This window comes from Struthio camelus, chromosome 28 (assembly GCF_040807025.1).
Source record: "Struthio camelus isolate bStrCam1 chromosome 28, bStrCam1.hap1, whole genome shotgun sequence".
Lineage (NCBI taxonomy): Eukaryota > Metazoa > Chordata > Aves > Struthioniformes > Struthionidae > Struthio > Struthio camelus.
This window is the reverse complement of record NC_090969.1, coordinates 1759888-1816996: the sequence shown is the minus strand read 5'-3', so window position 1 is coordinate 1816996 and position 57109 is coordinate 1759888. Positions and strand designations below refer to the sequence as shown.

General features: G+C 48.2%; 3 protein-coding genes and 1 long non-coding RNA gene across 4 annotated transcripts; all 4 read right to left on the bottom strand.

Moving 5' to 3' along the window:
• Positions 1-5171: 5171 nt before the first annotated feature.
• Positions 5172-15734, bottom strand: LOC138062524 (keratin, type II cytoskeletal 7-like). The gene is given in 9 exon segments (XM_068921122.1): positions 5172-5208; positions 5340-5560; positions 6260-6385; positions 6519-6683; positions 6950-7045; positions 7449-7509; positions 7708-7919; positions 8582-9046; positions 15561-15734. Coding segments are annotated over 9 exon segments (1557 nt in total).
• A 14396-nt stretch (positions 15735-30130) lies between these two features.
• On the bottom strand, positions 30131-35692 carry LOC104152547 (keratin, type II cytoskeletal 1-like). The gene is made up of 7 exons (XM_009687940.2): positions 34961-35692; positions 33353-33570; positions 32233-32293; positions 31445-31540; positions 30905-31069; positions 30681-30806; positions 30131-30355 (listed from the first exon to the last, which is right to left on the bottom strand). The coding sequence occupies exons 1-7, from the start codon at positions 35690-35692 to the stop codon at positions 30131-30133; spliced, it is 1623 nt and encodes a 540-aa protein (XP_009686235.2).
• Positions 35693-42908: 7216 nt separating this feature from the next.
• On the bottom strand, positions 42909-50209 carry LOC138062589 (uncharacterized). Its single transcript, XR_011136533.1, has 3 exons — positions 50158-50209; positions 43838-43922; positions 42909-42931 (listed from the first exon to the last, which is right to left on the bottom strand). It is a non-coding gene; the product is annotated as an uncharacterized lncRNA (long non-coding RNA).
• A 1398-nt stretch (positions 50210-51607) lies between these two features.
• On the bottom strand, positions 51608-56260 carry LOC104152337 (keratin, type II cytoskeletal 6A-like). The gene is made up of 9 exons (XM_009687647.2): positions 55655-56260; positions 54582-54796; positions 54327-54387; positions 54014-54109; positions 53666-53830; positions 53406-53531; positions 53032-53252; positions 52719-52753; positions 51608-52611 (listed from the first exon to the last, which is right to left on the bottom strand). Exons 1-9 carry the CDS (start codon positions 56162-56164, stop codon positions 52379-52381), a joined length of 1662 nt encoding a protein of 553 aa, XP_009685942.1. The 5' UTR covers positions 56165-56260; the 3' UTR covers positions 51608-52378.
• Between the last annotated feature and the right edge of the window lie 849 nt (positions 56261-57109).

The window sequence follows — 57109 nt, the reverse complement described above, 5'->3', positions numbered from 1 at the left end:
CCAGCCCAAAGACGTGAGACACTGAACCTGCCAATTTTCTCGGGCCTTTCTGGGAGCATTCTCCAAACTGACAGCTGGAGATTGAAAACAATAGGGCTCTTTCAGCTCTTTGAGAGCAAAGTGCTCATGAGAAAAAGAGACATTATAGTGCACGCTCAACTAAATGCCCTCAGCCCTAACTGACTGGAGGGGGACTATACTCAGAGAAGTCTGCATATTATACATATTACGTGACAGTATCTGGAGACAACAGTAACCATGTTCACTCATCTTTGTTAACCCCCCTCTAAGAGCAGTTTCCAAGAGCGAGGATCAGGCAGTGCAAATCACAAAAATAATGCTAAACTTAGCAGGCCATCGGACGTGACTACCACACTGAGATGCACCAGGATATTAATTGAACATGTAAGTGCAACTTATGTGAGTTGGAGGGGCTGGTGGTAGAAGTTAATTGTGTCAACTGATGCTCTTGCCCTATACAGGTGGAATAATTCAATATATTTGCAGCATGAGTTTCAGATTACACCTTTGTTTATGATATTTTAGGCTCACAGTTCATACTGGGTTGCCAGTACAATAGGCAATATCACTTAAAAGATACCTTGGCAAATATTAGAGAGTTCAAGCTAAAGCTTGCATGGTCATAAGTTCCCGGAGCCTTTAAGTTCTGGATAAAGATTATCAAAAGTGAAATGCATGTTTGACTCCAAAGAACAGTACAAAAGGCAACTGTTTGAGCTCTTTCACTTAGCAAGAAGTGATACATGCTCTACGTCGGAAAATTGTGCCTTGAATCAAAAGTCAGACTGAAAGCTAGTGAGCTATTGCTCCCTGTCTGCACCCCATTATGCTTGTACGCTGTGTGGGAGACTCTTGGAACGTATCATAGACTACAATTAATAGTCTGTGAACCAACTACACATCAGCAGTCCCAGTTCTAAAACATCTCACCAGAGCCACAGGCTTCTTGAAAGGTAAGAGATTTTTGCAGTAAGCTTTCCAGTATTGAGTAACATTTCTGTTAGCCAAACCCTTGTTGTTGCTAGTGTGAAGGCAGCTATACAGAAGATTCATGTAATGTCTTTCAGGTCTTTCCAAGGGACACTGAGTGTTTTGTTGTTCTAAGTAGATGTTAGTACATGAGATCTCAGGAACCAACAGGATTATTTTGAGTGTGGACATGTTAAATGGGAGAGTACTTTGAAGCAAAAATTACATCTTTTTGACTCAAAAAAAGGTTCATCATCTTTCATCTTTTGGGGGGAAAAACTGAGGAATAAATGAAGGAAAATATTTTGATGAGGGGTGAGCGAATCATTTCTGTTGACTTGCAATTTGTCCCTTTGTCAGCCTTCTTCTCCTTGAATATGTTGCTGAAAATGGAATTTGTTATGAAAACATGTGAAGTTCACTAATTTGTTTGTTGCCTCTGGAGATGAATCTGAACTAACTCTTAAAATGTATTTTATTTGATAGTCTCAAAGAGCCGTGCTCTGACTCTGTAATTAGACACAGACATAGAAAACTCATTGCGTTCAGATAGGACAATAGCAATAACCTATCCCTGCTAACAGCATTTGACAGATATAAGATTGGGTGCACACAGTTTCATGGACTATATTGACGCTTGTCTGTGTCGTTCATGAGGTGTTAAAGAACTGATCTTATTAGCGCATCCTCATCCTCTTGTATTCTAAAGCCAAGGTTGTACAAGGGGATTCAATATAGTAATGTATTTTTTTTTTCTCTCTTTAGCTTACATCTGTTATTTGTTAGAAGCAGAGATAGGGATTTTCAAAGGATGTTCCTCATAAAATTCATCAAACATTGGACCTGGATTCACCTCCCTCCCAACTTCAGCCATCAAACTAGCCAGGTATTCTAATTTCATCTTTGAGGCTCCCTCTGTGGCTAATGAAAAGAGATAGGAATCTCCAGACGGTGATTCATCACATCCTAAAATAGGCAGCTAAGACAGGTGGGAGGAATCAACCTCTGGAGGTACTCACTTCTCTCTTTATTGACTACCAGAGGAAGTCTAGACAACCAGACAACTAGACCAGGCGCCCAAATTCTGGATGGTTAAAGTGAGGTGAAACTAGTCCCACCCTTTGGGTGCCAAATTTCTTTAGCACCTTTGAAGTCTTAATGAGAGTACGCACATCACATGTTCTCTAGATTTCCTCAGTTCCTGAGGTATGCATAGCATATCTCCGTGCAGCAATTAGTACCTGTAAATCTGAGGCTTGCAACAAAGCAAAGGATTGTTTTGATCTTTTTCATGGTGATGTCTTCCTCCCACAGACTTGCACAGTGGAAATAAATGTGGGAAATATGGGAATCTAGGGCCTTGAAAGGGATAACATCACACTGTCTGTTAAAGAAATCAGAGAAGGGAAGAAAAAAAAAAAAGGTTACTCTTGAAATGTTGCAGCTGGTACTAGGTTACGGCAGCTTCCCTATAAATCTGCACTAGCTCTCAACCCTTCTTGTTGGAGTTATATTCTTGGGCAGCAAAGATTTGCTGAGCGCGAGAGAGAGAAGGGATTGCCCACAGAAGTTGGGTCAGATGCTTCTAGGAATCATATTCAACTGGCAGGGACATGCTCTTCCTTTTGTTATGTTAAATCACTAGTGCCCAAGCCCATGTTTGATTTGATTTGTCTACCTTTGTGACATACTGATGAATTTCTGGTGAAACACACGGCTAATTCATGAAGTGCTGATGTTCAGAGAGGCTAGTTACAGGTTTAAAGAAAAACACTTGCTAAATTATCTTCTCGGATCAGGATCTTGAAACGAGGGTGAGGGGGGCTGGAGATGAGAAAGCAACAGAAATTCTGTCAATTCATTGACTTAGCGTTCTCTTGCATAAAAAGGGACAGGATTGTCCATTTTTGATGGAAACATCTTAAACTTTATGAGCTACTTAAACCCCTCCCAATGAATATTTATGGTTGTCCAATTGTTCTTTTCTACATGCTTGTCAAATCTTTCTTGTGATTTTCATCATCAAGGTTTGTAACTGTTTTCTTTGGTGCTCCTCATATTTCATTGGGAAATGGCTTCTTATCACACGAGAATTTTGGGAGGGAGAGAGAAAGCTCTTCCAGTTCTGAATGAAGATAATTGCTCTGGAGACCAAAGACCTTCCCTTTAGATTCCCCTTTTTGTAAAACCCATATCTGCCCGACTTGCCTCTATGGTTCATTTCTTTGTTCTGCAAGTTGGCTTTCATCAGTTTAATCGCAAAACACTTAGTCCTTTGTGGTTGATTTATGTTACTAATTTGTTGGCTTCTTTTTTAATCCACTCAAACATACAATAAAATATCTCCTTTTGATCTGTTTTGAAATCCTAAACTGGTAGTCATATAAGTTTTCCAGAATGATGCTGGAAAAAAGCAACCAAGCACATTCCTGAGTTTTTCCCTATAATGACCCTATTTGTAGTAGATTTTGAACTGGTGTAAAATGTGTTTTACTGTCACGCCTCAGTGATAAACATACCATAAAAATGCAAAGAAACTGAGATGGCTTCTCTGTGAATCTTAAAATATCCACTGAATAGCATTGGGTAAGAGCCAAATTTGGTGCCAATCAGCATAAATTAGCTGACTTTAAAAGGCTTCAGTAATTTACAACAACTAAAGACTGGATCTACATTACACTGTCTGGGCCGCCCTGCCTGGCACTTCTGCGTAATTGTTCTTTAAGAATTCTAATCAGCAGATATGTCTGAGCACAGCAGAGAAAATCCCCTTGTCCAATTTGAGAACAGGGCAGTCCTGTATTCTTTGGAAAGAGTAAAAACCAAGTAGGAACACTTTCATACTCCATGCACTTTATGGGAAGTAGAGCAAAAAAAGTTTAGAGCTTTTGAGCCATCAAGATACGAGTAATGGAACTCTAATTTATGCCCATGTCAAAGCATAGACTTCAGGACACTAAATAAGTGTCAGGACACTAAGCAAGGAAGTTAATGGAATACAAGGAACATAATTACTCGTTGCTGGCTACGGAAGGTGAAATGTGGCTTTTTGGGGGGGGGTTCCTTTATAGCATGCCTGCCAACATGTGGATGACCAAACTGGTCCGAGACAGCTAACAAAGAACATCATTACTAGAGCCTTGCCCCTGCTCTTTGTGACCCCACTGTCTCATTGGTACAGCTCTACTGATTTGCCTCATGTTACTTCCGATTGATAAAATGGAGAGTCCTAAAGAGCTCATTTCCAGGAACACTTCCCAGAGCAGTCTAGGGAAAGGATATTGAACTAAATATCACAACTTGTTTCACAGCTAGCAAAAATTTCATCAGAAAAAAAGGACGATAAAGCCAGTGGGAAGCAGGAATTGACTGATAATATGATAGATGCCCCAAGACAATCACAGCCTTTAAAGGAACAGCATAAATCAAGAGGAATATGTTTTAAGTGTCCTTTTTTGGGAAGTGATGCTGGTGGTACTTCTCTCATGTGGCTTCCTGATGCTACAGTGTTCTTCTACCTAGTATGCCTCTTCCTCCAGTGGAAAGTGGTGTTGAAGATGTTTTTATCACTAAAAATAGACCGGGGTTATATTCTAACTGTCTTGACTATTAGAGCTGAACTTCAGATCCAGCTTTTCTTGGGGCACAGAGGCCCAGTTGAAATCCTCATCCCTGGCCTTCACACCCCTCGTGGGTGAGCTGAGTTTCCCGAGCTCTCCACAGCTCTGCGGCTCTCTCCATTCATCTCTTCAGTCCTACCACAGTGTTTACCAGTACCCTGTGGGGCTGAGCTGTGGTACGAATGGCCCCCGCTTCTGGAGCTAAACCCTCCGCTCGTGGAGATGTAGCCACAGCTGGGAGCTCCATGGATATACCACCTGCCAACAGGGCTGGCTATGCTTCTAGAGGTGAATCCTCTGTGGCAGGCACTGACCTCTCCAGGAAGGGATGCTCTACCAGCACCACAGAAAGACCAGTATCTTCTGGACTGTCTGTCAGCAAGGCCAGATCCACATCCCAGGCCAGAGAAGGTGTTACAAGGGGTGGTGATCACTGTAATGGGAAAACACAAACTGAATCATTCAGGGAACAATTCACATGGCGGGGAATATGGTCTTCCTCCTCCCCTTGCAAACAAGAGCTAGCTTTTTTAATATAAGAAAATAAAGAAAAACTTGGGATTACTTACACACATTCATAGGACTCCCAATGCCTTTCCTAAAGGGGAAGAAAAATCATATGGTTATGCATCACTTAACTAGCATTTCTAGTATTTTCCATCCTTCCTGTCTCTGCTGAAAAGTCCCAAAGACTGGACACTGCCCACACATGGTTGTAATGGTGCCCACCTGTTCTCTTCACTCTCCAGCAAAGTCTTATATGTTGCAATCTCCATATCCAGGGCCAGCTTGACATTCAGGAGCTCCTGGTAATCCCGCAGCATGCAGGCCAGCTTATCTTTGGCCTTCTGGAGGGCGTTCTGCAGCTCAGTATGTTTCTCCTGGGCATCTTTCAGGGCACAGTCCCTGCGCTGCTCAGTATCATAAACTGACGTTTGCAGAGAGGACACCTGTCCCAGGAGACACAGAAGTCCTTATGTTCTCTCCCTTTCTCTCTTTCCAGATTCACCTTTAGAAGAGCAATTTTTTTCTCCCTTGGAGAGTCACAAATTTGGAAGTATTGATGTCATTTTTAGGAAAGCCAAATGTTTCTAAAATCAAACATCACTTCTGAAATATTACGGGAAGGCTGTGCACATCTGTGTACTGTGAGACTATGCTAAGCTTGTTTCAAGGATACCAATACTTTGTTCTAATTGGAGCTATTAATTAAGATTTTCCATTATTTCCCATTATAAAATGTATAATGAATCAGATCATCTGAAAATTATACCACTTACTATGGGTGCTGAATTACTGGTGAGTCATAACTCTACCTTACCTACTGAATGCTTTGAGCCTGTGTCAGCCTAGACACAGCCTTCTCTTGCTAGAATTCTTGTTGGAGCAATTGTCTGAGTTGCTATAGCTAATTCAATGTAGTTTGGTGCAATTAGTTCTTTGCAATAATCAAAATGATCCAGCCAAAAATAGTCCATCAGAAAATCCTCCTTCCTTGCTCAGCACTGTTAAGGTCTTAGCTAGAGCAGTGGAAGCAGTCTGAGGCAATGATCTACATTAAAGACAAAAGGACTGCCTGAGAAATCTAGAAAATGTGACTTGGGATCTCACATTCAGGAGATCCAGTGAGTAAATATGACCCATCGTACCTGCTTCTTCATATTTTCAAGGTCACGCTGCCATCTCCAGATCACAAAACTTAGCTCTTCAATCTCTTGCTGGTGGGACTTTAGTTCATTGTAATGTCTCCCCTTTGCCTCCTCAAGCTCTTGATACTGATGGTAAGAAAAGAGAGAGCTGTCAATTAATACTGGTAATGTATGTTACATAGGAGCCTTTGTGCTGTCTTTGTGCTATTTTTTTTGACAGTGATAGAGTTACGATAGGCTGCTGGGTGCTACAACTTACCCTATTTCTGTACAATGCAACCAGCTCTGCCTTGCTTTTCTGAGCTATATCCTCATACCAGCACTCAATGCTCCTGAGGATGCCCTCCGTATCCAGGCTTCGACTGTTGTCCATTTTCACAATGACAGAAGTGTCACGGAGACTTCTCTCCAGCTCAGCAATTTCCTAGAAGCCATGTGAAGTAGCAGTAAGCTGTCAATCTTCCCTCCCTGGATTTCTCATCTCACACCCCAGTGGAAGTAGCAGTACTCCTGAGAGTTTTTTCAGAGCCACAACCCATGAGCTGTGACTAGACTTGCAGCTTGAGGCCCATTGCCTGGGCCAAGAGAGAGCCTGATGGATTGGTTTAATCAGGTGTAAATCAATATAGCCAAGGAGTGGCTGGTAGGAATGGTAACTGTTATGCAAGAACAGAATAGGAGTATCCATACCTGAGCAGACACACAGTTAAGGAACTCCATCTCCTGCTTTAGCGTTTCCAGTTTTGCTTCCAGCTCTGCCTTGGTCACATAGACACAGTTCACATCCTAAAAGAAGTCAAAATGATGGCTATGTGGAGACCTAAGGCAGTGTCATTGTGTTTTTTGAGTAAGATGTTTCATTTAGAAAATGTGATTTGGAAGGTCAGATATCCCCTGGACAAAAATAGCTGAGGGGTCCCACCAGCAGATACAATATTGCTGGACTCTTACTTAAAAATATAATGATTTGGGTGTTAGGAATAATAAGCTGTCATTTTAGAATAAAATATAATGCTAAGTGACAGAGGCTCGATACTCTCCGGCAATATTATGTTACACATTTCTTCTGAATACTTATTTGTCTAATGACTTTTAATATTCTCTAGACCTGATTCTTATGGAAGGAACAGATGAGAGAAAACTCCTTGGATCTCTAAATCCAATCCTTCCATTCATCCAAATTCCTTACCTTCTTCAGTAGCATGAACTCATTCTTGGCAGTTGTATGTCTGGTCACTTCCTGCTCATATCTATCAGGGAAGAAAAGAGACTGGTTGGTAGGTCACTCTGCAACTGGAGGCCTTATTTGTTCAGGTTTTTAGGGATCATGGTGCTTTTAGAACGTAGCTTTTTGTTAGAGAGAAAGCTATCGATAAAGGCAAAAATAAAAGTTCAGTTACCAAGGCTGCCTGTGCTCACCTCCCTCTGGATGGTGTCTGCCCACTTACTTGCATTTAAACTCTTCAACCAGCTTCTCCATGTCATTCTGCTCAGGCTCCATCTGCCCCCTCTCATGCAGCAGAGAGTCCAGCTGCTTTCACAGGCTACAAATGAAGCTGTCAAAGACAAGCTTGAGGTTCTTCTGGGATGGCATGACCTGCTTTTGGAGGAGGTCCCATTTAGTGACCAGCACTCTGTTCTGCTGCTCCAGGCGCTGTACCTGCAATCAGAAAGCAAAACCACCCTCTTCAGATATGTGCTTAAGTGCATCGTACAGGGACCAGATGAATGGGGAAAGAATTAGGCATCTTCCCTTTTGACTCAATGCTCTAGGGGCTCATTATGAAGGGGATAAGGACAAAAGGGAGGTACTGTGATCTTCATAATCCACGAATCCTAGAACAAACAGGACCTGCTGCTTTCCTCTTCCTCAGGGTGGTCTTAGGCAGCACAGCCTTTGCAGCAGCTACAGAGACCGTGGACTTTTTAAATACATCTGCATATCAGCTGGATGCTCAGATAGTGGAAATCACCATTTGTCAATAGAAGACAATGCAGCTTTACAAGGCCTAGCTGCACTGAGTGAGTGCTACACTGCAGAAGCATAGTAGAAGCTCCCTTCCACTATTAAAAGTAAATACAGATGCAGCTTATCCAAGCACACAAATAACCAGAATAAAATAACCTTATCAGTTAGACCTGCACTGTCAGCTAGGAGAGCTGCCACACAGCTCACAACACTGGAGCCATGCATGCTAAAACCAGCATCAGTCTCATGTAAAGTGATGGCGGAAGGAGAGGAATCAAAGACCTGAGCACAAAAGGAAGGTTTCCTTCCTACTCAAACCTGATCATTTCTTTGTGTCTCCTCTCAGATCTCACCTTGTCAATGAAACAGGCAAACTGGTTATTGAGGCTGTTCATCTGCTCTCTCTCCTGCATTTGGATGTGCTGGATTTCAGGATCAATCTTCACATAAAGAGGCTGCAGCAGGTTCTCACTGATGTGCACCCTGTGAAGACCTTCACTTTTGCAGCTCCTGCCATGGAGACATACCATGCTCCCCTGACTCCCACCTTCATTGCTGAAATGGACATCCCTGCATCCCCATCCTCCATATACTCCCTGTGGGAGTCTTCTGCCAGAGGAAATCTGTTTACATCCATCCACATTTTGGAGGCTTCGGCCACTATAGTTCCAGACTCCATATCCTCTCCTAAATGGTGCAGCTGAGGGGAAAACACTGGTTCTGCAGCGGCTCATGTTGCTCACATCAGAAGATGATGAGAAGCACTTTTGTCCACAAAGAGACCTTCCAGCTGACAGCTGCTGGCTCATATTGCTATACTAGGAGGAGGAGAGGAACAGGAAAACCAGACTGCTGGAAGAGAACAGAGCATGCAACTCAAAAGGGGGACCCTCTGCTTTGACACCCCTGAGCGTCTCCTTTATATACATCTCAGAAGCTGGGCTTGGTTGATGCAGAAGAATAATTTGGGGTTTTCATGGGGTTGCCTTGCCTGGAAGCAATTCATGGATTTCAATATGCAAAACAATGTGTAACACGGAACATTTGTGAAATCCTATGGAATTTTATTCTTTTTAAATCGCATTGCTTGCAAACTCAGCTTGGAGGACAGCACGGGCCGGGTTTCATGAGGGTTTTTTTTATTATTATTTTAATTTGTTCTCTTCCCTCCCATTAATTACAGTTTAGGAAATGGCCTTAAGAGTGTCTCCCATTCTGTCAAGGACAGACTGTAGAGGAATGTTCTGGTGAACAGCAAATTAGAAGTGAATTTTGCATTATCTGTTCTCTTCATAGCCACTCTCTTGGGAGTTTCCAAAATTCTGCTTTTCACAGAAGAGCAAAGACAGTACAGATCCACAAGAGCCGCATCAAGAAGCAGCCTGATGCTTGGAAGCTGGGAACCATAGCGTGGACTGGAAATGCAGTTTTCTCTGTTGTGATACAAGAGTGCAAAATACTTTATTTAAAAATAGCCCTCTATACATCATCCTCAGTTAAATACCATGACTGACTGGGCAGGATTCAGTTCTCCTAACTTCAGATGTTAGGTCTGAGCTGATGGACAGGCACATCTCACTTTTATTAGATGTCTCCTTCAGAACGGGAGGATTTGCTCTCCTGAGAGCGTTTCTCTTCTTCATTGACTACGAAGAAAATCTAAAAATGACCAGCTCAGAGTTAGAGGCCCAACTTTTAGAAGCATAAGTTAGTGTAGCTATACCTTCTCATTAAATTTTTGGCCCTGATTGTGTAGGACACACCACGTGAAGAAGACAATAACTATCCTAGAAAAAAAAAACTATCCTAGAAAAAAAAGGAACCTCGGCCACAACGATGTTAACTGGATGCTTGTTAGTCTTTAGCTGGAAACAGCAGTTGGCTTGGCCTTGGTGGGCAGACAATGAATGCACCAGCCACCAGTATAACGCAAAAGTACATGCATTATTACTCCAGCTGCTATATGGCTATTCTGTTTCTATCCTTTATATTTGAGCTTGTAATTAAAACTCTTGGGATGCCTTAAGGCAAATAAAAAAGATTTATTAGGCTTGCTTGGCAGATGGGAAAGAAGAGGCTAAGTTTAATATACTTGCTAAGAACCTCACAATACTTTAGAGGTGGAGCCAAGATTGCAGCTCTGTCCTTGTGGCTCCTTTCCAGACTCCCTTTCAAAACAGAAACGTGAAGGGTTTCGTTTCAGATTTGAAAGAAATGGTTTTCCCCAGCTCTTATGCCATCCTTCTCATTAACTTTTCAGCTGGCTCAAAACTTGGTCAGTGTTCTTGGCAATTAAAACACATAAAGGTTTCAAATTCCCGAGAAAAGGGTAATATCTCACTTGCTCATTTCTTTCATGAGTTTCACAGGGACTTTTTTGCTCCCTGGGATCATTTGGGGGCTGTTTCACTATCTTTCGCAAGAGGCTTGATGAAAAGCAAATCTGCTTACCATAAACCCTGCTAGTGGCTGATGCCAAATGTTTTCTTGTACCTCATTATTTGCAAATATTCTGCCCTGGAACATCTTGCCCATAGCCTAGCAAGAGAGATAATTGATGGTATGAAGCAGCTGGAAAGACAACTAGCTTAATTGCAGGTTCTTGACAGCACTATCAATTACACCTACACACAGAAGAGTAGGAATGATTGAAGCCCTGGGTGTCTAACTTGCCTGCTTAAATACCAGCAGAGCCCATGGCAATCCCAGCTGGAAGAGCAGGATTGGAGGCTAGGAGGAGGGCACTTCACCTGGAGCTGTTCTGAGGCCGTTCTCATTTTGTTTTTCCAGTTTGTCTCTCCTTCATCTCCTACTGAATCCCCCTGCCACTTGAATGGCCCTGGAGATGGGGATTCATGATGTCAATAGTATTCCTGCAGCTTTCGAGCAAGGAGGATCTCACAGGACACTGCCCAGCCCCACTGTCAGCAGTACAAGGAGAGCTTGTGCAGAGTCTCTTTAGGATTATAATACACCAGATCTTCTCCATCTGCTTCCATTCAGTTAAAGAGACTCGGTGTTTTTGTGTTTGAGCAATTACGTTTGTTGTGTCACCCTTTCAGGAGAGGGGAGGTTGTATGTGTATGTGGGCACATGGAGAGTAGAAAGGCGAATAGCTCCCAAGGTAATCACAGCTCATTAGCTTTTTTTCCCCTTAATCACCAGGAATTTTGGAAAGAGGCCCAGGAGTAAAGATAGGAGGCCCATACAATGTGGCTATGACTAATTTCGAATCTTTTTGCCAAAGCAAATGAGGGGGGGAACTTTTTCTTCTGGGTATCTTTGCGCCATAAAGTGTGCTGAAGCCCCACACTCCGCCAGCTCTACACCTCTGCGGTATACCTTTTTTTTTCTCCCACTAGGTGGTGGTATCTAATGCATCTTGAGCATCCCTGTCCTGATGGGTTCTTGGTGGTATCTGTTCACACCTTGTCCAACACTCGGGAACATCTCAGGATATGGCTAGCAAGAGGTGGCTCACACGTGTAGAGGGCAATATTTATTTAGAAGCCAAGACAGTGTGGGAACAATGAGGCCATCAGTCCACCTGCAAGAAGTTGAGGTTTCCTATGAATTTGTGCCCTAAAGCTGACCATGAGCCTGAGATGTTTCATAAAATGCATGTGCACCCTGTAATGCATCTTTTGGCAGAAGGACAACATTGACATATGGACTTCCCAACAGCTTTAATGACAACTGACTTGCTGACATCTTCTTTGTTACCTTCGTTTCCTTCCCTCCTAACTGAAATCTTGCTCTTCATGTCGGTACCCTTGGAGGTTCAAGCCATGCCTTGGCACTGGGTGTCAGTAGACACCTTGTTGCAGTGTTACGTGATGAGCATGTTTATAGTATTGTGCTGACTGATACTACCTGCCTCAAGACACTCATGACAGTAATCTGAAGGTCTCATCTTACGATCTTCTCCTCATGACTTCAGCTCAGCACCCAAACCTCAAAAATCAAAAAGTCTCTGGGAACAGCTTTAGTCTATCTTGTGGTGCCTCTCATTAAAAAAAAAAAATGCATGGGCAATATATAAGTGACACATGCAACTTATTGTTGAGACAATGAGAAATCAACAGTGGATATGTCCTTATATACATAGACATTGCATCTCTTTGAGCCACTTTCCAGCCTCTTTCCAGCTCTAATCCATATTGTCCAAAGAAATGAAACTTGGTCTTGCTCCTGACAAAATGAATTGAATACACAAGCTCCTTACAGATATTAACAGCAGCTGGACCACATACTCGCTGAAGGAAAGAAACAGAAGCTATTAAGCATTTTAAAAAATATTGTATTTTTAGATGTCTGGAATCCTGGGCCAGATTTTTCACTCCTACTTAAACGGGGGTAATTTTATGTGGAAGGAGGCACCAGAGCACTCATCCCCAGAAACTGGAGATATCATCATAGCTTAGCTGACGAGCAAAAGAGGTTTTGATATACCCTTCCAAACCATTCAGTTACAAAATTAGCCCCTGCACTTAAGGCTACCAGGGTGTAAACAGTACTTAAGAATGATTTAGTGGAAACGGTGATCAAGCTCCTCTTATTAGGAGTTCAGGGTTAGCAATCATTTTTCTAAGTTGGTCTCCCAGGCTACTCTTATAGTCAACTGAAATAGATGGTTTGTCTGATCTCTTGAAGGTGATTCATCCCATACTAAAGTACCTGCACAAATCAGGTCTATTGAATTGCCTCCAGAAGTGCCGATCTCTCTCCACTGACTCTACCTTCCTCCCTTCCTTCTTTCCACCATGCAAAACAGATCAGTAAAGAACCCACAGACCTGACCACACTGGTCAGATTAATTCTTTGTTTCTTTTAATTGCACTGATTATAGCTGCAAAGCTCTAGGCATCCTGTCTACATAATTAATTTAATAGCAAAACTAAAGCCCTGCAATATTTAGTAATATGCATTTCAAAAAAAATCAGAATTACCTTCCACGATTCCAGTTTTCTTGGCAGTAGCTGGGGGGAGGGAGGAAGCAGGAGGGAGGGAGTGGGGAAGAGCTTCGTCTTGACTGAGAAGCCTTATCTACTATCTTAGATGAAAATATCATTTTGATGATGTAGCTTATCACTTGGATTCTGAAGAGTTGAATTGTTTCAATGCATTATGTAGTAGCAAGCATTAATAAAGTGAATAAACTGTCTATCTCAGCTCTTGTAGGGTAGATCTGCATGGCATTTTGCAAGCACAGGTAGGCTCACACCACCCACACGCTGAACCTGTGAGATGTGAGACAGTGCAGATGAAAACCCCAGCTTATCTCAGCAGGGTTAGCTATCATCTCTAGATTTCATTAACACAACCCTACAACAGCTAATTGGGTCAGAGCATGTGTAGGACTTTCTACATTTCATGAGAGCGACAATAACTCAGTTTTGCCTGAAATAGAGTGTGTAGAACTCCCCACGTGAAGGGTAGCCCTAGTTTCTTCCAGACCAAAGGTTTCATGTAGCCCTTTGTGGCTCCCTACGAACCTTCTCTAACTGTTTTTGTGGTTCTGTGGTCATGCGCAAATGGCTTCCCATAATGGATTTCCCACCAAGCTGAGCATCTCATTACCCAGTGAGGAGCTGCCCACTGGCTCCCATCCCACGCTGCCACCTGCAAGATTCTTCACAGTAGTGTTTCTCTGAAAAGTAATTTAGAAGCTCCTAACTTGCCTCTGACTGGGGGAGAGACATGAAATATTCCTGACATGGACTTTGACACTCCAGTTAGATAACTGGAGTGCTGCTAAATTAAGATGACAGTTGCACTGAACTTCTTGAACAAACTTTCCCAGGAATCTCAGTTGCTCTATTCTTCATCAGAACCTTTTATTGAATTTAGAGTAGGTCCCACGAGCATTTAGAAAACTTATAGCTTCTTCATCATAGAAGCAACCATTGAATAAGATATTGGCCAAACAAGGCTGACCTGGGGGTAAGATGGACCCATCCAAATGTGGTTCGGAAGCCTAGGAGGAGAACTGGACTAGAAATGAGATAAGGAGACAACGCTGTTCATAGACACTCTCTTCCTGTCTTAGTCATCAAAAGGCAATGCTAGCAAAATTCATGTCAGTGATTTGAACTGTGCCCCGATTGCTTAATTAGTGACATGGAGCTACTGGAGTGAGTCCAGCAAAGGGCTACTAAGATTAATAAGGGACTGGAGCATCTCTCATATGAGGAAAGGCTGAGGGAGCTGAGACTGTTCAGCCTGAAAAAGAGAAAACTGAGGGGGGAATCTTATCAGTGTGTATAAGTATCTGAAGGGAGAGCATCAAGAGGATAGGGCCAGACTCTTCTCAGTGGTGCCCAATGATAGGATGAGAGACAACAGGCACAAACTGAAACACAGGAAGTTCCATCTCAACATGAGGAAAAACTGCTTTTACGTGACAGTGACTGAACGCTGGAACAAATTGCCCAAAAAGGTTGTGGGCTCTCCATCCTTAGAGATATTCAAAAGCTATCTGGACACAATCCTGGTCAACACGCTCTAGGCAACCCTGTTTGAGGAGGGGGTTTGGACTAGATGATCTCCAGAGGTCCCTCAACCATTCTGTGACTTCAGGAGAAAATGAAGGAAGTGAGAGGTAGCCATCTGTCCTGGTTAGTTGGCTAGCTTAGGCCAACGGGACTTCCACTCTGAAACTTTTCTTTCCACATCAGATGAGCCTACGGTCCCCCAGCCACAGCTGTTCATTTGTAAACACCTTCTTCCATGTTTCCATAACTAGATTACATATTACAGAGTTGTTTCAAATACCTCATGCACATTTCAGAGTTGCACCCTTACATAGACCAATACACACACACCACAGGCAGGGTTTCAAGCTTTTAGTTGTCAAAGAAAAAGGACCCACAAAGCCTGAGCTGGAGTGCTCAAAGCATTTCAGAAAATACCTAAAGGAGCAATACCTACAGTCACAGTATTTTCAAGAAAAAGTATAGGCCAAAAAAAGATGTACCCATGGCATACTGGTAGGAGAATTCAGGAGATGGCAGTGTAGAGAACAGAGCTTGGGACTATATACAACCCATCTGGTCTAGCAATGACTCAGTGGAGGAAAGGAAAGCCACCATTGCATCCGCAAGGAGAACTTCATCCTTCCATCCCAATGGCAGCAGACTTTTGCACGCACATATTATTTGTGGAAAGCATGACTGCAAGAACCACATGACGCTGAAGCACTGTCCCCACCAGACCAGTAACCCAACTTCTAGAAAGTGTCTCCATTTGAAGCTCCACCCTCCAGCACCATCTCCAGAGAAAGAACCTTCAAACCCACACCTCTTTACTCTGCCTATGCGTTCGGCTCCCCACCGGAGCAAGACCCACAGCCAAAGCCATACCCTCCTCCTCCAGAGCCATATCTTCCCCTTCCAAAGACGGACCTTCCACCACTGGAGCTTTCTCGGCCTCTAACAGACCCATAATGTCCTCCCCCTCCACAGACAGATCCTCCACTGCCAGAGCTGGAGCCCCCACCAGACCCATAGCCTCTACTCTCAGACCCGTAGCCTCCTCCTCCTCCAAAGCCAGAAACACCACCACTTGAGCTTCCTCCTCCACCTCCAGAGGACGACCCCCTCCTTCCAGAGCTGCTGCTAATGCTGGAGCTCAGACCCCCACTGTAAGGACTGCACCTGCCACTTCCAGACCCATATCCCCCTCCTCCTCCTCCAAAATTTCCTCCTCCAACAGACCCATAGCCTCCCCCTCCAGAGGTGGATCCTCCACTGCCAGAGCTGGAGCCCCCAACACCAGAGCTTCCTCCTCCAACAGACCCAAAGCCTCCCCCCCCAGAGGTGGATCCTCCACTGCCAGAGCTGGAGCCCCCAACACCAGAGCTTCCTCCTCCAACAGACCCATAGCCTCCCCCTCCAGAGGTGGATCCTCCACTGCCAGAGCTGGAGCCCCCAACACCAGAGCTTCCTCCTCCAACAGACCCATAGCCTCCCCCTCCAGAGGTGGATCCTCCACTGCCAGAGCTGGAGCCCCCACCACCAGAGCTTCCTCCTCCAACAGACCCAAAGCCTCCCCCTCCAGAGGTGGATCCTCCACTGCCAGAGGTGGAGCCCCCACCACCAGAGCTTCCTCCTCCAACAGACCCATAGCCTCCCCCTCCAGAGGGGGATCCTCCACTGCCAGAGCTGGAGCCCCCACCACCAGAGCTTCCTCCTCCAACAGACCCATAGCCTCCACTCTCAGACCCGTAGCCTCCTCCTCCTCCAAAGCCAGAAACACCACCACTTGAGCTTCCTCCTCCACCTCCAGAGGACGACCCCCTCCTTCCAGAGCTGCTGCTACCGCTGGAGCTCAGACCCCCACTGTAAGGACTGCACCTGCCACTTCCAGACCCATATCCCCCTCCTCCTCCTCCAAAGCTTCCTCCTCCAACAGACCCATAGCCTCCCCCTCCAGAGGTGGATCCTCCACTGCCAGAGCTGGAGCCCCCAACACCAGAGCTTCCTCCTCCAACAGACCCAAAGCCTCCCCCTCCAGAGGTGGATCCTCCACTGCCAGAGCTGGAGCCCCCAACACCAGAGCTTCCTCCTCCAACAGACCCATAGCCTCCCCCTCCAGAGGTGGATCCTCCACTGCCAGAGCTGGAGCCCCCAACACCAGAGCTTCCTCCTCCAACAGACCCATAGCCTCCACTCTCAGACCCGTAGCCTCCTCCTCCTCCAAAGCCAGAAACACCACCACTTGAGCTTCCTCCTCCACCTCCAGAGGACGACCCCCTCCTTCCAGAGCTGCTGCTACCGCTGGAGCTCAGACCCCCACTGTGAGGACTGCACCTGCCACTTCCAGACCCATATCCCCCTCCTCCTCCTCCAAAGCTTCCTCCTCCAACAGACCCATAGCCTCCCCCTCCAGAGGTGGATCCTCCACTGCCAGAGCTGGAGCCCCCAACACCAGAGCTTCCTCCTCCAACAGACCCATAGCCTCCCCCTCCAGAGGTGGATCCTCCACTGCCAGAGCTGGAGCCCCCAACACCAGAGCTTCCTCCTCCAACAGACCCAAAGCCTCCACTCTCAGACCCGTAGCCTCCTCCTCCTCCAAAGCCAGAAACACCACCACTTGAGCTTCCTCCTCCACCTCCAGAGGACGACCCCCTCCTTCCAGAGCTGCTGCTACCGCTGGAGCTCAGACCCCCACTGTAAGGACTGCACCTGCCACTTCCAGACCCATATCCCCCTCCTCCTCCTCCAAAGCTTCCTCCTCCAACAGACCCATAGCCTCCCCCTCCAGAGGTGGATCCTCCACTGCCAGAGCTGGAGCCCCCAACACCAGAGCTTCCTCCTCCAACAGACCCAAAGCCTCCCCCTCCAGAGGTGGATCCTCCACTGCCAGAGCTGGAGCCCCCAACACCAGAGCTTCCTCCTCCAACAGACCCATAGCCTCCCCCTCCAGAGGTGGATCCTCCACTGCCAGAGCTGGAGCCCCCAACACCAGAGCTTCCTCCTCCAACAGACCCATAGCCTCCACTCTCAGACCCGTAGCCTCCTCCTCCTCCAAAGCCAGAAACACCACCACTTGAGCTTCCTCCTCCACCTCCAGAGGACGACCCCCTCCTTCCAGAGCTGCTGCTACCGCTGGAGCTCAGACCCCCACTGTGAGGACTGCACCTGCCACTTCCAGACCCATATCCCCCTCCTCCTCCTCCAAAGCTTCCTCCTCCAACAGACCCATAGCCTCCCCCTCCAGAGGTGGATCCTCCACTGCCAGAGCTGGAGCCCCCAACACCAGAGCTTCCTCCTCCAACAGACCCATAGCCTCCACTCTCAGACCCGTAGCCTCCTCCTCCTCCAAAGCCAGAAACACCACCACTTGAGCTTCCTCCTCCACCTCCAGAGGACGACCCCCTCCTTCCAGAGCTGCTGCTACCGCTGGAGCTCAGACCCCCACTGTGAGGACTGCACCTGCCACTTCCAGACCCATATCCCCCTCCTCCTCCTCCAAAGCTTCCTCCTCCAACAGACCCATAGCCTCCCCCTCCAGAGGTGGATCCTCCACTGCCAGAGCTGGAGCCCCCAACACCAGAGCTTCCTCCTCCAACAGACCCAAAGCCTCCCCCTCCAGAGGTGGATCCTCCACTGCCAGAGCTGGAGCCCCCACCACCAGAGCTTCCTCCTCCAACAGACCCATAGCCTCCCCCTCCAGAGGTGGATCCTCCACTGCCAGAGGTGGAGCCCCCAACACCAGAGCTTCCTCCTCCAACAGACCCATAGCCTCCACTCTCAGACCCGTAGCCTCCTCCTCCTCCAAAGCCAGAAACACCACCACTTGAGCTTCCTCCTCCACCTCCAGAGGACGACCCCCTCCTTCCAGAGCTGCTGCTACCACTGGAGCTCAGACCCCCACTGTGAGGACTGCACCTGCCACTTCCAGACCCATATCCCCCTCCTCCTCCTCCAAAGCTTCCTCCTCCAACAGACCCATAGCCTCCCCCTCCAGAGGTGGATCCTCCACTGCCAGAGCTGGAGCCCCCAACACCAGAGCTTCCTCCTCCAACAGACCCATAGCCTCCCCCTCCAGAGGTGGATCCTCCACTGCCAGAGCTGGAGCCCCCAACACCAGAGCTTCCTCCTCCAACAGACCCAAAGCCTCCACTCTCAGACCCGTAGCCTCCTCCTCCTCCAAAGCCAGAAACACCACCACTTGAGCTTCCTCCTCCACCTCCAGAGGACGACCCCCTCCTTCCAGAGCTGCTGCTACCGCTGGAGCTCAGACCCCCACTGTAAGGACTGCACCTGCCACTTCCAGACCCATATCCCCCTCCTCCTCCTCCAAAGCTTCCTCCTCCAACAGACCCATAGCCTCCCCCTCCAGAGGTGGATCCTCCACTGCCAGAGCTGGAGCCCCCAACACCAGAGCTTCCTCCTCCAACAGACCCAAAGCCTCCCCCTCCAGAGGTGGATCCTCCACTGCCAGAGCTGGAGCCCCCAACACCAGAGCTTCCTCCTCCAACAGACCCATAGCCTCCCCCTCCAGAGGTGGATCCTCCACTGCCAGAGCTGGAGCCCCCAACACCAGAGCTTCCTCCTCCAACAGACCCATAGCCTCCCCCTCCAGAGGTGGATCCTCCACTGCCAGAGCTGGAGCCCCCAACACCAGAGCTTCCTCCTCCAACAGACCCATAGCCTCCACTCTCAGACCCGTAGCCTCCTCCTCCTCCAAAGCCAGAAACACCACCACTTGAGCTTCCTCCTCCACCTCCAGAGGACGACCCCCTCCTTCCAGAGCTGCTGCTACCGCTGGAGCTCAGACCCCCACTGTGAGGACTGCACCTGCCACTTCCAGACCCATATCCCCCTCCTCCTCCTCCAAAGCTTCCTCCTCCAACAGACCCATAGCCTCCCCCTCCAGAGGTGGATCCTCCACTGCCAGAGCTGGAGCCCCCAACACCAGAGCTTCCTCCTCCAACAGACCCATAGCCTCCACTCTCAGACCCGTAGCCTCCTCCTCCTCCAAAGCCAGAAACACCACCACTTGAGCTTCCTCCTCCACCTCCAGAGGACGACCCCCTCCTTCCAGAGCTGCTGCTACCGCTGGAGCTCAGACCCCCACTGTGAGGACTGCACCTGCCACTTCCAGACCCATATCCCCCTCCTCCTCCAGAGCTTCCTCCTCCAACAGACCCAAAGCCTCCCCCTCCAGAGGTGGATCCTCCACTGCCAGAGCTGGAGCCCCCAACACCAGAGCTTCCTCCTCCAACAGACCCATAGCCTCCCCCTCCAGAGGTGGATCCTCCACTGCCAGAGGTGGAGCCCCCAACGCCAGAGCTTCCTCCTCCAACAGACCCATAGCCTCCACTCTCAGACCCGTAGCCTCCTCCTCCTCCAAAGCCAGAAACACCACCACTTGAGCTTCCTCCTCCACCTCCAGAGGGCGACCCCCTCCTTCCAGAGCTGCTACTACCGCTGGAGCTCAGACCCCCACTGTGAGGACTGCACCTGCCACTTCCAGACCCATATCCCCCTCCTCCTCCTCCAAAGCTTCCTCCTCCAACAGACCCATAGCCTCCCCCTCCAGAGGGGGATCCTCCACTGCCAGAGCTGGAGCCCCCAACACCAGAGCTTCCTCCTCCAACAGACCCATAGCCTCCACTCTCAGACCCGTAGCCTCCTCCTCCTCCAAAGCCAGAAACACCACCACTTGAGCTTCCTCCTCCACCTCCAGAGGACGACCCCCTCCTTCCAGAGCTGCTGCTACCGCTGGAGCTCAGACCCCCACTGTAAGGACTGCACCTGCCACTTCCAGACCCATATCCCCCTCCTCCTCCTCCAAAGCTTCCTCCTCCAACAGACCCATAGCCTCCCCCTCCAGAGGTGGATCCTCCACTGCCAGAGCTGGAGCCCCCAACACCAGAGCTTCCTCCTCCAACAGACCCAAAGCCTCCCCCTCCAGAGGTGGATCCTCCACTGCCAGAGCTGGAGCCCCCAACACCAGAGCTTCCTCCTCCAACAGACCCATAGCCTCCCCCTCCAGAGGTGGATCCTCCACTGCCAGAGCTGGAGCCCCCAACACCAGAGCTTCCTCCTCCAACAGACCCATAGCCTCCCCCTCCAGAGGTGGACCCTCCACTGCCAGAGGTGGAGCCCCCAACACCAGAGCTTCCTCCTCCAACAGACCCAAAGCCTCCCCCTCCAGAGGTGGATCCTCCACTGCCAGAGCTGGAGCCCCCAACACCAGAGCTTCCTCCTCCAACAGACCCATAGCCTCCACTCTCAGACCCGTAGCCTCCTCCTCCTCCAAAGCCAGAAACACCACCACTTGAGCTTCCTCCTCCACCTCCAGAGGACGACCCCCTCCTTCCAGAGCTGCTGCTACCGCTGGAGCTCAGACCCCCACTGTGAGGACTGCACCTGCCACTTCCAGACCCATATCCCCCTCCTCCTCCTCCAAAGCTTCCTCCTCCAACAGACCCATAGCCTCCCCCTCCAGAGGTGGATCCTCCACTGCCAGAGCTGGAGCCCCCAACACCAGAGCTTCCTCCTCCAACAGACCCATAGCCTCCACTCTCAGACCCGTAGCCTCCTCCTCCTCCAAAGCCAGAAACACCACCACTTGAGCTTCCTCCTCCACCTCCAGAGGACGACCCCCTCCTTCCAGAGCTGCTGCTACCGCTGGAGCTCAGACCCCCACTGTGAGGACTGCACCTGCCACTTCCAGACCCATATCCCCCTCCTCCTCCTCCAGAGCTTCCTCCTCCAACAGACCCATAGCCTCCCCCTCCAGAGGTGGATCCTCCACTGCCAGAGCTGGAGCCCCCAACACCAGAGCTTCCTCCTCCAACAGACCCATAGCCTCCCCCTCCAGAGGTGGATCCTCCACTGCCAGAGCTGGAGCCCCCAACACCAGAGCTTCCTCCTCCAACAGACCCATAGCCTCCACTCTCAGACCCGTAGCCTCCTCCTCCTCCAAAGCCAGAAACACCACCACTTGAGCTTCCTCCTCCACCTCCAGAGGACGACCCCCTCCTTCCAGAGCTGCTGCTACCGCTGGAGCTCAGACCCCCACTGTAAGGACTGCACCTGCCACTTCCAGACCCATATCCCCCTCCTCCTCCAGAGCTTCCTCCTCCTACAGACCCAAAGCCTCCCCCTCCAGAGGTGGATCCTCCACTGCCAGAGCTGGAGCCCCCAACACCAGAGCTTCCTCCTCCAACAGACCCATAGCCTCCCCCTCCAGAGGTGGATCCTCCACTGCCAGAGCTGGAGCCCCCTACACCAGAGCTTCCTCCTCCAACAGACCCATAGCCTCCACTCTCAGACCCGTAGCCTCCTCCTCCTCCAAAGCCAGAAACACCACCACTTGAGCTTCCTCCTCCACCTCCAGAGGGCGACCCCCTCCTTCCAGAGCTGCTACTACCGCTGGAGCTCAGACCCCCACTGTGAGGACTGCACCTGCCACTTCCAGACCCATATCCCCCTCCTCCTCCTCCAAAGCTTCCTCCTCCAACAGACCCATAGCCTCCCCCTCCAGAGGTGGATCCTCCACTGCCAGAGCTGGAGCCCCCAACACCAGAGCTTCCTCCTCCAACAGACCCATAGCCTCCCCCTCCAGAGGTGGATCCTCCACTGCCAGAGCTGGAGCCCCCAACACCAGAGCTTCCTCCTCCAACAGACCCATAGCCTCCACTCTCAGACCCGTAGCCTCCTCCTCCTCCAAAGCCAGAAACACCACTTGAGCTTCCTCCTCCACCTCCAGAGGACGACCCCCTCCTTCCAGAGCTGCTGCTACCGCTGGAGCTCAGACCCCCACTGTGAGGACTGCACCTGCCACTTCCAGACCCATATCCCCCTCCTCCTCCTCCAGAGCTTCCTCCTCCAACAGACCCATAGCCTCCCCCTCCAGAGGTGGATCCTCCACTGCCAGAGCTGGAGCCCCCACCACCAGAGCTTCCTCCTCCAACAGACCCAAAGCCTCCCCCTCCAGAGGTGGATCCTCCACTGCCAGAGCTGGAGCCCCCACCACCAGAGCTTCCTCCTCCAACAGACCCATAGCCTCCCCCTCCAGAGGTGGATCCTCCACTGCCAGAGCTGGAGCCCCCAACACCAGAGCTTCCTCCTCCAACAGACCCATAGCCTCCACTCTCAGACCCGTAGCCTCCTCCTCCTCCAAAGCCAGAAACACCACCACTTGAGCTTCCTCCTCCACCTCCAGAGGACGACCCCCTCCTTCCAGAGCTGCTGCTACCGCTGGAGCTCAGACCCCCACTGTGAGGACTGCACCTGCCACTTCCAGACCCATATCCCCCTCCTCCTCCTCCAAAGCTTCCTCCTCCAACAGACCCATAGCCTCCCCCTCCAGAGGTGGATCCTCCACTGCCAGAGCTGGAGCCCCCAACACCAGAGCTTCCTCCTCCAACAGACCCAAAGCCTCCCCCTCCAGAGGTGGATCCTCCACTGCCAGAGCTGGAGCCCCCAACACCAGAGCTTCCTCCTCCAACAGACCCATAGCCTCCCCCTCCAGAGGTGGATCCTCCACTGCCAGAGCTGGAGCCCCCAACACCAGAGCTTCCTCCTCCAACAGACCCATAGCCTCCCCCTCCAGAGGTGGATCCTCCACTGCCAGAGCTGGAGCCCCCAACACCAGAGCTTCCTCCTCCAACAGACCCATAGCCTCCACTCTCAGACCCGTAGCCTCCTCCTCCTCCAAAGCCAGAAACACCACCACTTGAGCTTCCTCCTCCACCTCCAGAGGACGACCCCCTCCTTCCAGAGCTGCTGCTACCGCTGGAGCTCAGACCCCCACTGTGAGGACTGCACCTGCCACTTCCAGACCCATATCCCCCTCCTCCTCCTCCAAAGCTTCCTCCTCCAACAGACCCATAGCCTCCCCCTCCAGAGGTGGATCCTCCACTGCCAGAGCTGGAGCCCCCAACACCAGAGCTTCCTCCTCCAACAGACCCATAGCCTCCACTCTCAGACCCGTAGCCTCCTCCTCCTCCAAAGCCAGAAACACCACCACTTGAGCTTCCTCCTCCACCTCCAGAGGACGACCCCCTCCTTCCAGAGCTGCTGCTACCGCTGGAGCTCAGACCCCCACTGTGAGGACTGCACCTGCCACTTCCAGACCCATATCCCCCTCCTCCTCCAGAGCTTCCTCCTCCAACAGACCCAAAGCCTCCCCCTCCAGAGGTGGATCCTCCACTGCCAGAGCTGGAGCCCCCAACACCAGAGCTTCCTCCTCCAACAGACCCATAGCCTCCCCCTCCAGAGGTGGATCCTCCACTGCCAGAGGTGGAGCCCCCAACGCCAGAGCTTCCTCCTCCAACAGACCCATAGCCTCCACTCTCAGACCCGTAGCCTCCTCCTCCTCCAAAGCCAGAAACACCACCACTTGAGCTTCCTCCTCCACCTCCAGAGGGCGACCCCCTCCTTCCAGAGCTGCTACTACCGCTGGAGCTCAGACCCCCACTGTGAGGACTGCACCTGCCACTTCCAGACCCATATCCCCCTCCTCCTCCTCCAAAGCTTCCTCCTCCAACAGACCCATAGCCTCCCCCTCCAGAGGGGGATCCTCCACTGCCAGAGCTGGAGCCCCCAACACCAGAGCTTCCTCCTCCAACAGACCCATAGCCTCCACTCTCAGACCCGTAGCCTCCTCCTCCTCCAAAGCCAGAAACACCACCACTTGAGCTTCCTCCTCCACCTCCAGAGGACGACCCCCTCCTTCCAGAGCTGCTGCTACCGCTGGAGCTCAGACCCCCACTGTAAGGACTGCACCTGCCACTTCCAGACCCATATCCCCCTCCTCCTCCTCCAAAGCTTCCTCCTCCAACAGACCCATAGCCTCCCCCTCCAGAGGTGGATCCTCCACTGCCAGAGCTGGAGCCCCCAACACCAGAGCTTCCTCCTCCAACAGACCCAAAGCCTCCCCCTCCAGAGGTGGATCCTCCACTGCCAGAGCTGGAGCCCCCAACACCAGAGCTTCCTCCTCCAACAGACCCATAGCCTCCCCCTCCAGAGGTGGATCCTCCACTGCCAGAGCTGGAGCCCCCAACACCAGAGCTTCCTCCTCCAACAGACCCATAGCCTCCCCCTCCAGAGGTGGACCCTCCACTGCCAGAGGTGGAGCCCCCAACACCAGAGCTTCCTCCTCCAACAGACCCAAAGCCTCCCCCTCCAGAGGTGGATCCTCCACTGCCAGAGCTGGAGCCCCCAACACCAGAGCTTCCTCCTCCAACAGACCCATAGCCTCCACTCTCAGACCCGTAGCCTCCTCCTCCTCCAAAGCCAGAAACACCACCACTTGAGCTTCCTCCTCCACCTCCAGAGGACGACCCCCTCCTTCCAGAGCTGCTGCTACCGCTGGAGCTCAGACCCCCACTGTGAGGACTGCACCTGCCACTTCCAGACCCATATCCCCCTCCTCCTCCTCCAAAGCTTCCTCCTCCAACAGACCCATAGCCTCCCCCTCCAGAGGTGGATCCTCCACTGCCAGAGCTGGAGCCCCCAACACCAGAGCTTCCTCCTCCAACAGACCCATAGCCTCCACTCTCAGACCCGTAGCCTCCTCCTCCTCCAAAGCCAGAAACACCACCACTTGAGCTTCCTCCTCCACCTCCAGAGGACGACCCCCTCCTTCCAGAGCTGCTGCTACCGCTGGAGCTCAGACCCCCACTGTGAGGACTGCACCTGCCACTTCCAGACCCATATCCCCCTCCTCCTCCTCCAGAGCTTCCTCCTCCAACAGACCCATAGCCTCCCCCTCCAGAGGTGGATCCTCCACTGCCAGAGCTGGAGCCCCCAACACCAGAGCTTCCTCCTCCAACAGACCCATAGCCTCCCCCTCCAGAGGTGGATCCTCCACTGCCAGAGCTGGAGCCCCCAACACCAGAGCTTCCTCCTCCAACAGACCCATAGCCTCCACTCTCAGACCCGTAGCCTCCTCCTCCTCCAAAGCCAGAAACACCACCACTTGAGCTTCCTCCTCCACCTCCAGAGGACGACCCCCTCCTTCCAGAGCTGCTGCTACCGCTGGAGCTCAGACCCCCACTGTAAGGACTGCACCTGCCACTTCCAGACCCATATCCCCCTCCTCCTCCAGAGCTTCCTCCTCCTACAGACCCAAAGCCTCCCCCTCCAGAGGTGGATCCTCCACTGCCAGAGCTGGAGCCCCCAACACCAGAGCTTCCTCCTCCAACAGACCCATAGCCTCCCCCTCCAGAGGTGGATCCTCCACTGCCAGAGCTGGAGCCCCCTACACCAGAGCTTCCTCCTCCAACAGACCCATAGCCTCCACTCTCAGACCCGTAGCCTCCTCCTCCTCCAAAGCCAGAAACACCACCACTTGAGCTTCCTCCTCCACCTCCAGAGGGCGACCCCCTCCTTCCAGAGCTGCTACTACCGCTGGAGCTCAGACCCCCACTGTGAGGACTGCACCTGCCACTTCCAGACCCATATCCCCCTCCTCCTCCTCCAAAGCTTCCTCCTCCAACAGACCCATAGCCTCCCCCTCCAGAGGTGGATCCTCCACTGCCAGAGCTGGAGCCCCCAACACCAGAGCTTCCTCCTCCAACAGACCCATAGCCTCCCCCTCCAGAGGTGGATCCTCCACTGCCAGAGCTGGAGCCCCCAACACCAGAGCTTCCTCCTCCAACAGACCCATAGCCTCCACTCTCAGACCCGTAGCCTCCTCCTCCTCCAAAGCCAGAAACACCACTTGAGCTTCCTCCTCCACCTCCAGAGGACGACCCCCTCCTTCCAGAGCTGCTGCTACCGCTGGAGCTCAGACCCCCACTGTGAGGACTGCACCTGCCACTTCCAGACCCATATCCCCCTCCTCCTCCTCCAGAGCTTCCTCCTCCAACAGACCCATAGCCTCCCCCTCCAGAGGTGGATCCTCCACTGCCAGAGCTGGAGCCCCCACCACCAGAGCTTCCTCCTCCAACAGACCCAAAGCCTCCCCCTCCAGAGGTGGATCCTCCACTGCCAGAGCTGGAGCCCCCACCACCAGAGCTTCCTCCTCCAACAGACCCATAGCCTCCCCCTCCAGAGGTGGATCCTCCACTGCCAGAGGTGGAGCCCCCAACACCAGAGCTTCCTCCTCCAACAGACCCATAGCCTCCACTCTCAGACCCGTAGCCTCCTCCTCCTCCAAAGCCAGAAACACCACCACTTGAGCTTCCTCCTCCACCTCCAGAGGACGACCCCCTCCTTCCAGAGCTGCTGCTACCGCTGGAGCTCAGACCCCCACTGTGAGGACTGCACCTGCCACTTCCAGACCCATATCCCCCTCCTCCTCCTCCAAAGCTTCCTCCTCCAACAGACCCATAGCCTCCCCCTCCAGAGGTGGATCCTCCACTGCCAGAGGTGGAGCCCCCACCACCAGAGCTTCCTCCTCCAACAGACCCATAGCCTCCCCCTCCAGAGGTGGATCCTCCACTGCCAGAGCTGGAGCCCCCAACACCAGAGCTTCCTCCTCCAACAGACCCAAAGCCTCCACTCTCAGACCCGTAGCCTCCTCCTCCTCCAAAGCCAGAAACACCACCACTTGAGCTTCCTCCTCCTCCTCCAGAGGACGACCCCCTCCTTCCAGAGCTGCTGCTACCGCTGGAGCTCAGACCCCCACTGTAAGGACTGCACCTGCCACTTCCAGACCCATATCCCCCTCCTCCTCCTCCAAAGCTTCCTCCTCCAACAGACCCATAGCCTCCCCCTCCAGAGGTGGATCCTCCACTGCCAGAGCTGGAGCCCCCAACACCAGAGCTTCCTCCTCCAACAGACCCAAAGCCTCCCCCTCCAGAGGTGGATCCTCCACTGCCAGAGCTGGAGCCCCCACCACCAGAGCTTCCTCCTCCAACAGACCCAAAGCCTCCCCCTCCAGAGGGAGATCCTCCACTGCCAGAGCTGGAGCCCCCAACACCAGAGCTTCCTCCTCCAACAGACCCAAAGCCTCCACTCTCAGACCCGTAGCCTCCTCCTCCTCCAAAGCCAGAAACACCACCACTTGAGCTTCCTCCTCCACCTCCAGAGGACGACCCCCTCCTTCCAGAGCTGCTGCTACCGCTGGAGCTCAGACCCCCACTGTAAGGACTGCACCTGCCACTTCCAGACCCATATCCCCCTCCTTCTCCTCCAAAGCTTCCTCCTCCAACAGACCCATAGCCTCCCCCTCCAGAGGTGGATCCTCCACTGCCAGAGCTGGAGCCCCCACCACCAGAGCTTCCTCCTCCAACAGACCCATAGCCTCCCCCTCCAGAGGTGGATCCTCCACTGCCAGAGCTGGAGCCCCCAACACCAGAGCTTCCTCCTCCAACAGACCCATAGCCTCCCCCTCCAGAGGTGGATCCTCCACTGCCAGAGCTGGAGCCCCCAACACCAGAGCTTCCTCCTCCAACAGACCCATAGCCTCCACTCTCAGACCCGTAGCCTCCTCCTCCTCCAAAGCCAGAAACACCACCACTTGTGCTTCCTCCTCCACCTCCAGAGGACGACCCCCTCCTTCCAGAGCTGCTGCTACCGCTGGAGCTCAGACCCCCACTGTGAGGACTGCACCTGCCACTTCCAGACCCATATCCCCCTCCTCCTCCTCCAAAACTTCCTCCTCCAACAGATCCATAGCCTCCACTCTCAGACCCGTAGCCTCCTCCTCCTCCAAAGCCAGAACCACCACCACTTGAGCTTCCTCCTCCACCTCCAGAGGACGACCCCCTCCTTCCAGAGCTGCTGCTACCGCTGGAGCTCAGACCCCCACTGTGAGGACTGCACCTGCCACTTCCAGACCCATATCCCCCTCCTCCTCCTCCAGAGCTTCCTCCTCCAACAGACCCATAGCCTCCCCCTCCAGAGGTGGATCCTCCACTGCCAGAGCTGGAGCCCCCAACACCAGAGCTTCCTCCTCCAACAGACCCATAGCCTCCACTCTCAGACCCGTAGCCTCCTCCTCCTCCAAAGCCAGAAACACCACCACTTGAGCTTCCTCCTCCACCTCCAGAGGACGACCCCCTCCTTCCAGAGCTGCTGCTACCGCTGGAGCTCAGACCCCCACTGTAAGGACTGCACCTGCCACTTCCAGACCCATATCCCCCTCCTCCTCCTCCAGAACTTCCTCCTCCAACAGACCCATAGCCTCCCCCTCCAGAGGTGGATCCTCCACTGCCAGAGCTGGAGCCCCCACCACCAGAGCTTCCTCCTCCAACAGACCCATAGCCTCCACTCTCAGACCCGTAGCCTCCTCCTCCTCCAAAGCCTCCTCCTCCTCCAAAGCCAGAAACACCACCACTTGAGCTTCCTCCTCCACCTCCAGAGGACGACCCCCTCCTTCCAGAGCTGCTGCTACCGCTGGAGCTCAGACCCCCACTGTGAGGACTACGCCTGCTACTTTCAGCGCCTTGAATTCCTCCTCCATAGCTACATCCACTTCTGGAGCCATATGTACCCCTTACAGAGGCACCTCTGCTGTAAGTCCTTCTAGAGCTGTTTATCCCTTCAGAGCTATATCCTCTTGGAGCATATCCAGTATCTTCAGAATAGTATCCTTGTCTAGATCTTCCTTCTAGGTCACCAGTGGCACTCATAGTGTAGTCAATGGCACCTGCAATGAAAAAGTCACATCTACCTTATTCCTGTGCTGGAAATGATTATAAAAGCAGTTGATATGTATACTTATGTATGGCCATGCTTGTACGTACTCTAGGCGTCACACTGATATCTTTGTAAAGGGTAAGCAAGGAGCTTTGTAAGCATACATACTTAGGAAATGTGTCCTCCTATGTTTGTGTCTTATGGTTTATTAACATATGCTTAACATGATTTACATTTTACACTGTACATGAACACACAGTGCAACCTTTCTTGCCAGGAAGTCACAAGTACTAGTCTATCTCTCTTTTTCCTTGCTTTTCGCTTCCCTGAGTTTCAGGACAAAATTATTTTTGCTTCAGTTGAGACAGGTATAATGTAGAAATATAGAATAAGAGACATGTCTCCCACTCCTACTAAATTTTGAGCTTATTGGCATATTTCAGCCAAATTTGTAAGATCGAGACAAACATATAAATGCATATACACATGTATCTTCACACACATACTCACAGGACAACAACATAGTTTCCTAGGGAAATGAGGCTTAAGTTAAAAACTCACGTGGTGTTATGCACCACAGACAACAAAATGATAGTAGTGCTCTTAAAGCAAACCGTAATCTTGAGATACTTACAGATTCTTGTTGGTGAGCCTTGCTGTATCCTGTAGAGGAAAGGTGGAATTGAGATAGTGCACCCAGTAAACCTAAAAGTCAGTTTAGGCTCTGTCAATAGCCCAACGAAAGAGCTCACCTCTTCCAGTCAGCAGTTCATTTTAGAGATCTAAGTGATGGATTTTAAGATGGGACCAATTACTGTGCAGGTGCTTCTATCCAGGATGAATAGTTTGTACTTACCTTGTCTCCTCCTCCTCAAGTAGTGACCTGCACATGGCAATTTCAACATCCAGGGCCAATTTCACATTCAGGAGCTCCTGGTAGTCATGAAGAAGGCGAGCTAGCTCATCTTTGGCCTGCTGCAAGGCATGCTCCAAGTCCTGAAGCTTTTCCTGGCCATCTTTGATGGCAGAATTCCCACGCTGGTCAGCATCCTTAATTGCTTCTTGGAGGCTGGTATTCTGCATGGGGCACAAATAGAACATGTTCTTATCTCTTCAACAGGACTGGGATTTTCAAACCTTCCTGTGAGTCTTTGGAAACTAAAAGACTTGTCTCAATGATAGCTCTCAAAAGATATAGCATTAGCTCTGGGTAAATTAGCCCAAATTAAATCCCAGCATAGATATCCAAAATCAAAACTTGTTTCACTTCAAAGCAGAACAAAATCTAGAGATGATGTCTTCAAAGGGCAGGCTACATTATTCTGCACTGACTCTCCAGGTAAACATCCTTGGAATGCATGACAAGAATAATTTAGTCCTGTTAGGAAAGCCTCAGCTTTACCTTTTTCCTTACAATTTCAATTTCTGGCCGTAGTCTTTGGATGTGCCTGGTCAGTTCCTGGATTTCCTGATAAGTGTTTCTCAGCTGCTCACGGTGATTTACCCACATGTTCTGAAGGTCCTGGTACTGGTGTACAGAGAGAAGAGAATAGGCACCTTGGTTTCTTGTCCACTGAGCCCCAATCCAAACAGACTTTCCTCCCTCTCTTGTTGCTGTCTACTGACCCTGCCCTGATACATGGCATCCACTTCAGCTTTGCTCCTCCGAGCAATTCCGTCATACTCCCGTCTGATTTCTTCAATGATGCCATCCATGTTCAGTTCTCTGTGGTTGTCCGTGGACAGAATGACATCAATGTTGCCAACTACTGTTTGCAGCTGAGACAACTCCTGCAAGGAAAACAAGATTCTTGATATTAATAGTCCAGGTGAACAGTTCCTGTCCTGTTATGAGGAATGAAATGGGACCCTCTGTCCAGCCAGCCACTGGAACTTCCCTACCTGCATCACCCAGAGCCTAGCATCCTCCAAGTCCTACAGGTCAACCACCAGTTTTAATTTTGGAGCGTCTCTTCCAAACTCCAGGCCACATGAGCCTCCTTTTTTTCACTCACAGATACAAAAAAGCACTTCACTAGTTCAAAGGCCAAGGAAGATCTACTCTACATGTTAAGTCCTGTTCCAGGGGAATTTTCTAGGAACTTCAAAAAGGTACGTGTCCTGTATGACCTGAGGGAAAGTTTTAAATCTGAGAAGCATACTCACTGCCTCATGTAAGCATCTGAGAAACTCAAGCTCCTGCTTCAGTATTTCCACCCGCACATCAAACTCTGTTTTTCCCATGTAGGTACTGTCCAGTTCCTGTGAAAAGAACCACAGGCATATTTATATTTCTTTAGTGGCAAGCTCTCCACTGAAGTGCAATTCTACTAAATTTGGTACATTTCTTTAAGGCCTTCATTCCTGGAGTCAAATAATGCCCCACAAATCTCAATTTTAATTTTAAAAGCAGCAAGAGTAGAAGGGAAGTTTTTAACTTCTGGAACTGAAAAGAATGATTTGGAAATAAAGCAAAATAGTTGTGGCAACAGATGTGTTCCCGGAGAAAACACAAAATGTACAAACATGGATTTCTGATATTACTTTTTTTCTGATAAAAAGTTACCTGAATTTTCTATTTTCCTACCTAAATCATCTCTAAAGGCCTATAAATGTTATCCTGTTTATACACAAATATATGCGTATGTACACACACACACAAATACATATAGCTGCATATTAGTCCCCTAATATGGATTTCTCACTCAAATGGCACTCGAGTGAATGGAGAAAGACTAGCACCTCCTAGATATTCATCTTACAAGGGACCAAGTCAGTCTCTAGAGGAAATGGTTTCTCTCCGTTCTTGCAGTAAAAAGACTTAGGTTTTAGATGACTTCCGTTAGAGGAGATGAAGTTAAGCAAAGATGCTGCTTTTGAAAACCTCAGCCACAATCCAATTATTGTTTTATCTCTGGGGTTTTGATTTAGCTCAGTGCCTTGGATTACTTCACCTTTTTGAGCTCCACAAACTCCTCCTCTTTACACATGTGCTTGTTGATTTCATCCTCGAATCTGTTGCAACAGAGAAAAGAAATGGGTAACTCACTGCCTATCATAATTTTTCAGTCAAGTGGATCAGAAACCAAAGAGAACGAACCAAACACTGACTGCACCAAGTTTTCATTTAAATGCAATTTCTGCCAGCTGCAAAAGCAGCTGCAAAACCTCTGGAAAAACATATACCAAATTAGCAGACAAAACCTGGTAGATCTAGATGAGGTCTAAAGTTCTCATAATCTGAACTAAACTTCTCGCGTTCCAGGGCTGTAGACGTATCACATCTTTTGGGGGGCAGTTAAGCTAGAACAAGAAGTGACTCTTCTCAGCTTGACCCCATTGCTCAGGTTTGTCCCTCCTCTCCTCCACTGCACAGGTTTACCACAATTCCTATTTGTCAGTGAAGCAGCAGTAAGGAATTCTGGGTCATTCACTGGCAGGGGGAAGAAGGGCACGAGGAAGGGCAAGAGGCAAAAAGAGTCAAATAGATCTACAGGGTTTTTCATTTTCCTCTCACTGTGCAGGGTTCTACCCTCATCAAAACTCCTGCTTTAGTCTTCCAGATTCCAAGTAAAGGCCCATAATGAATCTACTACAGGACTGCACTAAGATGGCTACAAAACTCTTGAAGGTAAGAAGATAAGCTATGGCACCTCAGAGCATGATTAAGACAAGACTTCCAGACTTAATAAACAGATTAATAATAATGATAAAAATAATAGCATTAACAGCAACATTAATGTTTTCATACCACCAGTCTAGACTGGTGAGGCCAAAGGAGTCAAGGCCTTGTTTGTTACCACCAAGGCAACACATTCTTTTAGGAATGTGGAAGCATTAGGCACATGCAGTCATGAAGCTCTCTGATGGGAGAGACTCCCCGTCCTGCCCTTCTACCACGTGACTGTCACCAATTACTTCTACTACTATGGTTGAATTGTTCAAAGGAACATGAAGGACTGAGGCACCTAGCTCCATGTCACTTCCAATGGGATTTGGATACCAAATATACTTCATTGCATTGGAAAATTCCAGCTCTACAATTTGCCTTTTTCCAGACTTGTGATTATTCACCTCTTCTTATAATCTTCAACAAGCCGAAGCATATTGTATGCTTCTGGATCCAGCTGCTCCTTTTGGTTCTGGAGAGTTTCTAACTGCCTCTGCAGGTTGCTGATGTAAGACCGGAATAAAGAGGCGATACTTCTGCTTTCCTCTGGCTGGGTACATTGTTGCTGCAGAAGTTCCCATTTGGTCATTAGAGCCTGGTTCTGTCGCTCAAGGCACTGAACCTGCAAGCCAAAACAGAAGAGCATCTCTACCACCATAAAGCACTGGGGGAGGCACTGACAGCAGCATTAGTCCTTATTAAAAATAGCAAAACCAACACTAATTAATATTTCCACTACAGTAACATGTAGAAGTTTAGTAAAGCTGGCACCGACTGTAAAAACTGTGATACCAACACATGAGATAGCTTAGGTAAATAGGGGGAATGTCAAATCTGTTGCCTAAGGGTGTGATTTACCGCTGCTTCTCAAAGTCCATCTTCACTCAAATCTTTGCTGGCTTTTGATCTCTTAAACACATAATATTTTGGGAGGATGCTTAGGGTAGGGGGAAATTTCAGCTGTTTCTGCAGTTCTTTACACATCAAAACACATGAGAAGAGCTAGCCTCTTAGGAGAACACACAGGATCACTCTTCTTCTAGATATATCTTGTCTTAGAGAAGAAGGTTAGAAAGGCCTGCAACACTCAGAGTTGGCATTTTTGGAAAACCAGAAGGATAGCATCTCTTTAGAGGGGATGCTGAACAGGCTGTTAACCTGGCAGCTGACATTCAGAATGTTTCCAAAAAAAAAAAAAAGTCAAACACACTCATATTTTTCAGGATTAAGTATGCTTAAGCCTTCTGGGTGTAACCAACATCTTTCCTATAAGGTAATACAAGCAGCCCTTAAGTCTCCATTCATAACAAATAATCCAGCTTCCACCCTGTGCGGAGATGCACATCACCACCCAAAGGCACATGCAAGGTCTGTGTGGGTGGAAGTGTTTTGATGGGTGTTTTGTTCCTATGTCTGTGAGTAGAAAGGACTGAGAAGATAACACTAGGCACAAAGATGAAAGAGTTTTAGTGTAAACCAAGGAAAGAGGTAAAGAAGAAAGATTTGGAGGCCATTGGCAGCAGGAGGAGGCTAGCAACTCCAAGCAAAGAAATGACTTGTCATTTTGTGGTTCAAAGAAAGGCAACAATTTGCTTTGCTTCAGAAAAAAGAAACAGGAACACATCAGTGGTGTCTGCTACCCATTTCTCCTCCTAGCACAAACAATTCTCAGGCCCTGGAATATTGCTAGCCATGCAGATTTCCTCAAGAGGGAAGTAGATTAATACATCAGTGACACCCCAGTAGTTCATTATCGTCCTTCTACAAAAGGAGACTGAAAGATACTTATCTCAGGGCTAAACATAAGTGATTCATGCAGCAGAGTTTACAACAAGCTATTAAGAACTTTGTGTTGGCCTAACAGAATCCAGCCATCGCTGTGATTTTGGAGGAGAGGATGCAAAGGGATCAGATGTGTTAATGCCACATTTGTCCCCACACCTTTCCCAAGCAGAAGAGTACCCCTGCTAATTCCCCCTCCTGCATAAGAAGTAAAGAGAACAGGGACTCACCTTATCAATGAAGGATGCAAATTTGTTGTTGAGAGTCTTAATCTGCTCTTTCTCATCCGACCGTGCTCTCTGGAACTCAGGGTCAATTTGTACATGTACTGGCCTCAGCAGGCTGGTATTAACATGGACCTCCTCAGAGCCTTGACTAACACTAGCCTGCCCCAAACTCTGTCCAGCCCCTTGCTCACCAAAGGCGCTTCTATCAAGGCTGCCTCCAAGCGCCTCCCTGCCTAAACCTCCTCCATACATGCTATGAAGCCCTGCTTCGCCAGCTTGAAAAGCTCCCACAGGGCATCCTCTTCTGCCAAAACCCCCACCAAGATGTCTCCTGCTGCCAAATCCCAGGCACCTTTCATATCCTCCTCCTTCTCCTCTGTAGCTTCCACAGATTGGAATGCTCCTAAACCCACCAAGGTTATGCAGACTCCTGCTGCCATAACCATACCCATAACCACCGTATCTTTCTTCTCCTCTGTTGCCTTCACAATAGCTTATGGCAGATGACCTTCGCCCGCTACCCAGTGTGCCACAGCGAGCAGAAGAACCGAAATCCCCATCCCAAAATCTGAAGAACTGGTAGTTCATAGCTTCGCTTTCAGCGTTAGAGGAGGCAAGAGAGCAGATGGTAGAGGTTGTAAAACAGGAGGAGAAATGAGAGCGAAGGAACCTCGACTCCTCTGCTGGGGGAGATGGAAGTTCTCCTTTATACCTCATGGAGGAGTTGGTCTCCATTCCATGGTAATCAACAGGTTTGTTAATTTTGTTATTGGGTTTGGTTCATCAGGCAGCAATTAATGGCTGTTTGAACAGACAACGGAGTAAACACCAATGGAGGAATTGTGAAATTCTCCAAATCCTGCTTGACTCACAAGCTTTGCTCAGATGAGATTTCCTTATCTAGTTAGCCTGCCCTCCATCATTAATTACAGTTTGCACAGTTATCAATGTACAATACCATGGTTTATTCTCTCTTGTTTTTCCTCACCTCTTTTGGCACTTCATTTTATGAGATGCAAGGCCTTGGTATAGCCCTCAGAGCATGAGGAGAGGGAAGAGGGCTCGACTTCCTTCACCACAGTACACACTATGCATCAAGTATATGATACTGTGTACTAAGTATAGAGTTGGTCTCCAAACTTTTCTACCAGATTCTTCCGCTGCACATCCGTCTGACCTATCCTTCCATCCCCTCCCCGTCTCTGTGCAGGACTCCACCTTTCTACTCTGAGCACACTTTGGTGTGGCAAACGGCCGTGAACATGCTAAAACACGTTTGGGAGAGAAGTTGTGCTACAGACAATGCCACTAGGAGACTTCAGCTTTGACCAATACCTCAAGACGACCGAGATGTGATACACTGTCACCAAAAGCACCACTGGAAACAATTTCCAAATGGCAAGCACTTCCCCTTTGTCTCTTACACAGCACGAGGATGAGCTGGGCTTCACCTGAAGGGGATGCACTTCCTTCCAAAGGCTCTGGATAAAGCCACATTGCAAACACTTCAGCTACATAGCAGTTGTGTGGTCAAGGCTTTGCTGGAAAGTGCTTTGTATATCCTGGAAATGAAAGATTTGTAGAGAGGTAACAGCTGTTCTTAGACCAGCTGATTTACCTAGAAGTGGATGCTCAGCAACCAGTTGAAGGGCACAGAAGTAGACAGTTTTTCCCCAGATAGGCAAATGAAAAATACTATTTCTCCCTACAAAACTTGATCACTTTTAGCCTTAGCCCAGGAGTGACCTACTGGTAGCCCAGACCTCCCATTTATGCTACTTTTTTGTAACTAAACTTTACTTGTTACATACATTTTACTGAGAATTTTAACCAAATGTCCTACTCGTTTTCCCCTCTTCCTCCAAATTGTTATGCAAAAAGCTGACTTGGAATGAGAATCACATGTCCTACTGGAAAGAAGGCTTGTGGTAAACAAAAGTTGTGTAATGATGATGATTTTAAAAGTGAATGGGGGAAAATCTGGAAACGGGACCATTTCAACCCATCTGGGAGAAGGTTTCTCAAAATATTAGGACTGTATACAAAAATCTTTCCTCTTCTGTTTCACTTTGGCTCAATAGTTTCTAGATGCTGGCCCATCCCAAGATAAACCAATGTAAGTGGTTCTTCTTCAGTCCCATATTTCCCAAGTATTTGAGACGCTCTTGTGATAAAGTTGTTGGTGAGATTCAAGCAGCCGTCAAGAAAGGATCAGCACAGTATCCATCATGCAGAATTCCACTGAGAATTCCATCACAAGGATGAAACATCTCATCAGTCCCATATTTTTACTTTTATCTAAATAAGTAATTTTCTGTCAAGCTGAAAGATGCCCTTAGAATGTATGTGCTCCATGCAAAATTCTGCATGGGACAAATTCTGTCTGAAAACTGCAGAGACTAAAACTTCTGTGTGACCTAGGAGCAATTATAAAGATCAAGTAAAGGTCAGGAGGACAATATATGCTTTCCTGTCAGGAGGAGCTGAGACCCAACGGACATGACCCATGATTTTCCTTGAGAGATTAAAAAGTCCCCTTTGCCTGAAATAATGATTCTTCAGCAAAAGCACAACGGTTTCTTAAAACTCAGTTCTTTTCACCTGCTTGTTGAGTTTGTGACTGACTGCTTTGGATGTAGCTCACCTTTGTCCCTGCTCGTTTCATTTTGAGAGTAGTTTGTTCCAATGTACTCTGCATCAGGCAATAGTTTAAATCATCCTCATGGATCTAGCAAGGAAGTGTTATAACCTAGGGGAGGGAACACCCACAGACCAAACAGGCCAGCTCAGTTTGGAACGATGGTTAGGTAGATGTCTGTAGAAAACCACTGCCCAAAAAGCATACATAAACCAGCTGCCTGAAGCAAACCAGCCAGTATTCAGACATCTAGAACCACTGCCTCAACCTCTGCAGGTTGCAGAGTCCCTGTTGAGAAGGCCTGCTCACAAACCCTGTGCAAAAAGAGCAGCCATCCCACGTGCCATATAATCCAGAGCATGGCATGTAGGCTGCTGTTGTTGCAACTGTCACTGGCACAATGCAGCCTTGGCACAACAGACCAAGCTACACCTGAACCTGTTGAGCTGGCTCCTGAAACAGTAATGTATGCAGGTTCAAAGAGTTGTTCACGCATCCTGCAGATGAAGGGGAGCATCCAGCAATACCTTCTTCTTTCCTGCAGAGAGTTGGTACTTTTCTCAGATGTGTCCAGATAGCTTCTTTTCTGATCCCTGCAAAGAACTAGCATAACAGTTTCCAACATACATGGACAAAAAGGACCACAGGTTCAACATGCTTCATTACCACAGAGAGAGAAAAATCACAGAATCTACTAGGGAGTGTAATTCTTTAGGGGCTATTCAAATAGCCATGTGAGTTGGCCTGGCTTTTTGTGATATTTTGTCCAGAAGTTATTCATTTACAATAGATTGTCTGGGCTTCTACAATGGATGGAGAGAGCATAGAATCTCCATGGGCTATTTATTCCTCCCCTGCAGAGAGGTCTCAAACAGGTGACATGAGTGTTCCTTTCTCAATGTTCTCATTTCCCTCCATGGACCAAAGGGGAACCAGGAGAACTCATTTAACTTCTAATTTTTGGATAGTGAGAGTGATGTGACTTGAGCCCTCCTCCAGGAGATCCAAGCTATTGAGAGACTGCCCCAAAGATTAACATTTTCAAATCATAAAGTCTATTCTTGAGTACCACTGACCCAGGAACTGCCAGCTTCCCCAGCCAACATCTGTCTCATTACAACTCAAGTCAACCTAAAACTGATCCACTGAATCTAAGTCACAGGGCCACCCCAAAACTGCCCTGGGAGTAATAAGTGAAGGTACTGAGGCTAACGCTCAGAAAATGCCTCTAAATTTTTGCAGGACCATTTAAATTTGCTTAAAATAGCAAGTGTAAGTGACTAAAATCCTGCAGATGTCTGAGAAGAAAGATCTAGTTACTTCCTGCAGCCACAGGATGTAAATCTCTGATCTTCTCAAGCCGCATTGGCTGAGCTGAGGGTTGATAAATAAGTACCAGAAGGAAATTGGCAGCTACTGCACAACAGCACAGTGGAGACAAATACAGTAGTAGATTAATAAATACAGTACTTAGATTTAATAGCCGCCCAGGTAAATGATACAGATACATATATGTAGGATTGGAATGGTAGTTCTTAATGGCTGGTTGCCTACATACCTGTGTATGTAGGGTCATAAGTCACTTAGAAAATGGGACTGTGATCACATAAGCCTAGTTAGAAAAATGATTCTCATCCCACAGACTTTCATTTTCTCCTACATTCCATTTCAGAAACTAACGATAACCTTTTTCTGTGGATGTGAAGGCAGCGGGGAAAAAAAAGGAAGAAAAGTGTCAAAAATCTTTTCGTGAAAGGGAAAAGTGAAATGCTGAGATTCTGCCAAAGCATTATACTACTTTAATTCTAAGGTTCCCCTGTTTGAATAGCATCTTACCTGCAACGATCTCTAGTACCAGTTACGCAGACACTTCAACGAGAGAGCATGAATGTTATCTCACACATGTGATAAACAATATATAAATCAGATGGAGTTTCCCTCACCCAGATCTAGATCTGAGTGAGGCTGGAAGTTGCTGTTAGACCACAGTTGCTCAAGAAAAAGAGAAACTGAACCCCAGACCAGGGCATGTTCAGAATTGCTGTGAAGGGTCAATAGTTCATGTAAAACCCTGAAGCTTCCTGAAGAGAGAAGTGTAATTAGAGGATGTCTGAGAACCCTCTGAGATGGAAGGGCTCTGTCCTGAAGAGACGGATACAAATGGGAACTGAGTTCAGCTGATTTGGGAATGCTTGGGAGGAAAAAAAATGTTCTTTTCTCTTTGCGAAACAGAAGCATTTTGTGGAAATGCATTGGTTGAATTGCATAGAACCAGGATGGAGGTTAGGATTGGGGTGGGGCAGAGACTGCCAGGCCAAAGAGCTCAGCAGAGAGATGAGGAGCTTAGCATAGTACTTGTAACTGGGCCCTCCATCAGGAGCTGCTCCATGATATGGATGTACAGAAGTGACCTGTGAACCATAGCATTTCAGATGGTAAGAAACAGCATTGCACCGCTGCTTGCATGTTTCTTTTTGGAAGGAAGCAGGACAGCAAGTAGAATAAGGTAGAGACCAAGGTATCAAGGATATCACCAATCAACTTATAACCACCAGGAGAAAAGCGGATGGAACCAATTGCTCAGTTCATAACTAGAATGACAGCAAGCTAAGGCAATAGTGAGGGAAAGAGGTAGAGGGGCCTACAAGAAAGGAGAGCTGCTGCAGGAAGCCTACACGATGGCTTTAGGTTAGACATTTGACTTTCAGAAAGCCAAGTTGGGCAGGATGAATTTCATCTAGTGAGGCTATGGGTGAGTCACTGCCTGCCTTTGTTTCGCCTTTGAGAAACTTGTCTTTGAACAGAGGGGCCTCTATTAAGGCTGGATTTTAGTCTCAGGTCTTGACCAGCAGGTATTCCTATAATACAAAATAAAGTACTGTTTCACCTTGCAGTCCCGTTAACAGATGATTAATGGCTATTTTAATAAATGGCTAATTATTTTAGGTTAACAGAGAGGTAAACAATATTAAGTCAACTTATTTGTAACTGCCCATAAGTGATCTCTATTCAGAAAATACTAATCATGTTTATAATATCTGTTAATCTCTTACTTCCTCTATAAGAACATGAAAGTATCAATTTAATATAATGTGTGAAAATAATGAAGTAATTTTCCTGTTGCTGTTATTATCAATAATTACAGCGAGTGGAAAAAGTAGAAGCTTGTTACCTTTTTACTTTATTGGCTAACTTAATGCAAAACACTGTTCTCTTATCCCCTGAGATCTCTTGAAGACTGAGCTAGTCTTGATTCTGCCACACATAGCAAGCAAACCTCAGCCAAAATAAAAATTTTTGCTATATTGAGTAACAGGAGGAGGTATGAAAGCTACAACCTAATTGTTGTAGTAGGACCATGGACTGAGAAGGCAGAGTTAGGCAGCAGCAGAACACAAGTGTCAACACAGCACACACAAGTTTGGTTTCTTGCCACAGGAGAACTCTAGCAGCTGCACAGGCTGCTGTCACGAAGAGGTACCGTAGAGTCATTCTGCGGCTGATGCCCTCAAGCTGGGGCGTGCAGTGTTGGAGCAAAGCAGAGATGAAATCTCCAAAGAGTTTCAGGAGAAGCAGTGATATGGGCAGGAGAAAAAAGAAAAATGAGGGTGACAAGGAAACTGGGTTGAACTGTAGGTTAAGATCACTGGGTATGATGAGAAAACACTACTGTCTTCTACATGCAGGTGCTTCCCAGCAGAAAAAAAGGCAATGCATACACCATCCATAATGTAAGTAGAGGAAAAAGATTAGGACAGCTTCACCATCAAGCTCTTCAGTGGGATTAAGCCAGGGAAGTCACTGTAACTTCAGCAGTTAATGCTAGCAGTCAGTGCTCACAAAGTGGCGCCTCTCAAGAGTTTGAGTCCCCAGGCACGACTTCTAGCAGCACCTCAGATCAAATAGCTTAACCAAATCCAATCCAAACCAAGGATCCAAAGGGACTAGACATTCATGGTGGGATTCATTTCACACCACCTGAGCCATTGAAGCTTATTATTTAGCCATGAGAAAGAGGATGGCCTCTCTTGAGGGAGACTTATCCTATTGATCTGAGCCACAGCCCCCTGTCTGCAAGGATTCCTTTAGCAACCAAAGGCATTAAACACCCAAGTAATATTTTCCACTTCTACAAAATTTAAGGAAATCCAAGAAATACCCTTCACAGGAAAGTTTACTCAGTGAATCTGTCTTTCTTAGCTAGACAGGAATCATAACACACTTGGTCAGAGAGTTTTGTGTCTTTTTCATCTTTTTCCAGGTGGAAAGCATGCTAAGAAGGCTAAGGTAGGCATCAAAAGACACTGATTGAGAACAGTTTTAATAACATCCCTCTCACCCCAATAGGAAATTCAAATAACATTTGTGAATAATTCTGGCAGATGTTCAGAATCCAGTAAACAACATTATCACCCTACAAAAGAAGTGGGTCCCAGTGCTGCCTTCTCTGAGCAGTGTCATTAGTTCTGGGATGTTCACCACACCCATACAATCATGCCTACATATCACCTGGGCTGATCTCCCAGTTGGATTAGAGTTGATAATTAATCCAGTCAAGGTCAGATTGATCAATTGAATAAACCACTCATTGGAATTACTGGCACCTCAATTGCTATTATTACCTCTGCAGCTGCAATAATTTTATCTGAAGGACAGCCAAACAGATTGAGAACAGGTAAAGCAACACAAAAAAACAGAGCTTTGGTTATTCTCATAGTAGACCTCCTGCCCAGCAAGAGAAGGGTCTATAGAAAAGTCACCTAGTGTAGGCCTCATCTTGTGTGATGTCCACTTCTAAATGGAAGCATTTGGCTAATGTAGTCATTTAAGCTCTCTGCAAAACTGGTGAAAAGAGACCACCACCTCCAGAAATTGATTCCCTCTATCCAGAGAATCCCTCCTTGAACGTTATCTCTTTCTCCACGGAGAAAGAGCCAAAGTTTCATCAGAGCAATACTTCTTTAACCCACCTTAGGGATAATGCTAACACTGCTTTAAAAAATAGCATTTCCTAGCCAAGAGGACTCTTCCATTAGAGAGGCTCTGCCAAGTATGTTGTGCCAATGTACAAGCTGCCATCACAAAGCACGCATCCCCACAGAATCTGGTTCCAATGGAAAGTCTGCAGCAGGTCCCCAGCCCCCTTCCCACCTCTGGGGCAGTCTCTAATATAGAGATGTTCTGCAGTTCCAGGCATGCCAAACTCCACATTCCCAGTCTCTCCTGAGGTTACAGTTGTCCCATTTGTCACAGATGGGATGAGGACCAGTCATTGGTAACCCAGAATTTGCCACATAAAGGTCCAAGAGTTTTCTGCATTCATCATTTCAACAGACCTGTGGTATCATGAGACAGATATTTCATGAGCACTTTAAACCAACATAAACTGGTACTGCCACTGAAAGATCCAACCCACCTCGTTGCTTCGTCTCACTCCCACACCTTTCCCTTCCTTGACCGGACACTAAGGCCACATGGTGTGCTAAACTGAGCATCTGACACTCTCCCAGCAAATAAGTGGATTCCTCTCTGTCATTTCACAACATTTCCCAGTTAAAAGCTCTGGCTTAGAGCAGCAATTGCACTATGTCATTTGCAGGCCAAGCTCTAAATCCAGCTTTTTCCAAAGGATTTGAACCTGGCATCAACTTTGCTCTCATTGCATGCCAGAATAGTGTCCAATCATTACTGGAGCATAGGCATTGCCAGGGAGGCCACTACCTGGGTCTGGGTCAGGAGGTTTTGCATAGCTGGCTGAGCATGGCTTGCTGAGCAACGCATCTTCCAACTCATGGTTCAATGGACCCAGGGAGGACAGCGTGCCATTACCCTCACACCAGCACTTCTTAGGGACCTGCATGTCTTGTGCTTGCTTGTTGGTGTGCACAACACTAGCGATAGGTTCATAGTTTAGGCTACCACATCCGAGTTCTTGCTCTGATCTGGAAAAGCTGTCTGGGTAAAATTTAGTATTTGGCTGCCTGTCTGGTGGCAGAAATCATCTGTGCAAGGTGTTGTACAAACAGAACCAAGTGGAACCGTGAACCCAAACAGCAGCAAGCTCCACGTGATACAAGAGACAACGATCGGGTGCAGAAATAGGAGCACATGAAAGGACTGAGGCAGTGCTTGCCACTGCCTTGGCAGCCCTCTCAGCGCACCAGCAGCCCTCTGCATTACAGAAAAGCAAGGCTGGCAGGATGCAATTCCACCTAAGCCATCTCAACAGGTTTTTCTCTCACCTGAGAAGGGATCCAAGGAAGAATATCCTTCAGCACCACAGACCCATCCTCTGCAGCCAGACATGAGCTGATTTCCTCCTCATATCTGCTAGGAGAGAGGGAAGGGATGTGAGCTGGTTGTGGGGCAGAAATGAAACTTCAGGGATCTAGGACTGTAGTATAGAAAGTGCAAAATAGATATTTCAGAGGAAAAGCCCCTCTCTATTTTCTTCTCCATTCACATATTGTTACCAAGAAGCCATCTGAGCCACAGGTGTTCTGGCTCTCTCCTGCTGCACCTTACAGGGAGACAGATTGCTAACATTGTGCAGTAAAGAATAATTGAGTAATATTTTTTACACACTTCAAACCTTTGCTGAGCCCTCTAGTGGTGCTCACCACATTCTGTGCTTTAAAAACCACCTAGAACAGCAGCGAGCTGCTCAGCTCACTGTAAAAATAACCACCGAGCCTTCAGCATGGCCAAAGGATACTTAGAGCCTGACATACCCCATTAGCATTCTTGCGCAGAGTTCCCTGCATGGACAAGCGACCCAGGGCTTTCCTCATATACCTCATGATCTTCTCTACGAGGTCCTGCACGTTCTTAGCTCTGAACCTAGCCTTCCTTTCTCACCCAAGATACTAGCAAGAAATTATCTGTGGAAGTCGATAGGTCTCCAGTTAAGGCTTAAAGTTTCTCTTCCTCTGTGAGGAAAGCTGCCATTAAAGCAGGCTAGGTTTGGTCACCAGAACTTTTTTTTTTTTTGCACCGAAAATCAGACCCGACACCCAGAAGAGATGTTTCAGCAGTTGGAGAGCATGTACTAATGCTTTGATAGCCTGGTGTCAGTAACCTCAGCCATCACAAGCTGTCAGATCCAAGCGCTAACTCCCTTGTCCAAAGCCCCATTTGCATATCTATTATTGCGGTAAGGAAAAAAGACCTATCCATCTACCCCAGAATGTTGTATCCCACCAGGAGTCCTTTTCTGTAACAGTGAACAAATTACAAGTCCTAACCTGTCAACAAAGGAGGTACATTTGTTGTTGAGGGTCTTGATCTGCTCCTTCTTCAGTTTTTGCACCTTCCAGATCTCAGGCTTGATATCTAGACTGAGGGGTGCCAGGAAGTTTTGGTTGGTGGTGACTTCTTGCATGCCAGCAGCTCAGATGGAGGGGAATTATCATATCTTTGTCCAACAACCAACCTGTTGTCACCAACAAGATTAGCCACACCATCTTATAAACACTCAGCACCAAAGCCCCCTCTTTGCTGAGGGCTTCCAACAGCTACACTTTGGAAGCACTTCTGTCCCCACCATGGAAACTTCTCCTGCAAATCCACAGTAGCCATTTCTTTCTCAGCTCAAAGCCTCAAGCTGATTCAAAAGACTCAATATCAGAGCCACTGCTGAAACCCCTTGCTCTAATGTTCTGCTGCTGACTCATACTGGTTTACTGCAAATGGATAAGGCTGCAGTACAGAAGGGGGAAGGAGAGAAAGAACAAAAGAACAAAAAAAGAGTTAAGAGACATGCAGCATGCAGCCTCTTAAGGGAGGATCAGCTTGTTGCTTTCCTATATATCTGCAGGGAATGGGGCTCAGCTGAAGTGAAAAGAAAGTAATCCAAACCAGCTGAGGGGCTTGGTTCATTGGCTGCCAGCCCAGCCTTTACTCCAGCAGGTTTCAAACACCTGTGGGACACAGAAATTTTAGAAAATTTATTCTAGGGACTTCAGAGAGTGGTTTTGTGGGAGAGGAGAAAGGGAGGCTGATCTGAAGACTTCCAGGACCAGAATGAAGCAGCTGTCTGAGTCTGAGACAGGGACCAATTTCTATTTCAGTTGACTGCGGCTTTTCTACCAAACCTTCTGCAGGTCAGGCAAGGCTGCAGCACAGACAGATCTGTTGTAAACCTTGTTATTTGCAAATGCAACACATCCCTTGTCCTTTCATCTGTCTTTATTTTTCAGTTGTGGGCAATGGCTACATTGAGAATAAAACCCCTTCCTTTAGGTAGTATTTTTCGAGACAACCTGAAACTTGCATCTTAACCCGGCCCATAATTTATGGGACAGTCAATTTGTCATCGACCTGGAGAACAAGAGCAAGTTCAGGTGTATATGAGAACAGAGCAGTGTCCCTTGCAGTTTGCAAGCCCTCTAGTGGCATTTTGTGGCCATGTCTACACTGTCTTCACCATGTGCACCAAGAAGTGAGCCCTGGTCCCCAGGCTACGGGAGGTGCAGACTTGCTTCCATCCATACTTTTAGCTAATAGTGGATGCTGTCATGTCATGCCAGGATTTTCAACAGGGCTTGCTTGCCACCAGCAATAGAACTAGTCAGAAAACGTGGAGTGTGGGGTCATGAGTATAAAGCCAGTTCTTGGGGCAGAGCTTGTAAGCGTGGGAGTGACACAAAGGGCAGAGGATCACCTGAATCCAAGCCAGAATGGATGTGAGGATGAAGAGGAGGGAGCATTGCTGTCAGCACCAGACACCAGTGATGTGGTTTCCAGAAGCTGAATTTCTGCAAATCCTGCTCTACCCATCCCAATTTTAGCTGAGAGAGCAGTGGATAAAATGGGGACGGGAAGCAACTGAAAGCACACCACGCTCCCAGATGGCACTCAACCAGGCCACCTGGCTATGTGGGAGCAGACACTTTTTTCAGAGGCACACAATGAAGGAACAGTATGTGATCTGCTTGCAGTTCATTGAGCATTGTCACAGACCGATAGGGCTGGGATGAAAGGGCACTTAACAGTTGGCAGTCTTTACAATCAAAGTTGAAATGAATACAAGGTTAGATGAAGAGCACAGATTCTCCTGCAAACCTCTACCTAATGCTCCAGAAAATGGACTTTGTTGGCTCCCGATAGAGCAGTCAGCAAGATTCATCCTGCTGGCACAAAACACCTCTGGAGACTGACAACAGAAACGAGTTTCACTTGTGATGAATTCAAGACAAGAACAGCTAGGATCAAAAGAGGGAAGAAAGGAGATGCTTTAGCAACCAAAAGGAAAGCAGAGGAGTATAACTTGCAAAAACAAACAGAATAACTCCTCTTTGCTCCTTAACTAAATTTCTCTGGCAGTTATAAAGCTTTCCATATGGTGTTTTCCACACACAGCCTAATGCAGAAAGAAAGAGTGCAATGATTTGTGAAAGGTGAATTATGGAAGAAGAGCTAGTTGAGATGATGTTAAGTGAGTCCTGTAACCTCTCTGCGGCTCAGATCCATTGCCCTAAACATCTCATCCTTCAAGACTGCTCTGGACGTATGTGCCATGTAAATACAGTAGCAAGGAGGCAGAAGTAAATTGACTCTCAAGTGATAACAAAGCAATGCTACTCATAAAGGCAAATGTTTTCTGCCTACCAGCTGTTCATTATCCTGCCCAATAAGACTATAGAATGGGTGAGTCTTCTCTGTATTTGTACGGTACCCAACCCAAGGTAAGCAATCTTGTTTGCTCCTGAGGCCCTCCCATAATAAACATGATTAGTAACAATTAAAAATTCATTACAGCTCTAATTACAGCCAATATAATGTGGATTCATTCCCCAATAAGCTCATAAAATATTAAGCATATTATATGTCTTTCCATGCTCCAGTGTAAAGAACAGTTCACCTCCCACAAACAGGGTTATACAACAGACACCTACGTGGTTCTCCTTGCCTTCCAAAGCTTCCTGTACATGGCAATCTCAGTGTCTAGGGCCTTCATGAGAGGTCCTAATATTCCTTCAGTGCATGGGCAAGCTCCTCTTTGTCTTCACTGAGGACTTTGCAGAGTTCATCCGATTTGCTTTTGGCACCCTTAAGGGCGGGATCTCCTTTCTGTTCCACCTCAGCAATGCTTAACTGGAGCTGAGCACACTGCTGTGGAGGAAAGAGTGTTCTGTCTCTTACCAGCTAGGGCCTGACCGTCCCCTCTGCCCCAAGGTGTCTAGCCACCACTGGTCTTGCGTGAAACCACTTGGTGGCTTAACCGGTCATCAATCCCATGTTGTATCTCACAACCCTGTGTTACTAGGACTGAATGATGGAGACCCAGTGGAAAACTCTACAAGTGAGACGTTTGCCATTTCACTTTGAACTCCAATCTTTGCAAGCCAAAAATGATCCGAAAATGCAGCCCAGTTCTCTTTAGCACCAACTTTGGACTTTTCATTCCACAGGCTTCAGCTCCTATGACTTTTCTAGCGACTTAGTGGCTACTGTCTCCTTTTCTAAGCCTTAAAGCAGGCCTGCATAATGGACCCCAGCTCTCAGTCCATCTGCCTCCTTGCGTGCCTCTCTGTTTACCAGCCTTTTTACTACCAACTTTACCTCCTTTAATTTTTTAACTCATATGCACAGCTCCACTGAAATCCCTGGCACAGGATATTCCTATTCAACACTGGGGGATAGGTTTCATATTAGTACAAACAGCACATACCCCTCTCTGTAGAAAACCAGAACTTAGAAACAACCAACAAAATGTTCTGTATTTTTTCATCCTCTGTGTTCAAAAAATGACAACAGCTCTACCAAAAAAGTGTTGATAATTGAATGGGTGTCATTGCTTGATCACACTGAGGCTGTTTCACACTTGCTTTCAAACAAAACAGACTCCTTTGCTACAAATATGAATCTACTTTTTAACTAGAGCTAGCACCTATCAAAATGCTCCATGGGGCAAATGAAGGGAAGCCCAGTCATTGGACTGTTAAAATCTTTGATTCAAGCATGATGCACCTGAGCAATTAACATTATTCCATTTTTCATGAGCACAGCAGATGGGAAAGATAAACTCTAGCAACTCCATTTTACAGCCTGGCCCCTCTCCAGGAAAAACTTAGGGAACTTATAAAAGTGTGTGCCTTTTTGTGGGATAGAGCCCGCAGCTGGAGCAACAGTAAGCAATTCGTGGCATTTATTACTACATGGAGCTGGCAGGTCTGGGCTGAGCACTCAGTTGTGTCATTTAGCACCAGGAAAACATGCAGAAGGGATCTATCTGAGGCACAGTGGTATCTCTGGCTTCCTGGATTTACAAGGGGCTGCTTTCAAAACACCACAGATCTTCACTTTCTTTGACCTCCTCTTAAGGAAGCCCCCAGGAACACTCTAGGTCTTTGCACCATCTTGATCTGTAACTGGCCTTGGACTTTTCACTGAGATGAGGAACTAGGAGATGACTTTCTGATCTCTCCCATCCCAACCTACAAATTCATGCCTAAGCCAGGGAGCATTGGTCCTCGAATATGCTCTTCTTCTGTGTGGGACAAGAGGACAGAGAGAAGCATTTACTACGGCTGCAGAGAAAGCCACGTCATTAGGAAGACCCTAGGAATGAAATTCTGTCATGCTGCTGAGCCCTTACGCCCTGCAGAAAGAGGGAAGGGCTTCAAGCTGGCCTGCACAGATCAGGGAAGGTGATGGAGGCAGAAGGCAGGTGATATACTGGGGAAGAACTCAAACTTCCTGGCAAGCCAGTCCTGCCAGTGGAGCAGAGATTAGATAGCAACCAAATCCGGCCAGGCTAAAAGGAAAATTGGAGAAATTATTGGGTGACTGAGAGAAAAGGCTGTTACAGATGATTTTAAAAAGAGCAGAAAGAGGTACTTTAAGAGAGTCTAAAAACACAGTGATTTTTTTTCCAATTCTAAATAAATATATTTTTGCATTCTCCTGCATTGCTTTTTCCCTACGTTACTCCAAAATCCCAATGCTGTTGCTTTAGAAAAGCTTGATTAACTAAAAATTATCACCAAAAAATTACCACCAAAACCCAAATTCTTTGTAACAGACGGGGGAGCACTAATGCCCCAAGCAATGCAGGTTGTTATTGCAAATCAACTTATTATTCTTTCACCAAACAGAAAATTGTTGGGAGAAAGACTTGCTCAAAAGCTGCTTTGAATCAAAGAATATTTTAGAATCATGTCACTGATTATACAAACAAGAGAATAAGGCATACTATAGCATGGTAGAAACATCAGATTAAGAAGTCAGATGCATCAACTGAGAGAAATATTTGAAGGAAAAAAAAGGAAAACCAGCGTGAAAATAATACTAATGCAGATAAGAATTACTCTTTCTTCCTCCTTTGTTTTTCCGTTTAGATGGCAAGGACTCTGGAATTAGGATCTGCTCCATTTCCATACTTTTTCTCATAAACGCTGAGCTCACACCAGCGTATTACATGCACAATAGTACAGTCAGGGTTGATTCACCTCCTGGTCCAAATCTTGCTCCTCCCAACCCTTAAGAAGAATCCAGCCAAGCGTTAATCAAATTAATCTGCTTGCAATGGGATATCATTTATGGAGGGCTAATAACCAACCTGGCTAGGCAACCTGGAGTTGTAATGGTAGGTTTGAGGTTGTGTCTCATCCTTTCACGCTGCTTTCGTTATGAGTAATTCCTGTCCAGGCACCATCTTCAGGCCTTCCGGCTGCTCACGTCCATGTTGCCAGGGCCCATGTAAGAGCCCTGCTTGTCAGATAGAGGGTGCTATGCACCCTCGCGAAGCTGCCTTGATGGGGTTCGATTGGCCACTAAAATACAGGACAATACCCTTTATAAATGCATTAACTGCCACACACACAGCAGACCTGCATGCTTGTGTCCCAGTCTCCTGGTTGAGGACTCCAGCACGCTGGGGTGGAGCTCGAGGCAGTGCAGGGGCCCATGTGCTGCTGCACGGCGCACCCGCAGTTGAGCCAGCTGGGAGCGGTGTGTCGGGAGTGGTGGGTAGCCCCCTTGCACCAACTGTCATGTTAACCTCTGGCGTGGGCTGCCCCATCCCACCTGCCACCACAGCCACCACGGTCACACTGTGCCATCCCACCTACCAGGACACCTGCCATGGTCAAACTGTCCCATCCCACCTGCCACCACCCCACCTGCCACGGTCACACTGTGCCATCCCACCTGCCAGGACACCTGCCATGCTCCAGTGCCGCGTCCCCCACCACTGCCATGACCTGCCCCCCCCCGCCCCCGCCACATGGCTCACAGCCCTGCAGCACCTTCTTTGGGGTCCCTGTGGAGCAACAGTCAGGGTGTCCCAGGCCAGAAGAAACAACTGCACCACCTGAGCTAGAGGAACAGCCATGCTGTGGCAGGGACCTGCTTCTCCCAAAGATACCCTGGTCCTGCAGCAGCCCACCCCTCCTTTTTTTTTTTTTTTTTTTGCAAGTAAGCTGTTGCTTATCCTCCCAGGTAAAAAAGCTGCAACTTTACTTGGCTTAGCTCCGTTTCAGCCCCCACCAAAGCTCTTTGTGCTTCCACAAGGAAATCGGCCCCCAGGCCTCACCTCCTGCACTTTGCAGCTGGAGCGTTTCTCTAACATGGCTTTTCTTCCTGGACCTGTAGCCGTCGTTCCTGCAGAGACCTGACGTGCACAGACCCTGTGCGCTACTGTCCGTACTGTCTGTACTATTTTTATCAGCGTAGTTCTATTTCAATGGGTATAAAACCCACTTCATCCAAACTTGACTCTTTCCCTTTTCAATCTCACAACCACTGGGGGAAAAAAAAAAACTTCTTCCAAAATAATTCTGCTTCTAGCAAATAAACCAAGTTGAATTGTGTGGTCCATGGTTTCCTAACACACTTCAGTGGATTCAGCTGGGGTAGAAAATCTGTTCTCAGTAATTTCTGCTGTAGGAGAGACCTCGCCACCGTAGCATTGTATTGCTATTCCTTATTCCAAAACACAAAACATGTTTTCCCCTCAGGCTCTTCCCCGAGGGAACCTTAAATGATACTATGACACAAAGATATCATTTGACTTGTCTGCAGTTTATTGGTGATGAAAGAATCCAGAGGAGATGGAGCATTGGTAGAAAGCAGCAGTGCAATAAGATTCATGTAACAACACATTTTGAAGCAAGCATTATGCCCTGCTAATTTTCAATACAGTCATACACATGGCAGGTGTAAAGAAGAGGGAAGGGAACCTCTGAAATACTAAAGCTGCCAAATTACTCCACCTGGGGAAGATGGTTGTCTTCAGAGAGGTGTTCCTCACTCTTAAATCTGCCTGTGAGACATCATAACGTTTCTTCTGCTTACATGAATCCCTGACACAGCTAAAACAAGCATGTAGACAACATGCAGGACATGCAAGAGTTGCAAGGAAAACACGGTGGTTGAAAAAGAGATCTTAAGAAGTGAAAGGAAAGAGCAGTTTTATACACACTCCTACTCAGCCAGCACAGCAGCCAAGGCATAACAGCCAGAACATACAGCAAGAGAGGCAGAGCCCTTGGATGAACTCTTCAGTGACTGGTATCCACAAGAGAGATATTTCTTAATGGGGCTGTAAACATTTCATCCCTGGAGACTGGTAAAGCTCAGACAGGAGCCAGGCTCTGCCAACAGGATAGTATTTTACTACAAAACTCCTTTTGAGGAGGAGGCAGGATGATTTAAGGAAGCTGGGAGCTATAAGGGAAACAGTTCATTTCTTTGCTGGATGCTGGATCTGGACTTGAGGGGCTGCGTCGCTGGCCAAAGATGGGAGATGCCTCTTTCCTTTGAGGGCCTGAGATCAGGGCTCAGTATTTTACACCTGAAGATTTGACTGTAGTGGTTGTGACACATCTCCGTACGGAGGAGGATCCACTGCTGGAAGCAAAGCCGCCACCTCCAGAAGAGAAGCCACCACTGAGTATTCCTCCTCCCACTCCACAGCTGCCTCCTCCAACTGCACACACTCCTCCTCCCATGCCGCTGCCGGCTCCAAAGCCTCCAGCTCGGCCTCCAGCAATGGTGGTTCTGCCTACTACAGCTGGAAGAGAAACACAGGCTTACTGTTCACCAAATGGCAACCTGGGAATCCTAATGAGACCCAGCATGAAAGCCTTTCTGCAAGGAAGAGAATGCACAGATACTTACAGACATTTACGTTGGAAAGGTTATCTCCACACAGCCTATGAAGGGAAAGAAATACAAGTTATTGATCTAATACAATAGAAGGCACTTCAGCTAAGAATTACACTGCATTTTCCCAAATACTACTTTTATTTTCTGTTCTTTTTAACCTTAGCCAAAATCATTGGGGCATATTCAGAGTCTTGTTTCTATTTTGAATCTAAAAAAAGATTAATTCAGAGTGCAGATTTACGTGGGTTCTGACAGATGATGAAACCTCAATCCATCCTAAGCAGTAACAGTCCCTCTATCAGGCTACAATGAAAGCAGATTTCACCTGTTCTCCTCTCCCTCCAGCAGTTTCCTGTACATGGCAATCTCAACATCCAATGCAATCTTGATGTTGAGCAGCTCCTGGTATTCCTTCAACAAGCGAGCCAGCTCCTCCTTGTCTTTCTGCAGGGCAGATTCCAGCTCTTCCAGTTTCCTCCTAGCATCCTTGAGAGCCATCTCACCACGCTCCTCTGCCTCAGCAATAGCTGCCTGCAGCTGCTGGTTCTGCAAAAGAAGAAAGACAATTTCTCAGTTCCTTTCCACATCCCCTCCACTGGAGCAGTCCCCAAAGCACAACCAGGGTGGAAAAGCAGCAGGAACACCATCCTGGCCACCCACCTCATGCCAGTAGCCAACGAGGTGCTCATGAACCCTTACCTGCTTCTTCACATTCTCAATTTCGGTCCGCAGCCTCTGGACGTTCCTGGTCAGCTCTTGGATCTCTATCTTGGTGTTGCGGAGGCTGTCCCCATGCCTTCCAGCAGTGCTCTGCAGCTCCTCGTACTGACAGCACAGAGACAAAGCAGCCCTTGAGTGACACAAGCTCCAGAGAACTCAACAAGTTTCCTTGCTGCGCGGCCAGGAAGGCAGGGAGCAATAGCGAGCATCCGAGCTTCCTCAGCTGCTTCAGAACTCACCCGGCTCTGGTACCAAGCCTCAGCCTCAGCCCTGCTGTTCTGAGCAATCTGTTCGTACTGGCGTCTGACTTCCTCAATGATGCTGTCCAGATCCAGGTGCCGGCTGTTATCCATAGACACCACCACGGACAAGTCCCGGCTGATTGTCTGCATCTGAGAGAGCTCCTGCAACCAAGACGGGAATTAACCTGACCTTCTGAGGAGGTGAGAGGAGAGCAGCAGTTCCAGGGAGCCCAAGTGACTCTCCAGGCTACGTCCATGTGGGCACCTAGGCAAACCTCAGTGCCTCTACTCAGAACATGCCTCATTAGAACTCCAGCCATCCAAGGGGGAGACAGAGCTCCTTACCTCCTCGTAGATGCACCTCAGGAAGTTGATTTCATCGGTCAGAGCTCCCACCTTTGCTTCCAACTCTACTTTAGTCATGTAGGCGCAGTCCACATCCTGAAGGGAAGGTCACACAGATAAAGAACCTTTGCCTCCAAGCCCAGAAGAGCTGCTGGCAGCCAATGCCTCCCGTTGGAAGCTGCCCTTCCTCGTGCTGCCTTCCTCCAGTGCCTTCCCAATCTGTCCCCCACTCCCCCCCCCTACACACACACACACACACACACACACACACACACACACACACACACTCTCTCGTGGTGCCTCTGTGACTCACCTTCTTGAGCACCACAAACTCATTCTCAGCAGCGGTGCGCCTGTTAATTTCTTCTTCATACCTGTTGAAGGGGAAAAGATGAGCTGAGTCTGTTGGATTGCTCACCGGTCAGTCGGTCAAACCACCCACCCTAGAAACCTCGGTCCTTGTTCTCCAGTGCTCCAGAGCAGAGGGAAGGTGGTGCTGAAATCTCAGAGTTGGCTTAGCGCTCCTGCCCTGGTGGCTACTTCTTCCATCCCAGGCCACTGCACTTACTTGGTCTTGTAATCCTCAACGTATTGCCGCATGCTCTGCAGTTCCGACTCCAGCTGTCCCCTCTGTCCCACGAGAGACTCTAGCTTCCTCCTCAGGTTCTGGATGTAATTTTCGAAGAGGACATCGAGGTTCTTCCTTGGCCCAGTAGGCCCTTGCTGTTGCAGGAGCTCCCACTTGGTGGAGAGAACCTTGTTCTGTTGCTCCAGGAAGCGAACCTGAAAGCCCACAAAGGGGAGTTTAAGATATTCACCCTGGGATCCTGGGAGACGTGGCAGGGCTCAAGCACTGTGCTTATTTGGGCAGCCAACCGAATCATTTCTCAAATGCCCAACAGAACCGAATGTGGTTGAAAGCCAATCTTCCAATAAAAAGATTCCTCCCTTCTTTATAAGATATTTCTCCTCTTTTTTCAATTATCTGTAGGAAAGGTTAGGATTTTACACATTTCCTAAATACAACATTTGGCCTGCATTAATTTGAAAAAGAGTTAGATAATTCTTCCAAAACCTTCCAAAGAATGAGATTAGATATGTCTATATACCTGAGAACATTTCCCATGTCAGGTACAAAGAGTATTCAGAACATATCTCTTATATTTAAAAGAATATGCTGTGGAGCATGTTTACAACCAATGTTCTCCTATTGCAGACAAGCTAAAGAACATTAGTTTGTACTTAGCTGAAAAAAATCCCACCCTGTCAGGAATAAATTGAAAACTCATTCATACATTCAAGGTATAAGTTCCTTGAGAAGAAAATATCATTGAAAAATGACAGACTAGAAAGAACTACTTAGGATAGTTGAGTCTGCTGTGATCACTTCAGCCTGACTTTGCAGAGAACACTAGAAATAAAAGCTAAGGAAGCATTTGGACCAGACGATTCTAGAGAAAGTCCTTTGATTTTCCTGTGGATGTAAAATTTTCACATTTCCTTAGGAGAACTCAATGAGATCACTGCCAGCCTTCCAGACCTGCCAACACTGAGCTGAGAAGGACAATATGTCCCTCTCCACAGCACAAGAAAGTTTCTGAGAGTCCCCATTCCCAAACAAGTACAGTTCCATCCTCTCACCTTGTCAATGAAAGAGGCAAACTGATTGTTAAGAGTCTTGATCTGTTCCTTCTCCTGGCACTTCACTTGCTGGATCTGGGGGTCAATCTCGACATGGACTGGCCGAAGGAGGCTTGGGTCAACCTGCACCGGGTGAATGCCCCCAGGGAACCCAGGGCCACCTCTCACAGAGCCACCAAAGCTGCCTATTCCTCCACCAATGACACCTCCTCCAAAGCTGCAAATTCCTCCTCCATAGCTTCCACCAAAGCCACCAATTCTACATCCATATCCACCGCCATAAGAGCCACCCAGGGAAATCCTTCCACTTCCACCCATGTTATGAAGGCTCCTGCTGCTAAAACCTCCACAATGTCCGCCGCCTCCAGTTCCCCTGGATGTGGAGAACGAACTATAGCTGATCCTGCTTCTGCCCCCGCTTCCTCCAAAGCCACCACCGATGGCAGAGCAAGAGCTGTATCCCCTTTTGCTCCCGCCTCCAAAGCTTCTACAGATTGACTGCCGAGACATGGCTGTTTCTTCTAAGTAGAGTCGCGGAGAGAAGAAAGATCAACAGAGCTTGCTGCAGAGGGATGAGTGCAGAGAGAAGTGTGCACAGTCTTCTCTGACTCCACAGCTTCAGGCATTCCCTTTTATCCGTTTCAGGAGATGGGCTGGGTCTACATGGGCGTGAAGAGGAAACAAATTTATTGTCTTCATTAGCTTTGTGTGGTTAACAGATTTTTGCCAAATGTTGACTCCACCCAGAATTACACTTTGCAACATAGAAAAGAATAAAAGAGCAAGAACAGTGAAACAGGTCTCAATGAGTAAGTGGACTCTCATATCTCTATGGCATCTGGAAATACATCTTTTACAGTGATGTAGTCATGTTCATCCCTCCTCCCACCTTTCCATCCATTCTTAATGATTTCTCCGTTTATCTGGATCTGGATCTTTTGCACCGAAGCACAATGTCAGGCAAGCCTTTTGGTCAAAATCAACTAGAACGAGACTTTCACAATTCCCCCAAACACACCCCAAATCTCTTTTTTATGTGGAAAACTGCTGATTGCTTTCCAGGAAGCAGTTTCCCAATGTAAAGCAAGAATGCCACACATTAACATTTAACAAGGGTCAGCATTTCTTTTTTAACCAGGAAGGAGGTGCTTAGCTCCTCTGCTTACCATCGCTTGGGATGGGAGTGCCTTCTCCTTCTAGAGCAAATTCTTGTAGAATGTGTCTCCTAGAGTCTGCAGTAACCAAGTATCAAGACTGTGAACACTTTGGGAGTGCAATGAACAGGAGAACGCAGATGGCCAAGCTCCTTCCTTGTGCTTTTCCAATGGATATAGGGAATGCCGAGCCTGCAGAGGAATGGAATGACATTTCAAGCACTTGATGTGGTGGTAATGATGACGGGAGACAAACAAATAGCAGAGAAATATAGGCAGAGATATCAATGACTTCTTAAGA

Coding starts and splice junctions, on each gene's coding strand:
- LOC104152547 (XM_009687940.2), bottom strand. CDS start 35,692: ATGGAGACCAACTCCTCCATGAGGTATAAAGGAGAACTTCCATCTCCC. Junction 33,571..34,960: donor TTGCATCCTTCATTGATAAG/GTGAGTCCCTGT, acceptor TTTGGCTTGCAG/GTTCAGTGCCTTGAGCGACA. Junction 31,541..32,232: donor AGTTTGTGGAGCTCAAAAAG/GTGAAGTAATCC, acceptor TTCTTTTCACAG/GAACTGGACAGTACCTACAT.
- LOC104152337 (XM_009687647.2), bottom strand. CDS start 56,164: ATGTCTCGGCAGTCAATCTGTAGAAGCTTTGGAGGCGGGAGCAAAAGG. Junction 53,253..53,405: donor TTGAGAATGTGAAGAAGCAG/GTAAGGGTTCAT, acceptor CTTCTTTTGCAG/AACCAGCAGCTGCAGGCAGC. Junction 52,754..53,031: donor CTGGAGGGAGAGGAGAACAG/GTGAAATCTGCT, acceptor TTCCCTTCATAG/GCTGTGTGGAGATAACCTTT.